This window comes from Oncorhynchus gorbuscha, linkage group LG15 (assembly GCF_021184085.1).
Source record: "Oncorhynchus gorbuscha isolate QuinsamMale2020 ecotype Even-year linkage group LG15, OgorEven_v1.0, whole genome shotgun sequence".
In the NCBI taxonomy this organism is placed as follows: Eukaryota; Metazoa; Chordata; class Actinopteri; order Salmoniformes; family Salmonidae; genus Oncorhynchus; species Oncorhynchus gorbuscha.
Window position 1 is genome coordinate 9,678,800 of NC_060187.1, and position 71,229 is coordinate 9,750,028.

General features: G+C 42.3%; 5 protein-coding genes across 12 annotated transcripts in view; 2 read left to right on the forward strand and 3 right to left on the reverse strand.

Annotated features, from left to right (window-relative positions):
• The window catches only part of ano8b (anoctamin 8b), a 122,780-nt gene extending 119,660 nt beyond the window's left edge, over positions 1-3,120 (forward strand). Inside the window, 1 exon segment of the mRNA XM_046300077.1 lies at positions 1-3,120. This exon segment is cut by the window's left edge and continues 456 nt beyond it. Coding sequence (XP_046156033.1) covers positions 1-246 — 246 coding nt within the window. The 3' untranslated portion in view covers positions 247-3,120.
• Positions 3,121-6,797: 3,677 nt separating this feature from the next.
• dda1 (DET1 and DDB1 associated 1) lies at positions 6,798-8,753 on the reverse strand. Its single transcript, XM_046300078.1, has 5 exons — positions 8,404-8,753; positions 7,709-7,789; positions 7,568-7,619; positions 7,370-7,431; positions 6,798-7,129 (listed from the first exon to the last, which is right to left on the reverse strand). The coding sequence occupies exons 1-5, from the start codon at positions 8,410-8,412 to the stop codon at positions 7,025-7,027; spliced, it is 309 nt and encodes a 102-aa protein (XP_046156034.1). The 5' UTR covers positions 8,413-8,753; the 3' UTR covers positions 6,798-7,024.
• A 149-nt stretch (positions 8,754-8,902) lies between these two features.
• abhd8b (abhydrolase domain containing 8b) lies at positions 8,903-28,625 on the forward strand. 2 transcript variants are annotated; one of them, XM_046300087.1, is made up of 5 exons: positions 8,903-9,033; positions 18,197-18,991; positions 19,640-19,810; positions 25,255-25,471; positions 25,582-28,625. In XM_046300087.1, the coding sequence occupies exons 1-5, from the start codon at positions 9,014-9,016 to the stop codon at positions 25,810-25,812; spliced, it is 1,434 nt and encodes a 477-aa protein (XP_046156043.1). In that variant the 5' UTR covers positions 8,903-9,013; the 3' UTR covers positions 25,813-28,625. The 2 variants fall into 2 exon arrangements, with proteins under 2 accessions (XP_046156043.1, XP_046156044.1); XM_046300088.1 differs by lacking the exon at positions 8,903-9,033 and adding an exon at positions 9,985-10,334.
• A 617-nt stretch (positions 28,626-29,242) lies between these two features.
• On the reverse strand, positions 29,243-58,847 carry ptprc (protein tyrosine phosphatase receptor type C). Of its 7 annotated transcripts, XM_046300080.1 has the most exons (34): positions 58,750-58,847; positions 58,547-58,650; positions 48,577-48,600; positions 48,199-48,327; positions 47,838-47,900; positions 47,559-47,696; positions 47,104-47,454; positions 46,852-46,881; positions 46,509-46,745; positions 45,959-46,177; positions 44,127-44,252; positions 43,911-44,033; positions 43,630-43,767; positions 43,214-43,360; positions 42,727-42,938; positions 42,369-42,429; positions 42,001-42,109; positions 41,762-41,796; positions 41,475-41,584; positions 41,151-41,241; positions 37,298-37,374; positions 37,094-37,130; positions 36,749-36,846; positions 36,418-36,543; positions 35,788-35,945; positions 35,346-35,481; positions 34,256-34,405; positions 33,244-33,334; positions 32,734-32,867; positions 32,452-32,586; positions 32,212-32,334; positions 31,386-31,552; positions 30,585-30,720; positions 29,243-30,327 (listed from the first exon to the last, which is right to left on the reverse strand). In XM_046300080.1, the coding sequence occupies exons 2-34, from the start codon at positions 58,608-58,610 to the stop codon at positions 29,992-29,994; spliced, it is 4,311 nt and encodes a 1,436-aa protein (XP_046156036.1). In that variant the 5' UTR covers positions 58,611-58,650; positions 58,750-58,847; the 3' UTR covers positions 29,243-29,991. The 7 variants fall into 7 exon arrangements, with proteins under 7 accessions (XP_046156036.1, XP_046156037.1, XP_046156038.1 ...); XM_046300081.1 differs by lacking the exon at positions 48,577-48,600; XM_046300082.1 differs by lacking the exon at positions 48,199-48,327.
• Positions 58,848-66,244: 7,397 nt separating this feature from the next.
• LOC123996458 (proline-rich extensin-like protein EPR1) lies at positions 66,245-70,244 on the reverse strand. The gene is made up of 12 exons (XM_046299828.1): positions 70,239-70,244; positions 69,897-69,978; positions 69,610-69,747; positions 69,082-69,186; positions 68,587-68,922; positions 68,323-68,460; positions 67,993-68,196; positions 67,795-67,932; positions 67,597-67,701; positions 67,168-67,470; positions 66,838-67,107; positions 66,245-66,777 (listed from the first exon to the last, which is right to left on the reverse strand). The coding sequence occupies exons 1-12, from the start codon at positions 70,242-70,244 to the stop codon at positions 66,245-66,247; spliced, it is 2,358 nt and encodes a 785-aa protein (XP_046155784.1).
• Positions 70,245-71,229: the final 985 nt, after the last annotated feature.

Consider the following 71,229-nt stretch of genomic DNA (forward strand, 5'->3'; position numbering starts at 1 on the left):
AACCAGGAGCGGTCTCAGTCGCCGAGCAAGTCGTTCAACCCTGGGAAACTATTTAACTTTGGGAAGTCAGAGGGGGGCTCCTGTGTGAATGGGTCCCAGTTACCCCGACCAGGGGAGGCTTCCCAGGGATCTGACAAACAGCTCACCAAGTCTGACCTGAATGGGGTGCCGGACGAAATCCCCTCGCCTGGAGGGGATGAGGGGGAGAACGGACACCACACAGACTCCTCAGACCCTAAAGTCTAGGCTCTCTTTGGATGGGGAGATGACAAACTACTATGAGAACTTCACTTAATATATCTATTAGAAGGAGAAATGTATGTGGAGAAAAGGTCAAGCCTCTCTGTGCTGTCTGGATCTGAGGATGTGTATGTAGACGCTGCCTGGGGGCTGTGGGGGGGGGGACTAATGGTAATGATGATGGGATGTGTGGGTCTGCATTGTTGCTGTTGCTGAGAGACTTTCAGGCTTAATGGTGAAGACATAACCCACCCTTTTACCCATGGCCACACACACATGCACACACACACACACGCACACACACACATAGAATCCTCTTTTGTCTGCAATACATATAGAAATGCATGAGCTGCATTTCTGATACTTTCCGAGCATTTTCCAAAAAAAGGGAGAGCAGTGTTTCTTGATTTATTCTATTCTGAAAATTGTAAGCATCCTGGTGGCCATCTTGCCACTGAAACATAACATCCTGGTGGCCATCTTGCCACTGAAACATAACATCCTGGTGGCCATCTTGCCACTGAAACATAACATCCTGGTTTCGAAGGTCAGAAGAATAAAATGGATTGGTGTGTGTGAATCAAAAGCATAATGAGACCTTTCACAGTCACCACACAATGGTGGCCTGATATCAGACTCACTTTTGACTGTGACGGTCGATCGGCTTTTCTACTTAATACGAACCGGCTGTGCGAGCCGAGCAATATCAAATCAGTGTTTCAAATCTGAGCAGTACTGCAAAACACGTCCAGTTCTTTGTTTTTCACCCACACTCTCATCTGAAGGCATACGTGAGCAGTCGTGAGTTTTGTATATACAGTACATCCCATGAAAACAACGGCAATATCTGAAGTGTATGTCTGACACAGTGCGTGGGAAACAGGATGTTGTGTTTGACGTTGTGAAAGGCAAAGATGAAAATCGTTTGATAAAAGACAGGCTTTGTCTTGCATGAGAGAGAGAGAGAGAGAGAGAGAGAGAGAGAGAGAGAGAGAAAGAGAGAGAGAGAGAGAGAGAGAGAGAGAGAGAGAGAGAGAGAGAGAGAGAATGAAAGAGTTGTTTTGACTGATTCCACAGGATGTTGATGTGGATTATACAGTACACGGTATGTATCATGGAAAGTCTGGGTTCCTGTAGTTTACTGTGTGCCATTCTAATCTCTCCCCATTCAAGCCTGCAGAGAGACATTCTACACAGTATACTAATGGCTCTCCATTTCAGCACACAGATCTGACTAGATTTAGTGAGTAGACTAGACATAGAAAGTGAGAAGATTTGCACTAAACTCTGCCGTTCTGCACTGAGACAGCAGAGCCTGTTCTGACTGCAGGTGTAAAATGAAGAACTATACCGGTCTGCCTCACAACACAACATAACATATACAAACGTTGGATTTTATTATCGCTAGTATCTTGTACTGTAGATGCTGTCGTCATTTCATCCGACATCCCTAGTTCCTAAATCCCAGGTGGCTGCTGGTCCCCATCCATTCATTTGAGAGCTGATAATATATTTTCTATTGTTTATTCTATTTATTTTCAATGGAATTTGTTGCCAAAGCATCACCTTTCTGACTACACTGGCAGTGATAGCATAGAGATGACAGATTTCTAAATTCCTTTTGTAAACCAATCCAAAGGGATTATTCAACCGTTTATTTTCTATAATGTGGCCAGAGGATGGTGCCAGAGTACAAGACAGTGTTTTATACATCTAACTTAGAGTAGGATGTTTTGCGTTCCCCAATCCTATTGCTAACGTTAGGATTTGGGGACGTTAATCTGATGTTACATCTGTGTTTATGAACTCATATTAAATCCCAGTCTTCATTGGAAAAAAAAGAACCATGGCAAGTGAGATTCAGCACAGCATTGGAGAGACAGAAACATGAACTATGCACCTCCACTTCATCCTCTCTGGCTAAGATCTTTGCAATAATACAGTGTTAGAGGGACAGTGACACAGACACAACGCTAGTCTATTACTGGTCCATGCCTTCAGTACTCCATCTCTTCAGACTGTGTTCCACCAATAGGATCTCTTAGTACTCCATCTCTTCAGACTGTGTTCCACCAATAGGATCTCTTAGTACTCCATCTCTTCAGACTGTGTTCCACCAATAGGATCTCTTAGTACTCCATCTCTTCAGACTGTGTTCCACCAATAGGATCTCTTAGTACTCCACCTCTTCAGACTGTGTTCCACCAATAGGATCTCTTAGTACTCCACCTCTTCAGACTGCGTTCCACCAATAGGATCTCTTAGTACTCCAATCTCTTCAGACTGTGTTCCACCAATAGGATCTCTTAGTACTCCACCTCTTCAGACTGTGTTCCACCAATAGGATCTCTTAGTACTCCATCTCTTCAGACTGCGTTCCACTACCCAATATAGGGTCTCCAGCTGACCTGGATTCTCAGTGTGGGTATCAATAGGGAACATCCCATCACTCCATCTGGGCTGAAACACACACACACACACACCTGTCTGAAATAGGAAACCTGATTTTAGGAAGCTCCCCTGGTATTATATTCTCTTAATCTCTGATCATCTCTCCCTGTGCTTTAAATATGAGGTTAACTAAAATGCCTGTCAAATATGCATTTTGGCCTAAAACATACATAGCCTTCTGTCATTTAGCATGGATTGCCTATCTATAATGTACTTCAAGCTACAACATAATGGCAAGGCTCATGCTTCCGCATTGAGACTGAATATAGCATTTTCATGAACATAGTGGCAACAATAAGAATTGAGCTCTGACTGACTGAACTAGTTGTGGTAGTTACAGCTCTGACTGACTGAACTAGTTGTGGTAGTTACAGCTCTGACTGACTGAACTAGTTGTGGTAGTTACAGCTCTGACTGACTGAACTAGTTGTGGTAGTTACAGCTCTGACTGACTGAACTAGTTGTGGTAGTTACAGCTCTGACTGACTGAACTAGTTGTGGTAGTTACAGCTCTGACTGACTGAACTAGTTGTGGTAGTTACAGCTCTGACTGACTGAACTAGTTGTGGTAGTTACAGCTCTGACTGACTGAACTAGTTGTGGTAGTTACAGCTCTGACTGACTGAACTAGTTGTGGTAGTTACAGCTCTGACTGACTGAACTAGTTGTGGTAGTTACAGCTCTGACTGACTGAACTAGTTGTGGTAGTTACAGCTCTGACTGACTTAACTAGTTGTGGTAGCAGTAGCAGTTACATGGGATTTGAGCTGAAAAGGCACTTCAAGGCAATAAGGAAAGAGAAATAGCAGTTTGTGTAGGAGTGAGTGACATTTGATCTCATCATCACATTTCCTCCTCCCTCTACAGCCAATCAAGTCATTATAAGGAAACCATTTGGTTAATATCGACAGCATCATAATTCATTTGTGAATAATGCCAAATAACTAGGCCACGGATGAGAGACACGATTGAGACATTTCTCATTTACTGTAGTGAAGCAGATGCTGTCAGACAAGTGTTTGATTAGATGATCTGTCGTAGGCCATTGTCAGTAACAATCATCCACGGTACACCTGCCTGCTGTGCCTCTGGAACACACTGGCTTGGTTTCTGGGTTTGTTTCACCTTTGATACAGGTTAACAACTTTAATAGTTCTGAGTGGCTTCCTCTATTTCCCCCCATCTCTGATCGAAAAGAACTGAACATGTGAAAGTAAATCCCAGCAGGCAACCAACATCTTGCTTTGACCTGGCCATCCTTTTTTCACATCGGTGCAGACGAAGGCAAAGGGGACAAAGAGCAAAGTAAGACTATTGAGATGCAGCCTTTGTTGGGTCAGCGGCCATCGTGGTGCGTGACCTTTGGTCTGACTGGACACGTTAACCCTCGTGGTTAGGTTTTATCAGACAGAGCTACGTTACTGAAGTAGAGAAACGGCTCATGTCATTTCAAACGGGTGGGAAGTGCTCTGAACGACCTTTACCTTTTGATGTTCTATCACTGCACTGCTTTAGTTACGAATGCTTAGAATGGTTGTGAGACGGAGCAGAGGGAATTTTGTTCATGTGACATTGTTTGGGACAGTTGTCTAAATCCAGTCTCTAAAGCAGTGTTACTTTACCGTATTGGTTTGATGGGATAGCCTGACGGGGGAGGTGTAACTGTAGCCTCATCGTTGATCTGGACAGTAAAAAGTGGATGAGGTGAGATGTACTGTACACCTACTACCAGTATGTAGAACCCTTTATACCGTTCTAACTAAATAAAACATCTTCATAACAGCCTCACTAACTGACCAGACATCATGTGCTCTTCCACTGTACAAAAACAAAACAAAATATTTTCAAGAAAAATATGATACTGGGAAATGGGATTATTTATTTCTTTTAATTTATTTTGTCATATTTTTGTAAGATCTGAAATATAGATAATAAAACAATTTTAAATTGAAATGTGTTATTATTGTTTACACACAAAATATAAAAGTGTGAAACAAATGTACAATTTACATTGTAACAATAACATGACAACGGACATTACTTTTTGATCACTGCTTTTATTGGAGCGAAGCTGAAAATAAAATTTTACCGAATATACAATAAAACAGGGTGAAGCATAGTGGATATTCAGAACAGTCTAGTCTAGCAGAAGCATAGAATGGATATTCAGAACAGTCTAGTCTAGCAGAAGCATAGAATGGATATTCAGAACAGTAGTCTAGCAGAAGCATAGAGTGGATATTCAGAACAGTAGTCTAGCAGAAGCATAGAGTGGATATTCAGAACAGTCTAGTCCAGCAGAAGCATAGAGTGGATATTCAGAACAGTAGTCTAGCAGAAGCATAGAGTGGATATTCAGAACAGTCTAGTCCAGCAGAAGCATAGAGTGGATATTCAGAACAGTCTAGTCTAGCAGAAGCATAGAGTGGATATTCAGAACAGTAGTCTAGCAGAAGCATAGAGTGGATATTCAGAACATAGAGTGGATATTCAGAACAAGTCTAGTCTCAGAACAGTCTAGCAGAAGCATAGAGCGGATATTCAGAACAGTCTCGTCTAGCAGAAGCATAGAGTGGATATTCAGAACAGTCTCGTCTAGCAGAAGCATAGAGTGGATATTCAGAACAGTCGAGTCTAGCAGAAGAGTAGAGCGGATATTCAGAACAGTCAAGTCTAGCAGAAGAGTAGAGCGGATATTCAGAACAGTCAAGTCTAGCAGAAGAGTAGAGCGGATATTCAGAACAGTCAAGTCTAGCAGAAGAGTAGAGCATGGCTTTACGCTTCAATGGCAGGTACAGTAGGAAACTCACATCGATTGCAGCATCTGGAGCTGAGGGGAAAATAGACTTGCCGTGACTTTGTTGGGCAGCGTAAACATTAACAAAGGTCTGGGGCCTGTTCAGAAGGGTCCAACATAAAAGTCCAAGGAAATGTATAATATAGAGCAGATTACTACTCATGTCAGCTCTTTTCATTACATTTCTATCTGCAGCATTCTGAATAACCTCCAGAATTCGGTGTAGTATTGTACAGTAGTACAACACCGGTACAAGCTGAACCTCTGGAACAAGGCAGGATGGCGACTGCACCTTTCTGTTCATCCATGGCAGTGGTCTGTTACTTACATACCACAGGAGACTGCCGAGGGGAGGACGGCTTATAATAATGCCCGGAACGGATCAAATGGAACGGCATCAAACACATGGAAACCATGGAAACTACGTGTTTTATGTACTTAATACCGTTCCACCCATTCCGCTCCAGCCATTACCAAGAGCCCATCCTCCCCAATTAAGGTGCCACCAACCTCCTGTGGTACATAACCCTGTATCCTCATCTTCACACAACCCCCCCCAGGAAGTTGTCAAAAACAGACATGCAAGGCAAGGCAACCATTAGGTATCAGTGCATCTCAACATTTACACAAAATACTTATTATAGCTATGTAGCTACATATAGATTTATTTGACAAAAGTCAGATGCAATGTCATTTTTCCTTAGAGAAATATAAAGCCTAGATCTTAATATCTAACAGCTGCCACTGGCTATAGTATTTACACAGGTCTTCATACTGAATACAACATTCTCTCGCTACCCCTCATATTGACAGACATTCTTCCCTCTACCTCTGCTATCACTTGGTTGTGCTGGTAAGGTGAGATCTTCAAACATACATAATGGGTACATGGATTGCAGTGTAAACTAATTCCAAACAATTCTGGTAAAGTGAGTAGTCAACACCTGGTGACTAAAATTATTTGTCTTGTCATTCTATAATACCCTTTTTAACAGCATACATTGGCAGAAAGCTGCAAACATTCAAACTAAGCTAGTAAGCTGTTGAGTAACTTGTCATTTTATCACGATTGACCAGTAGGGGGCAATAGATTAAAGAATCCATTCCTAAAATGGTAAAACAAGCCAGCACAAACTGCAAAACACACACATATTCAGAACAGAGTCATGGAAGATAATGCATATTGAACATTAACACAAGTCTGGGAGGTGGGGGTAGTTTCTTCCCCTGTTGTGGTGGCCGGGTTGTGACAGGCAGCAGTTGACAATCACAATGTATACTCGGGTCTGCAGAAGCGAACTGTGGAAAGGTGTTGCAGTGCCCCCATGAGGCCAAGGCTGGGTAGTGAAGCTGAGAACAACACTGGACACTGGGGGTAACAACAACAAAAAATAAAAAATGTTTAGTCTTTCCCAGACCAGGGCGGACTCTTCCTCAGGTTGTTTGTCTTCATGTCTGTCATGGTGGGCCTGTCCTTGTGCTTCCTCCACAGATGCACGCATCCGTACACACACACACAAACACACACACACACTCCTAAGAGTCCTCGTTCATCTCTTGGCTATCTGTCCTGGCGATTTTGCGTGGAGGTGCTGGACTCCCTCCCTCACCTTGCTCCTGTTCCCTCTTCTTCGCTGCGTTCTGTTCAACAGAGAGGGAAAATATAGTACTGTCACTCACTAAACTGAAAGCATGGACACACCTGATTGACAACCCGCTCCACAACGTTGATGATCCTGTTTAAGAGTGACCATGGCTGACCATGCTTCCCTGTGCCCTGGTCTGTGATAGGTTACAACTGTTGTTGATGCACGACATCTTACATTCACACCTGGATATCATCTATCTATTCAGAAACCCGAACCCTCCCATCAACCTCACCTTTTTGTCCCAGTGATGATGAAGGTAGCGCAGGAGGATATTGGTTTTCTCTGTGACAATAACTGGTAAGTAAAAGAGAATTTCAAACCTCAAGATTTCATCCCCATCTCAAAACCATAGTTCTATTTCTAGCAGTATATTTTCCCCAAGAAAAGCTAAATAAATAAAATGTCCTCGACTAAGAATGGAGGTACTTACTCTGTTCTGAGGGGTACTCACGTGTCGGGAGGTACACGGACGGTCTTCGGTTCTGTAAAAAGCAATTCATAGAGATTCAGATTTAGCCAGACTTATGTTCATCTCTTTCACGTGTAAAATGTTCTCATGGTTTGCGCTCACCGATGCTTTACACACAGAGTCTGCATGGAACCGACTGAAGTTGCTCTTGTTGTAAACGGGGAGACCCTTTAAGAAATCCGCCTTTAGGAAAAGACAAGTATTTTGGTTTGTGTTGTATGGGTAAAGCTGTAGGTTGAACCCAAACAGACAATTTTGCAGAGCATCTTCCATCCTGTAACTCAAGGGTGACCACGCCTCCTGCCCTGCAGGATGTCTAGGTTGACCTCTAGCTAAATATGAAGGATGCTCTAAAACCCATTTAACAGCGTTTGGTTTAAACTAGAGAAAGTGAGAAGCAAAGAATACTATCGTTTGGGAATTACGTGTCCTCCCAAGTCACCATGACATGGGTGGGGTACACCCCTGCCCTGCTCGAAACGGGGGGCTGATGCCATGGGTGGCTGGCACTGGGCGTTCCCTGTCTGTCTGTTTGGTGGATTCTTTCTGGCTATTCTTTTCGGCTAGCTAAGATACAAGTTAGCCAAGTATTCAATGGAAACATGAATGTTACCAAGAAGACAGATGGCAAGCTAGATAATTAATTGAGATCATACGATTAAAACAACTCGGATAAAAAGCCACATGATAAGATCATGACATTTGCTAGCATTACGCTAACTAGCCAAGCTGCCATAACTAAGTTGTCAGGCTAGCTGCCTTCTCTTCACAAAATGTTTTGTCGTTAAATTAGCTACCTTATCCATGGTTTTCCCTGTTTAGTGTCCCACGACGAGACGTCGACTGATATCTTGCAGATGGATAGATAATATGGCAGGTAGCTCGCCAAAACAGTTAGCTTTGGCTAGCTAACAGTCGTTAGCTAGCTAGTTGCTCTCAAGCCTAGCCAACGTTTATGAAATCCTCCACATTCACTTGTTACTGGAATCACGCTGTTGTAAACAGTATTGTGTCCAATTACACCACCTGTAATCATTAAACACAACGCATAAAGTAAAGTGAGGCTCATGGCCATAAATACATGTAAACTGCTTTGCTTCGTGGCTAACTCTTTAGCATGATGGTAGCTAGATGCTGCATTTACAGCACCAGCCCTAAGCATAACCATTGGCTATTAACCTATCCCACGTGATCTAAGACCACGATATATCGTATCGTAATTGGACAGAAAGCTGTCTATCATTTTTTTTTTCACCCAAAAACTTGGGATAGGTTGACAGATAATGGCAGGGAAGAATGGAAGTGAAGCATCCAGTCGATTCCTTTCTCTCATTGATCTAACATATATATGGAACGTGCTTTAACCCGTCCAGTTCTTTCTCACTAGTGCAAGGATACTGGACCTTAATGAGACATGGGTTTGCTTTGTAAGTAACCGCACTCTATTGGCACTCTGCTTCACTGCTATTGTGTAAAGGCCATGGGATATTCTACTTTTAATTACACATGTAGGGTAATAAACATGGTATACAGCTATCCCATAAAACTGTTTAAATAAATTGACGTAGGGCCTATAACATGCAATTGCAGCAAATGTATATACTTTATTTGAGACTTGTGTAGCTGCTCAGTCTGTGATCATTTCTGTGGTAGGCCTATGTGTGAAACATGGCTGTGATTAGGCCGTTACCAGGGCATCATACTTCTGTCTCTGAGTGACTGCTGGTTTATGGAAGGTCTGCCTGCTCTTGCCTCTCTGGCATCTGGATCCCCTGGTAATTGTTCCTTAGCAACAAACCCAATAGCAACTGCATCAGTCACAGTTGTCAGCTAGAGGAGGACGAGGAGAGAGGAAGATGGGTGGTATTATAATTATGGAAACATGTAGCATTTTCCCTATACACTTGTTTGGAAACCAATGGGATTTATTGGCTTTATCAGTTACAATTTCAAATGTGTTCTGGTGTAAATGGAAACAGCTAAGCAGTTTTGACTGAAATTGTGCTTTTCAGGGACTTTTTATCAGGGACTGTTTACCCCTTTATCAGTTGTGTGTCAGCTAGGAGGTGAACAAAGTGGCACACACTGTTCCCAATGCATCGTGTATAGGGTGCCATCTCCATGGAGACAGCTGGACTGGTTCATTCACAGTGCAGCACTGTAGGGAGAATATGACCTACACTTAATTATATGCGTCTTGCAGGGGTATATTTTGGAAGAGTTCTGCTCGCAAAGTATGCTGCATATTCCAATACGTATTAAAGATTTTCTATCGTTAGTAGCAACGGGTCTATATGTTATTTATTGGTCGGCTGGTGGCGGCACTGTTGTGTCTAGAGCTGGTTCTCTCGCACGTCAATCAATCGGTAGGGGGCATCTCCATAATGTGGATACAGGACGAGCGTATGGAACAGTTGGACAAGCGTGAACTGTGCGCTTTATAGATAAAAACTTGCACATGTAGACACCTGGCGTGCGCGTCTACTATGCGTCCACGGGCACGTTCAAGATGCAATGGAATTGATAAACGCGCCTTTCTTTTAAATTGTAGTAGTAATGTCAACTAGCGGGTGAGAATGTTGAGAACAGTGCTGCAGACTCAAATTAGATTAGTTTATTGGATTGGCTGCAACAGATTATAGAGCTCCTGTTTCGAAGACGCGGTATACGATAAAGACGCGTATATTATCTAATAATTGTACCCCTGTGGACGTCGAAAAAAAATAAGGTAAGAGTCTTCGTTTTTGAGAAAAAAAAATAATGTAGGGGTATGAAGCTTGCTGTATGATTATGATGGCATGTTGTGTCAACAGAAGATTAAAAAGGAACACGCACCGTGGAAATGGGCAGATCTGATAAACCAATTGTGTAACACATTCTCAGAATTTAATTAGCATAAATCAAATACCAAAATGGGATGTGATATGACGTGTGTAAAGTGCCATGGCTGATCTAATGTATCTTGTAAACTGGTGAACAAAGGCGGATAAACATGCTGGCATTCGCTGTGTATTTGTCGCATCAGACGCTCGTTCAGTTTCCCATTCAGACCGGCAGTGCGCAGTCTGCGCACGCTCGGTTGTTTTCCATACTAAGGAATGGAGTCCTAGAAAATGGAATAGTAGTAAAGACAAAAATGTTTCTGTGCACACCCCTATTGCATGATATTTCCTGAGATAATATTCTACATTCCTGGTTGAGGTTTTCAAAATTAGCTTGGATGCTAAATTAGCTTGGATGCTAAATGGTTCTGCTGTAGCTCAGTTGGTAGAGCATGGCGCTTGTAACGCCAGGGTAGTGGGTTCGATCCCCGGGACCACCCATATGTAGAATATATGCACACATGACTGTAAGTCGCTTTGGATAAAAGCGTCTGCTAAATGGCATATATTATTATATTATATTATATTATTAAATATTTAATGATTTAAAAAATAAATAATTATATAACTAGATAAAGAATGCATAGTCATTAAAATAATGTTCCACACTACCTTTAGGGTGTCTTTTGTGTTTAATGTCACACCAACTGTGTTTGATTGGTTTTATGACCTACTTTTTTTAATGATTTGTTTTCAAGACAAAGCTACTATCCTATAGATTGTTTTGAAGATGTCAACCAGCGATAGGTCAAGTGAAGTGTTGCTTTGTGTTGATTGGACCCTCCAGCTGACACCAGTCCCTTGGAGGACAAGGAACAAATTCTAAGCAGCATTTAGAAATGACTGTGTTTTTAGTAGCAAATAGACTTCTCTCTTGGTTGGTCAACTTGGCCTCTGGTTTAATACATAACCTATTGCTTACTATATACATTAATTTACAGCCTGAACACCAGATTTTAGCATCTTATTTAATACCAGTCTATTGCACCAAACTACATGGTGTGGTTGAGATAGTGGTCTGAAAATGGGGTAGTGATACCAGTGAGACCTTACAGGGCTGCTTTGACTCTGCAGGCGGGCTGCTTTGACTCTGCAGGCGGGCTGCTTTGACTGCCGATGGGCTGCTTTGACTCTGCAGGCAGGCTGCTTTGACTGCCGATGGGCTGCTTTGACTCTGCAGGCGGGCTGCTTTGACTCTGCAGGCAAGAGTGTGTTCACAGAGGGAGCGAGCCTTGAGGAGGCCACTGAAGCTATCACTAACTGTATTCATTTATGTGAGGAGATGATTGTTCCTTCCAAAACTGTACATTTGTTTTCTAACAACAAACCCTGGATCACAAAGGACCAGAAAACAACTTTAAATTAAAAGAATATAGCATATAGAATATAGAATATAGCATATAGAATATAGAATATAGCATTTACCACTGGCAACAAGGTTGAGGGTAAACTAATTAAATCCAAATTATAAAAATGCAGATGAAACAGGCTACAAGAGTGTACAAGGAGAATAAGGAAAGGCTCTTTCAGGAGGTAAAGATGCTTCGAGGGGTGTGAAAACACTGGCAGCCCTTAATAACACCCAAACTCTCCCCTTCTCCCCCCAGAAAAGACTGTGTTGACCTGCAGAGAGTCTTAAGTTTTTATTGTAGATTTGACCAACATGACTTTGCAATTGAAAGGTCAGAGATCAGCTTTTCCCTATCTAACATGTCTCACACTGTTACACAATTGTTCAGCTGCAACCAAAATATGGTGAAGCTATGTTTTAAAAGGACAAAACAAAGAAGAGCACCTGGGTCAGACAACATCAGCGTTCACCTACTTAATGTGTAACTCTGTGTTGTTTTTGTCGCTTTGCTTTGTCTTGGCCAGGTCGCTGTTGTAAATGAGAACTTGTTCTCAACTGGCCTACCTGGTTAAATAAAGGTGTTCTCAACTGGCCTACCTGGTTAAATAAAGGTGTTCTCAACTGGCCTACCTGGTTAAATAAAGGTGTTCTCAACTAGCCTACCTGGTTAAATAAAGGTGTTCTCAACTGGCCTACCTGGTTAAATAAAGTAGTTCTCAACTGGCCTACCTGGTTAAATAAAGGTGTTCTCAACTGGCCTACCTGGTTAAATAAAGGTGTTCTCAACTGGCCTACCTGGTTAAATAAAGGTGTTCTCAACTGGCCTACCTGGTTAAATAAAGGTGTTCTCAACTGGCCTACCTGGTTAAATAAAGGTGTTCTCAACTGGCCTACCTGGTTAAATAAAGGTGTTCTCAACTGGCCTACCTGGTTACATTTACATTTAAGTCATTTAGCAGACGCTCTTATCCAGAGCGACTTACAAATTGGTGCATTCACCTTATGACATCCAGTGGAACAGTCACTTTATAATAGTGCATCTAAATCTTAAGGGGGGGAGGGATTACTTATCCTATCCTAGGTATTCCTTAAAGAGGTGGGGTTTCAGGTGTTGCCTACCTGGTTAAATAAAGGTGTTCTCAACTGGCCTACCTGGTTAAATAAAGGTGTTCTCAACTGGCATACCTGGTTAAATAATGGTGTTCTCAACTGGCCTACCTGGTTAAATAAAGGAGTTCTCAACTGGCCTACCTGGTTAAATAAAGGAGTTCTCAACTGGCATACCTGGTTAAATAAAGGTGTTCTCAACTGGCCTACCTGGTTAAATAAAGGAGTTCTCAACTGGCCTACCTGGTTAAATAAAGGTGTTCTCAACTGGCATACCTGGTTAAATAAAGGTGTTCTCAACTGGCCTACCTGGTTAAATAAAGGAGTTCTCAACTGGCCTACCTTGTTAAATAAAGGTGTAATTAAAACAATGTGTGCCATAAGCAACTGGCAGGTGTTTTCTGTGAGCTCTTTAACCTCTCTCTGGCAGAACATTCCATCCCAATAATATGGAAATTGTCCACCATAAGCCCAGCACCTGAAAAGAGCAACCCTTCCTGCAACAATGACTACTTCCCTGTAGCATGAACCTTTTGGTGGTGAAGAGCGTTGAAAGGCTGGTTCTTCCCCGGCTACTAAAGGAAGTATGGTCCTACACACGCATGCTTCTGTTCTACTAGATGCATGGTATTTCTGTACAAGAAAAGTGGCATCCTTGATAACAAGATGTTGATAGATCCAACTTCTGAGCATGCTGCCACGTTAACGCGCCAGTCAGAACTAGGAAACTCAGAAATGTGCCACTTGCTAACGTGGTTGAACGCGGCACGTCTATAACTGCAACCATTTAGCAAGTTCGACATCTCTAAGTTCCAAATAGGACTTGAATGCGACAGCATCCTCAGAAGTTGGATCTATCAACACCTTGATATCAAGAATGCCAATGTTGCTGTACAGAAATACAATGCATCTTGCAGAACAGAGGGAAAGCCTGAAGTCACACCTCTTAGAAGGAGAGGGATTGTTGTTCATGTTTGTTGACTCAACACTCTGAGGCCATAGTGACTTCTAATCCATCGGATGATGTATGGGCTTTCGTGGGCACCAATCCCTAAGCAGGGATGACAACCCTCTGGTCTGGGCTTATGTAACACTGTCTGAACTACGCCATTGGCAGGAATGCTGTGTGTCGCTACTGCTAGCCTTGCAGATATTACTGGCCAATTTGTAGGGGTGACAACATTAGCATATCACTGATAGACCAAACTGAGATTTTGACCCCAATTGCTGACTTGGAAGGAAATTGTCTGGAATTGCCAAAAAGTGTTCGCTCTTGTTCCTCAGTGGGTAGACAGTGGGGTGATTTGAATGTGTACAATAAGAACGTGTGATTTTTGCTATTTGTGGCCAGTTTCATGCATGTTATGCTGGGTACATCATTAATAACAGCATTATTGGTCAAGACAGTGGGTGGCAATTTGTCTGAACACTCGTTGCTGTAAGCGTGTTGTTCAGATAAGACCACACGAATGATGTCAACATCAGCTAAATTAATTAAATCGGGAACAGATCCACAGCATAGGAGTAGGAGTGATTAAAAAATAGTAATAATCTGTGCCAAACCACAAAACAGCCCACAGTTGCAGTTTGTGGGATTAATGTAAGAGGTCCCACTTAGTGATTTGTCATTCAGATTGTTGTGATGAGACAGATATCTGAGGGGGTTTCAGGCGCCACTGGAATTCTGAATAATATTAAAGCCATAGTATCTCTATCCGCAGTTATTATCTCTATCCCCAGTTATTATGAACACTGAGGGAGACTGCTAGGAAAAGGAGGTGTGTTTTAAAGACAGTATTTTCGGCAGGAGGACGCTATGTTAATCTACAGTGCCTTCAGAAAGTATTCACACCCCTTTGACTTATTGGGGGGAAAATGTGTTACAGCCTGATTTGAAAATGTATTAAATTGAAACCAAATAATAATAATCACTGGCCTATACACAATACCTCAGGATGGCAAAGTGGAAGGATGTTTTTTCAAATTTTAACAAATTACTTCAAAGTAAAAGCTGAAATGTCTTGAGTCAATAAGTATTCAACCCCTTTGTTATGGCAAGAATAAATGAGTTCAGGAGTAAAAATGTGCTTAACAAGTCACAATTTAATTAAAATATATATTTCACCTTTATTAAACCAGGTAGGTCAGTTGAATAAGTTCTCATTTGCAACTGCAACCTGGCCAAGATAAAGAAAAGCAGTTCGAGACATACAACAACACAGAATTACACATGGAATAAACAAACATACAATCAATAATAAGTTGCATGGATTCACTATGTGTGCAATAATAGTGTTTTACATTATTTTTGAATGACTATGTTATGCAGGTGAATGAGGACCCAAAAGCGACTTAACAGAAACAGAGTTTATTCCAGTCTTAACAAAAAAACGATTAATCCTGAATTCTTTCACTGGTAATGTCCAAACAGGAATAACTGAAATCCTCTAGTCAGTAGAGGGGAACAACAGGAGATGCGACCACAGACTGCAGGTCGCTTCGGGTTGGCGCAGGCCGTAGCTGATAGAGACACCTGCTCACTCGCAGCATCTGATGAAGGCAAAAACACGACAGGACGGAACAAGAACACAGCACAGCAAACAAGGATCCGACAAGGACAGAAGCGGAAACAGAGGGAGAAATAGGGACTTAATCAGAGGGCAAAATAGGGGACAGGTGTGAAAGAGTAAACGAGGTAGTTAGGAGAATGAGGAACAGCTGGGAGCAGGAACGGAACGATAGAGAGAGAGAGGGAGAGAGATAGAGAGAGGGAAAGAACCTAATAAGACCAGCAGGGGGAAACGAATAGAAGAGAAAGCACAGGGACAAGACATGACAATCTATGACAAAACATGACAGACTACCTCATCTCTGTACCCCTTATCTGTAAGGTCCCTCAGTCGACCAGTGAATTTCAAATACAGATTCAACCACAAAGACCAGGGAGGTTTTCCAATGTCTCGCAAAGAAGGGCACCTATTGGTAGATGGGTAACATTTTTAAAAAAGTAGACATTGAATATCCCTTTGAGTATGGTGAAGTTATTATTTACACTGTGGATGGTGTATCAATACACCCAGTCACTACAAAGATACAGGCATCCTTCCTAGCTCAGTTGCCGGAGAGGAAGGAAACCGTGCAGTGATTTCACCATGAGGCCAATTGTGACTTTAAAACATTTTAAAACAATGGTTGTGCTTATCAGGGTAAGGTAAGACCCAGATGCAGACCGTGTCAAAGTAACAATGTTTATTACAGCAACAGACAAACAGAAAACACATGTATAAGTACACAGGGGATAATGGGAAAGATGGGTGACACCTGTAGGGGAGTGGAGACGAGCACAAAGACAGGTGAAACAGATCAGGGCGTGACAGTGGTAGGAGAAAACTGAGGATGGATCAACAACATTGTAGTTACTCCCCAATACTAACCTAATTGACAGACTGAAAAGAAGGACAACTGTATGGAATAAAAATATTACAAAACATGCATCCTGTTTACAACAAGGCACTAAAGTCACACTGCAAAAAAAATTGGCAACGCAATTAACCTTTTGTCCTGAATACAAAGTGTTATGTTTGGGGCAAATCCAGTACAACACATTACTGAGTACCACTCTCCATATTTTCAAGCATTGTGGTGGCTGCATCATGTTATGGGTGTGCTTGTAATTGGTAAGGACTGGGGAGTTTTTCAGGATAAAAAATAAACAGAATGGAGCTAAGCATAGGCAGAATCCTAGAGGAAAACCTGTTTCAGTCTGCTTTCCATCAGACACTGAGAGATGAAGGACAATAACCTAAAACACAAGGCCAAATCTACACTGGAGTTGCTTACCAAGATGACAGTGAATGTTCCTGAGTGGCCGAGTTACAGTTTTGACTTAAATCTACTAGAACATCTATGGCAAGACCTGAAAATGGTTGTCTACCATTTATCAACAACCAATTTGACAGAGCTTGAAGAATTTTGAAAATAGTTGGCAGATGTTGCACAATCCCGGTGTGGAAGCTCTTAGAGACTTACCCAGAAAGACTCACATCTGTAATCGCTGCTTCTCCAAAGTATTGACTCAGGAGTGTGAATACTTATGTAAATGAGATATTTATATATTTTATTTCAATAAGTGTGCAACATTTGAGAAAAAATATATTGAATCCATTTTGAATTCAGGTTGTAACACACCAAAGTGTAGAATAAGTCAAGGAGTGTGAATACTTACTGAAGGCACTGTATATTCTACCTCGACCTGACATGACTACTTATTAACAGTAAGGTGTATTGTCTGTGATAGATATATAATAACTTCTTATGTCTTTAACACAGTACAGGTGTTTACGTTCTGGCCTTTCCAAACACTGAGAGAAAACAGAGGGCAACACCACAGTAGTCAAGGACAGGGACACGTTTGCTAGCAAGACAAACCTTGTCCCGGACTTAGGATGTTCAAACCTGATGTGTCTGACATCAAGGCCTACAGGTATCACAAAACACATAGCACTGTGTGGGAAGTGGAAGTATGCAATAAAGAGAGGGAAAAAGAGGAGAGGAATGATATGTGAAATGTTTTACTATAATCCTCCTAATCCAACCACAGTGACCAGGAGGGCTGAGGTTGAACAGTCTGTATTTGCACAATGAGCACTCGGCATAGACGTCTAGTTTTCATTCACATTTGGTTGAGTTGTCAACTAACGTGAATTCAACTTGAAATCAACAAATCATTTCACCATGTCATTGGATTTAGGTTCAAAGTTGGGTGTGAAAAAAGGATGTGTAGGTGACGTGCATGTGTGAATACATGTAACCTTCTCTTCATTCAGAGTAGTCCCACTCCCCCAAAAACTTCTTCTGGAAGACACCGAGTGTACCCATTGTCACACTGTAGCCGGCTTTAACTCAACCATGGGCTATTGCTTTCTTTTTTTTATGAATACCCATAAGGCCTTGCTAGAGGAAGAAGCTTCATATAAGAGCTTATAATAAGCCACGCCTGAAGGAAGATTGACAAGCTTTAACTAGTCACCGACGTGTCTACGTAGTCACTCTTCCATCGCTGAGATATTGTGTGTTCATTATTCTGTGGTACTTAGACTAACCTTGCCTCTAAAGGCTTTAGGATAGGGATGATCCTACTAGCGTGTGTGTAGTAAAACAGCAGACATGATTATTACCCTCATGAGTAATATGCAATAGATGTTTATGTGTGTATGTGTGTATCTGTGCATGCGTGTGTTTCCCTCCAAGGGCAGGCATGTTGACCACCTTAATGGACGGCCTCCTCTGCTGCCTGACAGGGAAGTCGGCCAACGTCGTGGTTCCCATAGAAACCTCGGAAGCCGCCGACGGCTACGAGTTCGTGGAGGTCAAACCGGGTCGTGTCTTGAGGGTCCGACACATCATCCCGGAGCGGGAGGTGGTGGACGAGCCCAGGGGCCCTGGGGGAAGCGTCCACCGTAAGAGGAAGATCACAGTGTACCGTAATGGGCAGCTACTGATAGAGGACCTGGGCGACGCGGCGAGACAGGAGCTGTTACACGCTCAGAACGGAGACACACAACCCAACTGTACCGTAGAGGTGGAGCTCGCAGACCCATCGTCCAATCCAACTCCCACCGCTGACCCCAAAGCGGACAAGACCAGGTCAGTGGCTGGAACAGGGGGAGCGTCGACATCTCCAGCCCCGACCCTCGGATCAGCCCCAGATCTGACCCAGCAGCCCCGGAAGCGGCGGCGGAAGCCCAAACGCACAGTGGTGATTGACAGCGAGAGGAAGATCACGTCGTGTAAGGGGACACACGCAGACGTGGCAGTGTTCTTCGTGCACGGCGTGGGCGGCTCCCTCGACATCTGGGGCAGCCAGATGGACTTCTTCTCCCGTCTGGGCTATGAGGTCATCGCGCCTGACCTGGCGGGTCACGGGGCGAGCTCGGCACCTCAGATCGCGGCAGCGTACACGTTCTACGCCCTGGCTGAGGACATGAGGGCCATCTTTAAGAGATACGCACGGAAGAGGAACATCCTCATTGGACACTCCTATGGGTGAGAAGACTGAAGTGTGTTCGCTACAGACACCACATAATGAACGCCACATAATGAACGCCACATAATGAACACTACATAATGAACGCCACATAATGAACACTACATAATGAACGCTACATAATGAACGCCACATAATGAACGCCACAAAATGAACGCCACATAATGAACGCTACATAATGAACGCTACATAATGAACGCCACAAAATGAACGCCACATAATGAACGCCACAAAATGAACGCCACATAATGAACGCCACATAATGAATGCTACATAAGGAACGCTACATAATGAACGCTACATAATGAACGCCACATAAGGAACGCCACATAAGGAACGCCACATAATGAACGCCACATAAGGAACGCCACATAAGGAACGCCACATAAGGAACGCCACATAATGAACGCCACATAAGGAACGCCACATAATGAACCCCACATAATGAACGCCACATAATGAACGCCACATAATGAACGCCACATAATGAACCCCACATAATGTCTCTGTCTTTTGATCTCCCAGAATGATATCTGATTACCATTTCTCTTTCCCCCCTCTCTCTCTCTCTCTCTCTCTCTCTCTCTCTCTCTCTCTCTCTCTCTCTCTCTCTCTCTCTCTCTCTCTCTCTCTCTCTCTGTCTGTAGTGTGTCGTTCTGTACGTTCCTGGCCCATGAGTACCCAGACCAGGTCCACAAGGTAGTGATGATAAACGGAGGAGGTCCCACAGCGCTGGAGCCCAGCCTCTGTTCCATCTTCAACCTGCCCACCTGTGTGCTGCACTGCCTGTCCCCCTGCCTGGCCTGGAGCTTCCTCAAGTAACAAACAGTGTGTGTGTGTGTGTGCCTGTGCCTTCCCTCCCAGTCATTCACATTCCATTCAGCCGGCTCAATGCTCCATGATACTTTTTGCCCTATACACATCATGAGTTTTCTGCAACCTAGCCTACAAATTAAAGTTTATAATGTAGGTGCTCAGGTTGTGAGACAAATTGGAGCAATTAAGATGACAGACAGTGACACATTCAATACCGCCCTGCACACTTTTGCCTTCATCTAGCTGATCTGGGGTGTAATCTTTAGTCCAAACAGTTGCAAAACGATTTGCAAATAAAATGGTTCAGTTAGGTCCCTCCCCATTTCATTCCTTTTAATATTATTTTTGCTACAGAATCTGCGGAATGGCCTCCCCAGTGGCGCAGTGGTCTAAGGCACTGCATTGCAGTGCTAGCTGTGCCACTAGAGATCCTGGTTCGAGTCCAGGCTCTGTCGCAGCCGGCTGTGACCGGGAGACCCATGGGACAGTGCACAATTGTCCCAGCATTGTTTTGGTTAGGGGAGGGTTTGGCCGGCAGGGATGTTCTTGTCCCATCACGCACTAGCAACTCTTGTGGCAGGCCGGGCGCAATGCCCTATGGGAGTTCAGTGATGGGACAAGACTGTAACTACCAATCGGATACCATGAAATTGGGGAGAAAAAGGGGTAAAAAATAAATCAATCTAAAAACAATAATGAATCTGCAGAATGAATACACCCCTGATCACACACAGTTCACGTTCATAGCAACCACATACAGCATCATCACATCCACATGCTCTCCTCTCCTCTTTTCCCTTCACTTGTGGACTTCAGTGCACAATATAACAGTGTCTGTGATCCGGCGCAAAAACCTCCCCAAGCCAAACCGTCATACCATATCCACTAACCCAGGCCAAACCGTCATACCATATCCACTAACCCAGGCCAAACCGTCATACCATATCCACTAACCCAGGCCAAACCGTCATACCATATCCACTAACCCAGGGCTACCAACTTTTGAAGAAATCATTGAGTGAGATTTGCTATGCGAATTTCATTGACCCCTGGCACAACCCCTAGACGGAGGTCTGGGGTCCTTCCCGGGAAAACGTTAGTTTTATAGCTAATTTCCGTATTTTGACATGTTTTAGGTCTATGACCAGGGTGGAAAATATAAATACTTTTTCTCTCTTTGTTTCCCAAGAGCTGGATGTTTTTAAAAATGTTCTAGTTATAACAATTCATTTCTCAAAATCACCCAGCCTTCAAGAAAAATCGAATGGATCGATATTCAGATGGTTTATGCCTACTAGTTTAAGATCGTTGCCATCATCTTGTGATCAAAATGTGATGTGTTTGTGAGCTGTGAGTCCCCCTACCATCTCTGCCTAGCATGTGCACAATACTAAAATGTCAACAATGATATTTCTTTATGTCTTATTCTAAACTGATCATGAATAGCTGCAAAAATACATAGCCTCATATAATTCATTTTCAAAGACACAAGTAGGCATTTCAGATTTCAAATATCTAATGACACTGGCAAATTTTGGAAGAAGTGGATTAACAGTAGTGTTATTGCTGACAAGCACACTAATTACCCTATATTGTAGGCAATTATTAAGGATGGGAATTCCACTGATCAGACTAAATAAAGTAAATATATAATAAAATCTTCTTTAGACAAGATGACCCTAAACCCTAACCAATTGTTTTCTCCCCCCCCCCCCTCTAGAATTAAACACGTGGGTTCACAATCTGTTTGGCATAATCAATTTCATAGTTCCCTGATAAAACATACTGTAGGTCTGTCTGCTGCCTTTTCAGGGTCACACCTCATTTTGTTGATCACATTGTACATAAAACAGCTCTACCGTGCTGCGCTTTTTACAGTTTTATCAACTCGGTGGAGAACGTTATCTTTCCATTCAGCATTTTGGAGCATTTCTTTAATATGTGCATCCAATCCACTTGATTCCTTACATAACTAGACATATCATATGCTTCAATGTGTCGCGGTTCACAGTGCTGTGACAGGACAATGAAACCGGTTCCGCTCGTGATGTTACATTGCAGGCTCAGGCGCTCCGATTTCAGAACACCTTGGAGGCAGCACAGTTAAACAGCTAACGCGCTGACTTATCAGAAACATGAAAACAGCACTTTTCTATGCGGAAGATAAAACTATATATACAAAAGTATTTGGACACATCTTCAAATGAGTGTATTCAGCTATTTCAGCCCGGTGCTAACAGGTGTATAAACATCAAGTACACGGCCATGCATTCTCCATAGACAAACATTGGCAGTAGAATGGCCTAAATGAAGTGCTCACATTTCTGCCCTGCTAGAGCAGCCTCGATCTACTGTTAGTGCTGTTTTTGTGTAGGGACCGAATGCATAGTGGCAACTGTAAAATTTAGTGGAGGAGGAATAATGGTCTAGGGCTGTTTTTCAAGGTTCGGGCTAAGCCCCCTTAGTTCGCTACACCATACAATGACATTCTAGACTTTTTAGAATTCTGTGCTTCCAACTTTGTGGCAACAGTTTGGGGAAGGCCCTTTCCTCTTTCAGCATGACAATGCCCCCGTGCATAAAGCGAGGTCCATACCGAAATGGTTTGTTGAGATTGGCGTGGAAGAACTTGACTGGCCTGCACAGAGCCCTGACCTCAACCCCATCGAACACCTTTGGGATGAATTGGAACGCCGACTTCGAGTCGGGCCTAATCGCCCAAAATCAGTGCCTGACCTCACTAATGCTCTTATAGCTGAATGGAAGCAAGTCTCATCAGCAATATTCCAACAGCTAGTCGAGGCTGTTGTAGCAGCAAAAGGGGGGACCAACTCCATATTAATGCCCATGATTATGTAATGATATGTTTGACAAGCAGGTGTCCATATACTTTTGGTCATGTAGTGTATATAAGAGGTGTGGCATGCGAGGAGGGTCAAATGTGTGAGAGTTGGCAGCTCTGGCTAACCGCTACATTGTTGTCACCATGTTAACGTTATAGTTAATTCAAACTTCTTCGGGATCCGTGTCCCTTCCACGGGATGGTTGAGCTAACATTGGCTAATGTGATTAGCATGAGGTTGTAAGTAACAAGAACATTTCCCAGGACATAGACATATCTGATATTGGCAGAAAGCTTAAATTCTTGTTCATCTAACTGCTCTGTCCAATTTACAGTAGCTATTATAGTGAAAGAATACCATGCTATTGTTTGAGGAGAGTGCACAGTTTTGAACACAAAGTTATTAATAAATAAATTAGGCACATTTGGGCAGTCTTACATTTACATTTACATTTAAGTCATTTAGCAGACGCTCTTATCCAGAGCGACTTACTTGATACAACATTCTGAACAGAAATGCAATGGTTCATTGGATTAGTCTAAAACCTTGCACATAGACTGCTGCCATCTAGTGGCCAAAATCTACATTTCAGCTGGGCTGGAATAATACATTATGGCCTTTCTCTTGCTTTTCAAAAATGATGGAACAAAAAATATTAAATAATAATTATTTCATATTATCTTTTACCAGATCTATTGTGTTATATTCTCCTACATTCCTTTCACATTTCCACAAACTTCAAAGTGTTTCCTTTCAAATGTTATCAAGAACATGCATATCCTTGCTTCAGGTCCTGAGCTACAGGCAGTTAGATTTGGGCATGTCATTTTAGGCAAAAATTGTAAAAAAGGGGGAGGATCCTATTAACAACCCTAGAACTGATGCGTTAGTAAACCCACAATCCAATACATGTGTACAATCACTGCAGTGTACAGCAAGCAGTTACCCCGGTGGCAATACTTTTATAAAACCGAAAGCTTACCTTGACTTGCAGTGTTGGATAGCCTTAGACAGCTAGCTAAAATAAATAGCATTCCACTCCATTTGAGTCAGGTTGTTGAGTAGGCTAAATTAGCTGCATTAGCTAGCTAAGTAAGTGAAAAGTAAACTCAGAAGAAAAAATACAAAATCAAATCAAATCAAATCAAATGTATTTATATAGCCCTTCGTACATCAGCTGATATCTCAAAGTGCTGTACAGAAACCCAGCCTAAAACCCCAAACAGCAAACAATGCAGGTGTAAAAGCACGGTGGCTAGGAAAAACTCCCTAGAAAGGCCAAAACCTAGGAAGAAACCTAGAGAGGAACCGGGCTATGTGGGGTGGCCAGTCCTCTTCTGGCTGTGCCGGGTAGAGATTATAACAGAACATGACCAAGATGTTCAAATGTTCATAAATGACCAGCATGGTCAAATAATAATAAGGCAGAACAGTTGAAACTGGAGCAGCAGCACAGTCAGGTGGACTGGGGACAGCAAGGAGCCATCATGTCAGGTAGTCCTGGGGCACGGTCCTAGGGCTCAGGTCCTCCGAGAGAGAGAAAGAAAGAGAGAATTAGAGAGAGCATATGTGGGGTGGCCAGTCCTCTTCTGGCTGTGCCGGGTGGAGATTATAACAGAACGTGGCCAAGATGTTCAAATGTTCATAAATGACCAGCATGGTTGAATAATAGTAAGGCAGAACAGTTGAAACTGGAGCAGGAGCATGGCCAGGTGGACTGGGGACAGCAAGGAGTCCTCATGTCAGGTAGTCCTGGGACATGGTCCTAGGGCCCAGGCCAGTTGAAACTGGAGCAGCAGCATGGCCAGGTGGACTGGGGACAGCAAGGAGTCATCATGTCAGGTAGTCCTGGGGCATGGTCCTAGGGCTCAGGTCCTCCGAGAGAGAGAAAGAAAGAGAGAAGGAGAGAATTAGAGAACGCACACTTAGATTTACACAGGACACCGAATAGGACAGGAGAAGTACTCCAGATAAACAAACTGACCCTAGCCCCCCGACACATAAACTACTGCAGCATAAATACTGGAGGCTGAGACTAAATGTATTTGTTCAAAGCTGTTCAACTATTGTCTATCAAAGTGCTAGCTAGCTGTAGCTTATGCTTTCAGTACCAAATGAATTACCTGATCCTTTGATTGGATGGACAACATGTCAGTTCATACTGCACAAGCTCTGGTAGGTTGGAGGATGAAAGTTGTCATAATTACTGTGTAAGTCTATGGATAGGGTTGAGAACCATGGTTTTGTATTGAAGTCAATGTAGCAGGGAAAATAGCTGTCCTCCGGCTACACCATGGTGCTACCCTACAGAGTACTGTTGAGGCTACTGTAGACCATTGCAAAAAAAGTGTGTTTTAATCAGTTATTTGGTGACATATAATTTGTAAAGTTTTATCTGAAAAGGATAACTTTTTTAAAATGGCATTTACCAAGTAGGATAGACCTCCCCATCCTCCTCTGAGGAGCCTCCTCTGCTCCCAGGCCTACTTCAATACAGTCAAACTTCTGTACAAAAAGCTTTCAGCCTACTGTATGTTGTTCAAGTATGATTTCTTATGCTCCTCCTCTTCCTCTCCTCTTCCTCTCCTCTGCCTCCGCGTCAGGGCTGGGTTTGCCCGTCAGGGTGCGAAGGAGAAACAGCTGTTGAAAGACAACAATGCCTTCAACGTGTCCTCCTTCGTGCTGCGTGCCATGATGAGTGGTCAGTACTGGCCAGAGGGCGACGAGGTTTATCATGCAGAGATCCCAGTGCCCATCCTGCTGGTGCACGGCATGTACGACAAGTTTGTTCCCATAGAGGAAGATCAACGCATGGCGGAGGTGAGCGGGAAACCTTAACGCCAACTCTAACCCTACCTTTAAACCTAACTCTGAGCCTAGCTTTAAAACATAAAACCTGAACCTAATCTAACCTCTCTGCCTCTGCTCAGATCCTGTTGCTGGCCTTCCTGAAGATAATCAACGAGGGCAGTCACATGGTGATGATGGAGTGTCCCGAGAGTGTCAACACCCTCCTGCACGAGTTCTTCCTCTGGGAGCCTGACTCCCCACCCAAATCTAAACCCTGTCCCGAAATCGCCACCAAGAGACCCGAAACTGCCAAGATCCCCACCGCATCCAACGGAGGAGCAACGCCAGAAAGCAAAGCCAAGACCAAGTAACCCAGAGGGGGATGTGTGGTATTAACTCCAGTTAAAGCAGACACAGACAGTGTCCGAATATTGCTGGTTGTCCTAGGCTATGTCTCCAGGTGCAGGGAGCTGGTTTGAGCTGGTCTGGGCTGGTTTTAAACTGGTCTGAGCTGGTTTGAGGTGGGATTTGAGGAGGTGGAACACAGCACACAGGGTCAGGCGGGCCCATTTTTGGTCTAGGTCTGAGCCACAAAAGAAAGGAAGGACAGGAGAGCTGGCAGGTATGGATGGACAGAGTGACGTATCAGAGGACAACAAGATGGAGGTCTATTGTATTGTTCCTGGTCCTGTTCTGATTTACTGCTCCCTGGCTGGGACTGGAGACAGGTGGGAGAGAACATTTTTGAGAAGCTCTGAAGAGGTGCTGAGTTGGAGAGGATGTTCATGGTGAATCTGGTAATGGTTTTGGTTTTGTGTGTTGCTGCTTTGTTGTACCAGTACCCAGGTCTAGACTCAGTCCCCTGTGATGGCTTGTCAGTTGCCCAACCACGTGGAAATGTCAGAGCATGGGTGGATCAGAGAGGGAAAAATAATATATTCAACGGGATCAAGTGACACAGGGAACGTTGATAGCCAAGAAGACTGCTTGTTAGGCCCAGATGCAGTCAGTTCCAGCGCTAACCGGCCCAAACGGACAACTGCTGCATAGCTGTTTCTTAGTTTTTGTTTAGGCGATATCGGAGGTGTCTCTGCGTTGGAACTGTCAAATCTGTGAGCAGCTGCTCTCGTCGTCATAGTCACAAAACCACACCCGTTCTTAAATCCCCTCCCTGCATTAGGAGGTTCAGAAATAAGGAGGATTTCTATCAGCCTTAGAGGTGTAGATTACAACACATTCCTGTGTTCCAACTTGTAACAAGGCTGCATGGGGTTATTACTAATCCAACTCGGCACATCCAATGGCAATGTCCACGATAGGTAGAACGCCAGGAGCCGCTTGCTGATTCGACAGCTCCAACGCTGTTACACCTCCGACAGGCAGAACTGATCTGAATCTAGCCCCCTATACTACTCACGCCAACGGGTAGACAGAAACCCCAGAACTAACTTCTGTTTCCTTACAGTACTTCTGCACATGGGGGTTAAATGTTATGTATGACGATCAACGGTGCTTTTTGAGAACTAGCCTACTACATTTTGTTTATGCAGCATTCATACAGTATTTAAAAGCACTTCCCCGTCAGAAGGATTACAACAGGCAGGCTAACTATGTTATGCTATATCTAAAGATGCACAGTAACAACTTTGAGGGACCAGAGTAAGACTCATGTTTGACTGTCCTACAAAGTTTCCTTGTGTATTTTATGGGGGAAACAAATATGTTTCCTTATTAGCTGCAGGTTACCTAGGAAACACACAGAGGCAGATGTGTGTTTTGGACCCCTTTAAGAAGGAGAATTGTACTGAATCCTAGCATTATATTTCTCACCAAAACTATGCTAAATAATTATGATCGTTTGCGGGTTTTCCAGGTAGAAGTGATATAAGCTCTGAAAATGATATTGCTACACCAAAAATTGCTTACAACCTGAGAATTCTTCAGTGCCACATAGCCGGTTTTCTCTGTGGTGTAACTAGCATCCCACTGATAAGTGTCACACAGACTGTGTTGAATAACAGTGTATTAATTAATACTGAATCAATCCCTAGCACTGATGATCTGCACTGCAGCACTCTAGAAATGTAAAGGCAATGTTCCCACATTCATGGTAAACACTGCATATGTTGGTTCAATTGGAAATGACCTTCCAATTTAAGTTGAGCCACAGCGCGGATCTTCAGCGCCACGGATTGAATGAACCCCTTACTCTTTAGCTAGGTGTGCACCAGTGGAAGCTGCCAAGGGGAGGACGGCTCATAAGAATGTCTGGAATGGAGCAAATGGAACGGCATCAGACACCTGGAAACCATGGAAACCATGTATTTAATACCATTCCACCCATTCCGCTCCATCCATTACCACGAGCCCGTCCTCCCCAATTAAGGTGCCACCGAAGATGCCCTTTCACCTGTATTCCACAGGACAGGCGATCTCCTGTCCAATAAGACTGTTACTGAAACTATTCGGTTTAACTCTGGTCTTAGCACTGCAACAGTCCAGTTACTTCAAAACGATCACTATCCCATTTCCGTTTGTCGATCCCTCCGATGTAGCAGTGCAAAGCCCTCTGTTACTGTTGGTTATGGAAAAGTCAGTGTCAGTGGAGGCTGCTGAGGGGAGGACGGCTTATAATAATGGCTGGAACAGAGCAAATGGAATGTCATCAAACACCTGGAAACCATGGAAACCATGTCATTGTTGTATTTAATACCGTTCCACTGATTCTGCTCCAGTCATTAACACGAGCCCGTCCTCCTCAATTAAGGTGCCACCAACCTCCTGTGGTCAGTAGGTCACCCATGAACAACAATATGCATTTTGAAAACGTAACACTTAACAGGGCCGTGAGTATACTTTTGATAAAATATGCAACTTTTACAAGCAAGTAATGATGCTTATATAGGTATTACTGCTGAAAAGAAAATGAGTGAACAGGAGTGAATTAAATTGAGAATTGAGTTCTCGCTAGTCAGATGTGTTTAGCTTTATGATCCTCAGTCATGTTCTCAGTGGAACATCACTAAGTATTTTACATCTGAATGGTTCTGAAGCTGTGTCAACTATCAGTATCACATTTGTGCCCTTGTGCGTCTTAAATGTGTCACTGTGTTTGTTTTTGATATTGATTGCAGCAATGAAGTGCTGGAAGAATGTTCAGTTCACCAAAAATAAAATATGAGGAATATTATTACCATGCAATCATTTTAAATGTTTTTAAAGCCAGGTGTGTTACAAATATATTTTCTGTGTTAAAATCACATGCAGTTTCAAGCTACAAGTAGCGAGTATTTGCACTATGTACTGTGCTTAACACTAGAATGACTGAGACTTGCCTTCAGTACATACAGTGGAAAGCTGACAAATGGATACTGTCTACTCATCCCAAGGAAGTGTCCTGTACTTGGGCGACACCTTGTGTCTGGCCAGAGTATTGCAGTTTGAAGAAACACTGGGTTTACCCACCCTAATTCAGTTACATCACATAGATGTCCACGTTAGGAATACAACATTATACCATTAAATTCACTAGCAAATCTATAGAACAAAGTGGTTTAAATGGCTTAGGCTACTTGGTTTGAGCCAGTTTACATATTTGCTCTGTCAGTTAGCAGATACTGTTGTCCAGCGTGACTTTACAATCAAAGCTCAGCACGCCGCAGTAAATATTTTCTTCTGGTCAAAGCGTTCGGCCAACTGCTCACTGTCTTTTCACAGCAAGAGGAAGGAGGTGGACATGGTGTACTAACAGCCGAGGGGCAGCAGCCTAAATATCTTTACAAGATTTTGAATTCACTGTGAAACGTTTTCACACTCCTTTATTTCAGAACAAAAGTACTGCTTATTCTAAATTAATATACACATTTGATTTACGCTTATGATAGTACAGAAAATAGCGAACCTAATATTAAAATGACAGCCTTCACTTAACCATTTATCAATATATACTAAAAAAGCAAAAATAAAAGAGAACTGTAGTTTGAAAACAGCAATGTAGTGCAAAGTTTTCCATTTACTTTGCTTGTCAAAATAGCACACATTTTGCAATTTCTAACACAGTTTACCCTCCCATGGCCCCAATACGTAATTTAGGGCTCTATTCAAACCATATCGCTGAAGCGTTACAGATTTCGTGGTCAAAATGTAAAGATAATTTCCAATTGAGCCGACATATTACAGTGAATGCCGTCTCTGCCAAAGCAGGAATATTTCCTTTAAAAAAAATGTGAATTTGGCTTTTGTGCTGAATTTACACGATATGGATTGAAAAAAAAGCCCTTAGTTTGAATCTGAAAATACGCCAAGTCATAATTTTACAGAAATAAAGCTATAAAAACATTTTTTTAAATGGCATAAAAATCCATTTCAAAACACATGTTAACTTCAACTGAAAGCTTTACATGTATAATACATTCAAGGAGTAATTAAACCAAGTATACCAACTCCTATATACCAACTCTCCTATATCCATCTACTGACCACTGAACACTAACACTGTAAAAGGCACTGAAGTACTAATATCCCGTTCAAGCGTCTTTATATAGGTTCTGTCACACCTCTAGGGTGACAGCGGGGCCGTTACTAGACCCCTCCAGAGGGGTTTTCTCTGTAGGGCTACCTGGCTCTTTAGCCTCATCCTCATTGCCATCTGCTGCAGCACCTGCTTCTTTCCCTGCCACTAGGGGAGTGCTCTCTACTGCCTCCTTCACCATCTCTGCCCCCTGCTGGGTGGCTGTGGTAGCGCTGGCAGGCTGCTCTGCTTTGGTCTCGTTGACGACCTGGATGGAGTCAGCTGCTGCAGCTGGGGCGGTGGCTGGCTGCTTCACTTCCCCATTCTGAATAGGAAACGATCCCTCCACGGCGTCATACAGAAACTGGTACTGCTCCTGACAGGGTGACACACACAGAGACAGACAGACAGCGGTGAGAGAGAGAACCATACCAACACTCACCCTTCTAGGGACAATCCTCATTGAGACCGTGGCTGAACTAGATGATAAGCTACCTTGGAACAGAAACGAACAGATAGTCCTAATGCATGTTGCATTTGACACATTTACATCATACCCACAATACAATTTGGAAATGTGCAACAGTATTTGTTCAGATCAGGGTACAGTAGGCCAACATGTGTCCTACTTACCAGGCTGTGGATCATGCCTTGCCTCTCCTTGCGCAGAGCCTTGGCCACCTGGAACACGTCAACCAGTTTCTCTGTCTCGGCACTGTCCATGATGTTCCACAACGCACAGAAGACCCCGGAGCGAGACGAGCCATCACTGTGAGAAGTTGGAGGGATGGAGGGCATTGACTCAGTAAAGAGTAGGGCATTGACTCAGTAAAGAGTAGGGAAATGACTCAGTAAAGAGTAGGGCATTGACTCAGTAAAGAGTAGGGCAATGACTCAGTAAAGAGTAGGGCATTGACTCAGTAAAGAGTAGGGCAATGACTCAGTAAAGAGTAGGGCAATGACTCAGTAAAGAGTAGGGCATTGACTCAGTAAAGAGTAGGGCAATGACTCAGTAAAGAGTAGGGCAATGACTCAGTAAAGAGTAGGGCAATGACTCAGTAACGAGTAGGGCAATGACTCAGTAAAGAGTAGGGCAATGACTCAGTAAAGAGTAGGGCAATGACTCAGTAAAGAGTAGGGCAATGACTCAGTAAAGAGTAGGGCAATGACTCAGTAAAGAGTAGGGCAATGACTCAGTAAAGAGTAGGGCATTGACTCAGTAAAGAGTAGGGCATTGACTCTGTAAAGAGTAGGGCATTGACTCTGTAAAGAGTAGGGCATTGACTCTGTAAAGAGTAGGGCAATGACTCAGTAAAGAGTAGGGTTTTGATTCAGTAAAGAGTAAGGTTTTGACTCATCTTACAAATCCAGATGCCTCCAAGAGCAGGCAGATATGTAAACCATGTCTAGAATGGCTCTGAGACTGTGACTCACTTGCAGTGGACCACAACAGGCAGGATCCTCTCTGCCTTGCTGTTGCCATAGCCACAGGTCTGCTTGATGTTCTTGATCATGTCCATCAAATCCTGAGGCTTCTCTGGGAGTTCTCGTCCCGCCCACTTCAGGAACTGGTACTGTTTCACCTGCCTACTGTCTTTCCTCTGTAAGGACAGGATGGGGTTTTTTTTTCTTTCTTTTTCAAATCACATTTTATTGGTCACATGCGTGGAATACTACAGGTGTAGACATTACAGTGAAAAGCTTACTTGAGAGCCCATTCCCAACAGTAAGACAAATATTTGCTCAATAAAAAAGGAAATAGTAACACAACACAAACAATAACGAGGCTGTATATAAGGAGTACCAGTACTGAGTACTGGGGCGGCAGGGTAGCCTAGTGGTTAGAGTGTTGGACTAGTAACCGGAAGGTTGCAAGTTCAAACCCCTGAGCTGACACGGTACAAATCTGTCGTTCTGCCCCTGAACAGGCAGTTAACCCACTGTCATTGAAAACAAGAATTTGTTCTTAACTGACTTGCCTAGTTAAATAAAGGTAAAATAAAAATGTCCAGGGGTACGAGGTAATATGGGTTTCACCAAGTCGAGTTCAGGTTCACTTTACTTACCTTTCATAATACTTTCCATGGTCTTTCTTGGATTCAAAGGCCAATATTAAAACAGTGACACAAACACATTTTAATTTCCTTAAGTTCTTAATGAAGATACTTTTTTTTTTAAGTTGGAGGAGAGACATCACATTGTCTGCCGTACATAAGTGGGAACAGCCCCCAGACGTTCCCTACGGTTAGTTACCAGTTACCTTAGGGTGACGGATTTGGAGACTGCGAGTGGTGTACGCTGGGAGGGTTTCTGTGGCCTTCAACTCCACCTCGATGTCCCTGAAGGTTTTCTTTTCCTCTCCCCAGTACGCTGAACAGAACTCCTACGAATGCAGAGAAAAACACAGACTAACTCAAACAATACATCCACACAATGCATTAGAATAGCACTGCTGTATAACAGAGGTTCTTAGACCCCCCCCCCTTGTTTTGGGACCCACCTGGTCTCCTTCTGTGAGGTCTGACAGCATGACGATGGTTTTGACCTTCTTCTGGAAGACCATCTGCCAGAAGTCTCCTGTGGTGTCGGCTAGAGGACCCTGGGCTGCTATCAGACTCCTCTGACACCAGTAACCCTTAAGCGAGATGAACATACTTTAAATGGTTCACGGGATTCAATTCCATTTGGAGTGAAAATCATTTTGAGTGAGATCCATTTTTGTCTCACATCTTGTGTCTGTTAAATTACTTAAAATTTCTCAAATGTAAAATGTGGTATGTACATCTATCTGTGTGGCGTTGATGTATTTGGTGGACTCCTCGTCCTCTTCGTCAGAAGAGTCATCATCATCGTCATCGTCGTCCTGGTCATGGCTGCTCTCGTCCTCGAGCTTCACCAGAACCCTGTTGTAGTCGTCTGATTGGAATGGTTTCAAATACCAATCAGTTTTAGGAAGGGAAACCTATCTGAGGAACTCTTCAAGGAAGACTTCTTAAAGTGAAACTGAAAGCGTTTTAGCAACATGAAATCGTACTACATTCAGTTCATATACACCCCAAGGAAGAATGACATCTTTTAAAAAAAACATGGTCATTTTCACATTTTCATAAGTTCATAGAATGTTTGGGATTGACATACAGTAAGACATTTTTGTGAAGATTTTATGGAAATATAGAGTGAGAAAGCAGGCCGTACTTTTGGACAATTAATAGAACTAAACTTAAATGTATTATTATTATAATTATTAACAACAAATGATACTGTGCTGGATCTGGCTGAATGCTGTACTCACATGGAATAACAGAAGAGGAGCGGTTTTTCTTCTTGTTCTCCTCGTTGATCCCTGTGTTGAATGTCCGCCAGTTCTTGTACCGTGGAAGTCTCTACATCACAGAACGGTCACAGAAAACTAGTGGAAGTCTCTACATCACAGAACAGTCACAGAAAACTAGTGGAAGTCTCTACATCACAGAACAGTCACAGAAAACTAGTGGAAGTCTCTACATCACAGAACAGTCACAGAAAACTAGTGGAAGTCTCTACATCACAGAACAGTCACAGAAAACTAGTGGAAGTCTCTACATCACAGAACAGTCACAGAAAACTAGTGGAAGTCTCTACATCACAGAACGGGTCACAGAAAACTAGTTGAAGTCTCTACATCACAGAACAGTCACAGAAAACTAGTGAAAGTCTCTACATCACAGAACAGTCACAGAAAACTAGTGGAAGTCTCTACATCACAGAACGGTCACAGAAAACTAGTGGAAGTCTCTACATCACAGAACAGTCACAGAAAACTAGTGGAAGTCTCTACATCACAGAACGGGTCACAGAAAACTAGTGGAAGTCTCTACATCACAGAACGGTCACAGAAAACTAGTGGAAGTCTCTACATCACAGAACGGTCACAGAAAACTAGTGGAAGTCTCTACATCACAGAACAGTCACAGAAAACTAGTTGAAGTCTCTACATCACAGAACAGTCACAGAAAACTAGTGGAAGTCTCTACATCACAGAACGGTCACAGAAAACTAGTTGAAGTCTCTACATCACAGAACAGTCACAGAAAACTAGTGGAAGTCTCTACATCACAGAACAGTCACAGAAAACTAGTGGAAGTACTCTGATAACACGTTTATTACATAGGAAAGACGGGAATGGAACAGTGGATGGAAGAAGGGAAGAAATGACAGAGGAAAGAAATGACAGAGGGAAGCAAGAATGGATGAAGGGACAGGAAGTAATAGATGAAGGGACAGGAAGTAATAACAGAAGGAATAAGTAAATAAGTTAGACTGACCTGGAACTCTGCCTCCAGCAGAGTAGGCTCGTTACCGGGGTCTCTCTGTTTGAGTGTGCCCAGTGTTGTGTGCAGCTCTGCCAGGGAGATCTCTGTCTCTCCAAACTGGTTGTGTTCTATCAGAGCCTGATGGATCAGGATGTACTGAGCCTGACCGGACACACAGGTTGATACACACATTAATACTTAATAATACACACATTAATACATAATAATACACACAATAATACACACCTTAATACGCAATAATGCACACAGTTTAACACACATTAATACTTAATAATACACACAATAATACACACCTTAATACGTAATAATACACACAGGTTAACGTACATTAATACTTAATAATACACACATTAATATTGATACACAATAATACACACATTAATACACACCTTAATACGTAATAATACACACAGGTTAACACACATGAATACTTAATAATACACACATTAATACTAAATAATACACACATTAATATTAATACACAATAATACACACATTAATACACACCTTAATACGTAATAATACACACAGGTTAACACACATTAATACTAAATAATACACACATTAATACTTAATAATACACACAGGTTAATACACACATGAATACTTAATAATACACCCTGGTTAATTCACACCATAATACGTAATAATACACACAGGTTAATACACACATTAATACTTAATAATACACACAGGTTCATAAACACATTAATACTTAATAATACACACAGGTTAATACACACATTAATACTTAATAATACACACAGGTTAATACACACATTAATACTTAATAATACACACAGGTTAATATACACATTAATACTTAATAATACACACAGGTTAATATACACATTAATACTTAATAATACACACAGGTTAATATACACATTAATACTTAATAATACACACAGGTTAATATACACATTAATACTTAATAATACACACAGGTTAATATACACATTAATACTTAATAATACACACAGGTTAATATACACATTAATACTTAATAATACACACAGGTTAATATACACATCATAGTCTAATGGATAGAAACTCTTAGTCTAATGTGATGACAACCTACCTCTACTTGAACCATGAGGCATCTCTGGCGCCGTAGCTTGACCACGTATCCGTAGATGTCCACTCTGCCCTCAGCCTCCAGCCCCTCCATCATGGCATCAATGCCCATGTAGGTGCCTGTTCTCCCCACTCCAGCGCTGCACAAAGTAGTATGGTCAAATTATGAACAATCACACACAAATATCTCATTCTGGACACAAAAACTCCCAACAGTAATAGAAAAATGGCAAAAAAAACATTTTGAATAAAGAGAGGTCAACAAATATAAAGTACAGTCCTGTGTGTGTGTGTGTGTGTGTGTGTGTGTGTGTGTGTGTGTGTGTGTGTGTGTGTGTGTGTGTGTGTGTGTGTGTGTGTGTGTGTGTGTGTGTGTGTGTGTGTGTGTGTGTGTGTGTGTGTGTGTGTGTGTGTGTGTGTGTGTGTGTGTGTGTGTGGTTTTCTACCTGCAGTGGATGACTATGGGTCCACTGAAGAGGTTCTTGAAGGCGTTGACACGTCGCCTCAGCTTCAGCAGGAGGTGTGGCTCTCCCGGCACGCCGTGGTCTGGCCAGCTGGTGAACTGGATGTGGGTCACCTCCCTCTCTGCACTCTTCTCCCTCTTCTACACACACACATACACACACACACCACACGTACATACAGGTGTAGGATCTTAATTTGACCAGTTTCTCACAGCAGGAAAATAATCCTGCAGTAACAGGAAATCTGAATTATGGTGTGGAATATAATTAATGGACATTTTTGTAGGGATTGGTGTATTTTTTGTTAGGGCAAATTAAGTCTGACATTTTAAAGTGGAAATTACAAACTTTAAAAGCCTTTTTAAAACTCAAATACAGGTTTGCATTTCCTGCAACAACAGGGTAATCAAATGAAGATCCTACATCTGTATAGAGGTGCATGGGGTGACCAGCCAACTTCATACCATTTGTATCTTAATCCTAATCAGACATTCAGTGACTTTGATATATAATTTTAGTTTAGTTTTGGCAGTTTATCAAGAGAATGTTTGTTTTACCGTGTTTGTGTATTTAAAAGATATCGCTGTATTAACCCTGTGAATATTGACTCACGTTGGTCAAGCTGAGGTGACGGATGATGTAATCGGGACAGTGCTCTTCTCTGTTCAGCTTCACAACAAACCCCTCAAAGATCTCCACCTCCCTTTCAGGAGACGGCCAGTACTGGGCACACTTGTTCTACAGGGGGAAAACAACACAGAAACAGGTAAATGCCAGTTAAATGTCATAGGAAAATATCTTCAGAGGACGAGCTGTCTTTTCCTGTTGTTCTGGTTTGAGCCGTGGGTGTAATCGAAAGGAAGCTCTGCTTTGCAAACCCGAGCAACATGCACACAAACGTGTTAAGCGTACAAACAGAACCGTTTTACTGTTATTTGCTTACCCTGCTACTCTCCTCACAACGTGTTACCATGACGATGATAGAGGACTGTTGCTCCCAAACCATCCTCCAGAAATCCCCCACTGTCTCTTCCTTGGGACCTACCAAACACACACACACACACACACACACACACACACACACACACACACACACACACACACACACACACACACACACACACACACACACACACACACACACACACACACACACACACACACACACACACACACGCGCACACACACGCACACACACGCACAACGTTGCAGAATAAAGACGCAAGGCCAACACAACACTACACGATTCAGTGTGTAAAGATAATCATCAGTAAAAACAGCCCTTAACCTTGAGCTGCGATGTACTTCTTAGACTCCTTGAAACCCTGTAACGAAAGACAATTTGGCACAGCACACAATAGGTACAAAATAAGTTGGTATCATTACTAATTACTATGTATAGTAATCACTATATATTTACTATTTTACCATGTAGGTAAATTATGAGATAACATGAATGTTAAAAGCAAATAACCAAACAAGTGTTCCTTACGTCGATGAAGCTGGCGTTGATGTAGTCACAGCCAGTCTCTCCATTACCACTGGTCAGCTGGACACGGTTGTAGTCGTCTGATTGGACCGAGACATAAGGAAATAACATCACTGATCTGAGAGGAGCAGTGTTCACATAGGATCATGTGTTCTGCCTTCAGACATCAGTGTTCTGCCTTGGGACAGCAGTGTTCATATAGGATAATGTGTTCTGCCTTGAGACAGCAGTGTTCATATAGGATCATGTGTTCTGCCTTCAGACATCAGTGTTCTGCCTTGGGACAGCAGTGTTCATATAGGATCATGTGTTCTGCCTTCAGACAACAGGGTTCATATAGGATAATGTGTTCTGCCTTCAGACAGCAGGGTTCATACAGGATAATGTGTTCTGCCTTGGGACAGCAGTGTTCATATAGGATAATGTGTTCTGCCTTCAGACAGCAGTGTTCATATAGGATAATGTGTTCTGCCTTCAGACAGCAGGGTTCATACAGGATAATGTGTTCTGCCTTGGGACAGCAGTGTTCATATAGGATAATGTGTTCTGCCTTCAGACAGCAGTGTTCATATAGGATAATGTGTTCTGCCTTGGGACAGCAGTGTTCATATAGGATAATGTGTTCTGCCTTCAGACAGCATGGTTCATATAGGATAATGTGTTCTGCCTTGGGACAGCAGTGTTCATATAGGATAATGTGTTCTGCCTTCAGACAGCAGGGTTCATATAGGATAATGTGTTCTGCCTTGGGACAGCAGTGTTCATATAGGATAATGTGTTCTGCTTTCAGACAGCAGTGTTCAGATAGGATAATGTGTTCTGCCTTCAGACAGCAGTGTTCTGCCTTGGGACAGCAGGGTTCATGTAGGATAATGTGTTCTGCCTTGGGACAGCAGTGTTCATATAGGATAATGTGTTCTGCCTTCAGACAGCAGTGTTCTGCCTTGGGACAGCAGTGTTCATATAGGATAATGTGTTCTGCCTTGAGACAGCAGGGTTCATGTAGGATAATGTGTTCTGCCTTGAGACAGCAGTGTTCATATAGGATCATGTGTTCTGCCTTCAGACAGCAGTGTTCATATAGGATAATGTGTTCTGCCTTCAGACAGCAGGGTTCATATAGGATAATGTGTTCTGCCTTCAGACAGCAGGGTTCATACAGGATAATGTGTTCTGCCTTGGGACAGCAGTGTTCATATAGGATAATGTGTTCTGCCTTGGGACAGCAGTGTTCATATAGGATAATGTGTTCTGCCTTCAGACAGCAGTGTTCATATAGGATAATGTGTTCTGCCTTCAGACAGCAGTGTTCTGCCTTGGGACAGCAGTGTTCATATAGGATAATGTGTTCTACCTTGGGACAGCAGGGTTCATATAGGATAATGTGTTCTGCCTTCAGACAGCAGGGTTCATACAGGATAATGTGTTCTGCCTTGGGACAGCAGTGTTCATATAGGATAATGTGTTCTGCCTTGGGACAGCAGTGTTCATATAGGATAATGTGTTCTACCTTGGGACAGCAGGGTTCATATAGGATAATGTGTTCTGCCTTCAGACAGCAGGGTTCATACAGGATAATGTGTTCTGCCTTGGGACAGCAGTGTTCATATAGGATAATGTGTTCTGCCTTGGGACAGCAGTGTTCATATAGGATAATGTGTTCTGCCTTCAGACAGCATGGTTCATATAGGATAATGTGTTCTGCCTTGGGACAGCAGTGTTCATATAGGATAATGTGTTCTGCCTTCAGACAGCAGGGTTCATATAGGATAATGTGTTCTGCCTTGGGACAGCAGTGTTCATATAGGATAATGTGTTCTGCCTTCAGACAGCAGTGTTCAGATAGGATAATGTGTTCTGCCTTCAGACAGCAGTGTTCATATAGGATCATGTGTTCTGCCTTGGGACAGCAGTGTTCATATAGGATAATGTGTTCTGCCTTCAGACAGCAGTGTTCTGCCTTGGGACAGCAGTGTTCATATAGGATAATGTGTTCTGACTTGAGACAGCAGGGTTCATACAGGATAATGTGTTCTGCCTTGGGACAGCAGGGTTCATATAGGATAATGCGTTCTGCCTTCAGACAGCAGGGTTCATACAGGATAATGTGTTCTGCCTTGGGACAGCAGTGTTCATATAGGATAATGTGTTCTGACTTGAGACAGCAGGGTTCATACAGGATAATGTGTTCTGCCTTCAGACAGCAGGGTTCATATAGGATAATGTGTTCTGCCTTCAGACAGCAGGGTTCATACAGGATAATGTGTTCTGCCTTGGGACAGCAGTGTTCATATAGGATAATGCGTTCTGCCTTCAGACAGCAGGGTTCATACAGGATCATGTGTTCTGCCTTGGGACAGCAGTGTTCATATAGGATAATGTGTTCTGCCTTCAGACAGCAGGGTTCATATAGGATAATGTGTTCTGCCTTGGGACAGCAGTGTTCATATAGGATAATGTGTTCTGCCTTCAGACAGCAGTGTTCAGATAGGATAATGTGTTCTGCCTTCAGACAGCAGTGTTCTGCCTTGGGACAGCAGGGTTCATATAGGATAATGTGTTCTGCCTTGGGACAGCAGTGTTCATATAGGATAATGTGTTCTGCCTTCAGACAGCAGTGTCCTGCCTTGGGACAGCAGTGTTCATATAGGATAATGTGTTCTACCTTGGGACAGCAGTGTTCACATAGGATAATGTGTCTGCCTTCAGCCAGCAGTGTTCATATAGGATAATGTGTTCTGCCTTGGGACAGCAGTGCTCATATAGGATAATGTGTTCTGCCTTGGGACAGCAGTGTTCATATAGGATAATGTGTTCTGCCTTCAGACAGCATGGTTCATATAGGATAATGTGTTCTGCCTTGGGACAGCAGTGTTCATATAGGATAATGTGTTCTGCCTTCAGACAGCATGGTTCATATAGGATAATGTGTTCTGCCTTGGGACAGCAGTGTTCATATAGGATCATGTGTTCTGCCTTCAGACAACAGTGTTCAGATAGGATAATGTGTTCTGCCTTCAGACAGCAGTGTTCTGCCTTGGGACAGCAGGGTTCATATAGGATAATGTGTTCTGCCTTGGGACAGCAGTGTTCATATAGGATAATGTGTTCTGCCTTTAGACAGCAGTGTTCTGCCTTGGGACAGCAGTGTTCATATAGGATAATGTGTTCTGCCTTGAGACAGCAGTGTTCATATAGGATCATGTGTTCTGCCTTCAGACAGCAGTGTTCTGCCTTGGGACAGCAGTGTTCATATAGGATAATGTGTTCTGCCTTGAGACAGCAGGGTTCATGTAGGATAATGTGTTCTGCCTTGAGACAGCAGTGTTCATATAGGATAATGTGTTCTGCCTTCAGACAGCAGGGTTCATATAGGATAATGTGTTCTGCCTTCAGACAGCAGGGTTCATACAGGATAATGTGTTCTGCCTTGGGACAGCAGTGTTCATATAGGATAATGTGTTCTGCCTTCAGAAAGCAGGGTTCATACAGGATCATGTGTTCTGCCTTGGGACAGCAGTGTTCTGCCTTGGGACAGCAGGATTCATATAGGATAATGTGTTCTGCCTTGGGACAGCAGTGTTCATATAGGATAATGTGTTCTGCCTTCAGACAGCAGTGTTCTGCCTTGGGACAGCAGTGTTCATATAGGATAATGTGTTCTACCTTGGGACAGCAGTGTTCACATAGGATAATGTGTTCTGCCTTCAGTCAGCAGTGTTCATATAGGATAATGTGTTCTGCCTTGGGACAGCAGTGTTCATATATGATAATGTGTTCTGCCTTGGGACAGCAGTGTTCATATAGGATAATGTGTTCTGCCTTGGGACAGCAGTGTTCACATCGGACCACTTACATGGGAGGATGTCTACGTAGCGGTTCTTGTGCTGGTTGCAGGACTTCTTGGCCTCTCTGACCGTGTTGCGGCTGAAGATCCTGGGGATGCTCTGTAGGGAGAGATGGGATCTGTGAGCTGAATGGTGGAATCACTGGAGCTGAGGTTAGGTGTCTGGGAAACATACAGTAAGTATCTGCCCATAAATAGACTCAACACGTCACGAAAGAAACAGTAAATCCAGAGTCATTTACCATTTGATTTCTAACCTTCCTTTGTTTGTGTCTTTTCCTACGTGTCTGAGACTGCTGATTGGCCAGGAGGTTGTGGGATTCGAACATTCACCTGAAACTCCTGAAGGAAAAGACGTCCCTCATCGGCGATTTTCCTCTTGTAGGCGTCCAGAAGCACCTCAGATCCGATTGGCTCCACGTTCAGCAGGTTCTCCTCATCACCTAGGAAACACCAATCAATGCCAACCCAAACATACAGGAACAGGAAGAGATTGTATATTTTTGAAAGGTTTTAATGATTGATGGAGTTCAGCAAGCGTGTGTCTCTATGCACTTAAAGTAGATGGCTCTGTTTAAGAGCGTCTCAATCTGATCAAATTGGAAGAAATATTCACTTACTTGGCTGAATCAGCTCAATCTGTTCATCATTGTTGCTGTGGAACAAACAGTAATATCAGAGGATAGCAGATCTACTGTCCTGTACCGTATAATCTACAGCACTAAATAGCCAAACTAGAATGGATCTAACAAAGCTACTACTTACACAGCTACCTCTTCAAATACAATCTTAAGGTAATCTGAAGCCTACTGTAGCATTTAGAGACTTCCTGTCAGACAGGAACTGACTATATACTTACTTGGACTTCTTGCGCTGCAGGATGTAGATCTTGTAGAGAACGAAGATGAGAGCCAGAGACGTCAGGATGATGAGGAACACAAGGAACCCAATCACAGCTTTGTCATAGTCTGAAAACAGATGAGAAGAGTGGTAAAGGGACTCAACAATGTAAAAGCAACACTGAATGCTGTTTACCCTACCATGAATGGAGGGAGGAGGAGGGATAAACGGCTACTTGTTCATACAGTTCGTCAAAGTCATATTATTTTATAAATTGGAGTCAGAGAAAGGTAATATTCCTACAATGTGTATCATTTTAATCAGTCCGACTTGAGTATATTTATTGCTGGCTTCTGCGTAAGATTCTGGAAATGTAAAACTACTTACAGCGAGTAGTAATGTGTGTTTCTATTGGTTTACTCTTGTATTTCCCATTGTATGTAACGATCTGAAAAAAGAAGACATTCATGTATGATCCTTCCATCACAATAGTTCCTGGTTCCCACAAACCCACTGGGTTAACAGGAACACACAATAATCAAGCCAATACTCTCGTTAATGATCATCCTGACTATGTAAACACATTACCTGAGAGACATACTGGTGAAACACCATTTCTACATCTTCTGTTTAACTCATCTACATACAGTACATAGAGCATTTCATTCAGCAGTATCTAATGCCACCATATATTACAGCATAGTCAATACATTAGGTTTTACTGTATGAATGTTGAATAACGTACCTGAACTGTGTAGTCTGTTAAATAGCCGAGGTCCGCAAATGTAAAATTGCATTTTGTTTGTTTTTGTGGTTTTGTCTCAGACCCAGTGATCGTTGCAATGTACCACTTCTCTTTTCCCTTCCACTGAACTTGCTTTAATTCCTCACATATAATGGTAAAAGCATTGTTCTGAGTATAAGTCACACTCGGTTTTCCCCCCACCTCATCAGGTACTGTCAAACACAAACATAGGCAACAGATTACATTATGGTCATCCTGTCCACAGATCCCAACAGATATGAAGCAGTTATTTCATATAGGCCTGTTGTGAACTGCATTCTTCCACTTCATTTTCTATGATCATTTACTACGGTTCAGAAACATTTTTACTCAGCACCCTTCACTTCAACATTTGCATCGTGGAAAGATTGCTGCAGTATGTTCAAAATCATCATATTGCTATATATTGTGAATGAAATGATACATGCAACGTATATGTCACACTTACCTCCAGGTGCAGTTTGGATGGTCTCAGACACTTTTTTGAGTGTATCGTAGCTCATGCCTTTGTACCTTGGCTCAATTGAACAGATATAATTTGTGAACGGCTGCAATTGATTAAAATCATGATGTAATTCATCCGTGTTGTAAAAATCTGAAAAATGGATGAAAAAGGAGTCAAAGCTTGATCTGTAATTCTTATCAATTAGTTGTTTGTTTTAAATATATATAAATGATCTCATCTCCCACCTGAGGCAACTGCTTGTTTGACAAGCTGCCAGGGACATACAATTGTAAAGGCAACCACATCTTTAGGAAAACATACATGCCTGTGTTTTCCATAGGGACTTATCATTAAAATAAGGTTAATTTGTTTGGTGGGTAAAATAATTACTTAAAATGTCTCTGAAAATTGTAGCTTACCTTTAACTTCAGCCCCAATTCTACAGGAAACGCAGGAGTGAAATAGCTGAGTATTTCTGGGGCAGTTAATGCTGTGATTGGTCCATTTAAGGCTTATGGAGGTGTTTGTGTTTGTAGACGTTTTGGTAATGTCCACTTCTACGGAGTGAAATATAAGAATAATATGATCATAGTGATACTGAAATAAATGCATGTTATGTCTTGTTATAGGCTATTTTCAGTATTCAAATGTTTAAGTCGAGGGAGAGTTTATCTTAAAAAACGTTTGTATAATAACTTACCACATTTTATTTCAACGTCAATGGACTTGGTACTGATGACTTTACTGTTGTGAGTAATCTTTCCACTACAGTTGTATTTCTGAAAGGGTTCCAAATCAGTCAAGTTGATAGACCTGCTGTTTCCTGGGACAAAAACAAGAATATTACTGATTCCTTTGAAAAAATAAATTGTTATCATATGTAAATTCATATGAAATGTGGAAACATTATTTTTACCTTCACAGGTGTAATGAATGTCCAGATCTTTAGGGCTACAGTTTTTTGGCTTGTTTTTCCATACAATTTCAACAGGGAGTACGTTTTTGAATTCTAGATTGGGAGAGTGTTCGACTGTAGAATACTCTGTTTCAAAATAGGAAAGATTTAATTATAGCCATGCACAAAAGAGACAAAATAGTGATACTGGTTAACAAATGATGGTTTATCAGCAGCCGTGTACAATGTGGCCACAGCCTTTGATATTTGACTTTATTAGGATCTCTTTTAGTCCTCATTTGGACTAATCTTATAAGAGGATACAGTGCATTTGGAAAGTGCTCAGACACCTTCCCTTTTCCACAAGTTGTTATGTTCCAGCATTATTCTTTATTAAATAAATACAAATCCTGACCAATCTACAAACAATACCCCATAATGACAAAGCGAAAACAAGTTTTTATAAATGTTTGCACATTAATTATAAGTATTCAGACCCTTTGCTATGAGACTCGAAATTGAGCTCAGGTGCATCCTGTTTCCATTGATCAATCCTTGAGATGTTTCTACAACTTGATTGGAGTCCACCTGTGGTAAATTCAATTGATTGGACATGATTTGGAAAGGCACACACCTGCCTATATAAGGTGCCACAGTTGACAGTGCATGTCAGAGCAAAAACCAAGCCATGAGGTTAAAGGAATTGTCCTTAGAGCTCCGAGACAGGATTGTGGGGAAGGATACTAAAACATTTCTGCAGCATTGAAGGTCCCCAAGAACACAGTGGCCTCCATCATTCTTAAATGGAAGAAGTTGGAACCACCAAGATTCCAAGAGCTGGCCGCCCGGGGGAGAAAGACCTTGGTCAGAGAGGTGACCAAGAACCTCCTCTGTGGAGATGGGAGAACCTTCCAGAAGGACAACCATCTCTGCAGCAATCCACCAATCAGGCCTTTATGGTAGAGTGGCCAGACGGAAGCCACTCCTCAGTGAAAGACACATGACAGCTCGCTTGGAGTTTGCCAAAAGCCACCTAAAGGACTCTCAGACCATGAGAAACAAGACTCTCTGGTCTGATGAAACTAAGATTGAACTCTTTGGCCTGAATGACAAGCGTCACATCTGGAAGAAACTAGGCACCATCCCTACGGTGAAACATGTTGGTGGCATCATGCTCTGGGGATGTTTTTCAGCAGCAGGGACTGGGAGACTAGTCGGGATCGAGGGAAAGATTAATGGAGCAAAGTATGGTCCAAAGTATGGTCCTTCTGTAGCTCAGTTGGTAGAGCATGGCGCTTGTAACGCCAGGATAGTGGGTTCGATCCCCGGGACCACCCATACGTAGAATGTATGCACACATGACTGTAAGTTGCTTTGGATAAAAGCGTCTGCTAAATGGCATATATTATATAGATAGATCCTTGATGAAAACCTGCTCCAGAACGCTCAGGACCTCAAACTGGGGCCGTTGTCCAACAGGACAACGACCCTGAGCACACAGCCAAGACAAAGCAGGAGTGGCTTCGGGACAATGTCCTTGAGTTGCCCGGACTTGAACACGATTGACCATCTCTGGAAAGACCTGAAAATAGCTGTGCAGCAACACTCCCCATCCAACCTGACAAAGCTTGAGAGGATCTGCAGAGAAGAATGTGAGAAACTCCCCAAATAAAGGTGTGCCAAGCTTGTAGCGTCATATACTGTACTTTCCCGAATGCACTGTACACTGTTGGTCAGGATTGTTTAAATAAAGGAGAGCAGGTCATAGTGATTGAGAAATGTCCTTTGCTGTTGAGTAATTCCCGTTTAACATTTGAAATATTTTTCTTTCCGAGTGTTGATAGTAATCTCACCTGCTGTTATGGGTATAGTTTTGCTGATGTTGACACTGCAACCTCCAGGCACAGCTACATTGGTTGTGAAGTTTGTGCAGAAATGTTCCTCTAAAAGCTTAAAACATTTGTCTTTGTCCCAGGTGATAACAGGACTGTTCCATGCAGCATCACTGATATCCCATTTCGTCACATAACACAAATATCCCGGCTTCGTGTTGGTGGAAAACTCTAGGTCATCTAAATCGTGCAAACATTTGTTAAAAGAAATATAGATTTTTAACAATTTTTCCAACATGTATTATTTTAGATAAGTATCATAGTCTACAGATAGTTAACTACAAGTGATATTACATAATAGTTATTATAAGTAAGTAATTTGTCATTGTATTGAGATTCAACCTAAAAAGATCCCTATATGTTACTACTAAACACAGTGACTGTTACATCCCACAATTTGTTTCCCTCCAAAGCATTATTTAGCCACAGGATTTAATAAGGATTATTAGTTCATATGTAAATAACAAATAATACCTTATTAAACAGTGTATGCTCAGTGCCTTTGACATACCCATTTTCTCAGTCCTCAGAGTGCTATTTCCTTGGAGTTCACATTCAGGCTGAATCTTTGTCAAAGTGTATTTCCTGCAAGGCTTCAATGATACCACAATAGTGGAGTTCACCGTTTGATGGTCAACAGTCATGTTTTGTCCTGATTCATCCTGGTACAATATGCTGTATGTGTCGGAGGTTGAGGCCTTTAAGTCAATCTGAAAGCCATAGATGACAGGCGTGACCGTGTATGTACCTATAAGATTAAATGAAAAGATTGATCATCATTTATTCATTCAGGTGAACTATCCCTATCATACACAGTCTTAGAATGCATCGCAAAACAAAGAATTGGAACTCACACTTTGGCGGTGTTGGTTTAGTCTGGCTGCCTGAAAGACGGAACAGACAGGTGAGAATCCACGAGAACAACGTTACATTACAACATCACAACAATCTATTACAACATCACAACATTCCATTACAACATCACAACATTCCATTACAACATCACAACATTCCATTACAACATCACAACATTCCATTACAACAGTAGGAGAAACATGATCTACTATCATGGACACAACACAGCATCCCATGGAGGAGAGGCCAACCTGTGGGGATAGCTGTAGTGGAAGTCAGGGTGCTTGCAGGTGAGGTTTGGTTGTGGATGGGTGGAGTGCTTGTAGGCAAAGATGGAGAGGTCGAGTTGTTTGTAGGCAAAGCCTGGGTTTGAGAGGTGGAGTTGTTTGTAGGCAAAGCCTGGGTTTGAGAGGTCGAGTTGTTTGTAGGCAAAGCCTGGGTTTGAGAGGTGGAGTTGTTTGTAGGCAAAGCCTGGGTTTGAGAGGTGGAGGTGTTTGTAGGAAAGGCTTGGGTTTGGTTGAGGGTGCTTGCAGGGTCAGATGTCTGGGTTTGGTTGAGGGTGCTTGCAGGGTAAGAAGTGCTTGTGCTCGAGTCGCCAGTTGCTATAAAATAGAGAACGACACACTTTTGATGTGAGACAGAAACAACACATTTTACAGCATTAACAGACCTATTAACAGACGTTAATGGAGGAGGTATACATTACCGTTGGAGAGGGTAGCTTGGCTTGATGCCTGAGTGATGATGTTTGAGGTGGGGGTAAGCGAACTGAATGAAGGTGAGATGGTTGTAGTGGACGTCGTGGTGATGGTGGTGATGGTGGTGGTGTTTGGAAGTAAGGGGCCTGATACAAATCATCTCAGTTAGAGAGAGAAATCACAATAAATAACCAAATAAATAAGAAATGATGTGATCAGCTCCTGGTAATGGAGCTGATCAACAGATCCAGCATGACTCTATGAGAGATTCTGCTTTGCAGGTTTACCTGTGGAGTCGTTTGCATTCTTGGTGGATGGTGTGGGTGAAGGAGTGGAGATGTTGCTTTTGTCTGTGGATAAACGTGACAGAGTGAGTGCTGCAAGTTTCTGTTGGGGAGAGTTGAGGCAGGAGAGGAGTGGATAGTTGGTTGGTTGGTTGAGTGATGGAGGCTCAAAACTACAATGCTCTTGTTCTTATTCTGAACTTACCAAACCATGTTTCGTCCGTGACATAGACAGTGTGTTCAAAATCACCACAGCTGACATTTCACAACTAACACTCTGAGTTCACTTTAGAGAGATAAATCAAACATGTCACTGATGTAAACGGAGGTCGCCTACACCCGGACACTCCAGTGTAGTATTTACCTTGCTCATTTATGGGTGGAGGAGTGGTTGAGATGGATGCTGTCTGAGAGTTTAAAGGTGTGATGGGAATGCTTGGGGGTTTGTTGGTGATGGCTACTGTTCCTGGTGGGGGTATTGTTGCTGCGGAGCCTTGGATGAGAGAGTGAGAGTGAGAGTGAGAGGCTGAGATGAAGATTTTACCCTATAGAGCTAAATGTAGAAGCATAGGATCTCTATGGGGTTGACCAACTTTGGAGCTGGACACCTTGTTGCTGCCTCTGAGCATTAATGTGAATAGCATCTGCAATCATGCAACGGTCACCTTCAGATGTGGAGAAATCATGACTGATTCTGGGGGATAAAGACATGAATTAGAGAATAATTTTAAGACCAACTGACCTTTCGAAGTTGTATCCCCGGCACCTATAAAATGAGAAGAGAATTATAGATTTGTCATTGTCACTTTTACATTCACACATTTAAGTCATCATCAAGGACTTATGGCCAACATTACTATCTAACATCACATCCATCTGAAAACGTATTTATCTGAAATGAACTGCTATAAACATCGACCAACATTGTATTTGGTCAGATTTATCAAGCACATAACTTCCTCCAAGGCTTTACCCCTGTATATCACAGGAGGCTGTTGAGCAGAGAACGGCTCATAACAGTGGCTGGAATGTAGAAAATGGAATGGTATCAAACTCATGGAAGCTCTGTGTTTGATGAATTCGATACCATTCCGTTCCAACCGTTACTATGAATCCGTCCTCCCCAGTTAAGGTGGCACCAGCCTCCTGTGGTGTATGTATTGACTTCCTTACTGCTCGTAGCTAGCCGGGGAAGAAAGGGCGTTGTTAGCAGTGGTGGTTTGTGTGTGAGTGTGAGTGTGGCATAACCTGGTATCCATGGTAACTCGGAGCAGAGCGAACACTCTATTTCAGCATCCGACCACAGTTTCCTGCTTCGCATCAAGCCCAGAGATGAGAACCCAATCCCCTTTCTGTTCTAAGAACAGCAATCGTTCATCTTCAGTTTTGTCCCAACTGCAGATGTACAGTATGATGTTTGACTATAATGCACACAGGTGTGAACGCACCAAGGCTCTTGACCATTTTAAATATATATATATATATTTTTTTCATCACATGAGATAGGTATGGAATGTTCCAGACCCAATTACACCTTTAAGATCTGGTCTACTTTAGATGATTTGTGCTGTTAACATTGTACTGGATTTCCTGTAACCCAAACCCTGAGCTTCTAAGGCAAAATGCAAAAAGCAGCGACTTAAAATGTTTACTTCCTTATTTCAATACAATTAGGTTGTCACAATGTTTCAGCATACACTTGCTTTGGTTGGACTTGACCCGCTAGTATTTTCCTACATAGGACTCATAGAAAACGACACAAAAATGAAACAGAAAGAATGCACTTAAAGCTGTATTCAACCCAGAATAAACTGCTATAACACTGTGTTTCTCTTCCATTTGAACAGAGACCTACAACAGAAATGAGAATGTGACAGAGGCTGCTTGAACAATAATTAGACTTCAGGAAGTGTTTTTTTTTTGTGTTTTTGCTCAACTCTGGTTTCTGTGTTTGAGTGTTTCCAAGGGAGATGGGTGCACCCTGCACTGACATTTTACTGGTCCGCCCACCCAAAGAAAACCTGGTCAGATGCTGCTGTTGTGACTGGCTGGGGATTCTTTTTGTTACTTTTTCATACTACTACACCTCTTCAGGATTGAAAGGTGTTACTCTCAGTTTGTGAATATGTAACTGAGGTAGTGGGTGAACCACCAGTGAGTCTGCTATCAAAGTTTGATTGCAGAAGTGAAATGTCTTCACACATCCAGTGTAGGTTGTTTGCAATTGCGTTTGAGACAACAACAAAAATCGACCATTAAGAGGAAGCTATGCATTTACTTAAAGGAGAGCTAGTTGCTATGTACTTTGCATAGAGGCTTGTAGGGGTTCTGGTGGCTCGTTCTCATTAATGGCAAGATGGCCAAGGTGGGGTGTGATAACGTGATAAAGATGGCCAAGGTGGGGTGTGATAACGTGATAAAGATGGCCAAGGTGGGGTGTGATAACGTGATAAAGATGGCCAAGGTGGGGTGTGATAACGTGATAAAGATGGCCAAGGTGGGGTGTGATAACGTGATAAAGATGGCCAAGGTGGGGTGTGATAACGTGATAAAGATGGCCACGGTGGGGTGTGATAATGTGATAAAGATGGCCAAGGCGAGATGTGACGAAGGCTATCTCCCCCAATCTCTCTCTCAAAATCTACATTTAATCCATTTTAAATTCAGGATGAAACACCACTAAATGTTGAAAAAATCGAATGATGTGAAACTTTCTTCAGAAAATATTCTCAGCCCTGTATATATAAATATATAAATATATATACAGTGACTTCAGAAAATATTCTCAGCCCTGTATATATAAATATATAAATATATATACAGTGACTTCAGAAAATATTCTCAGCCCTGTATATATAAATATATATACAGTGACTTCAGAAAATATTCTCAGCCCTTGATTTGTTCCACATTTTATTGTGTTACAGCCTAAATTTAAAAATAATTAAATTGAGATTTTGAGTCTACACACAATAACAAATGAAACATTTAAAATGTCTTTACTCAATGAGTATTCAACCACTTTGTCATGGCAAGCCTAAATATATTCAGGATTAAACATGTGTTTAACAAATCACATAATAATTTGCATGGACTGTACAATAATAGTGTTTAACATGACTTTTAAATGACTTCCTCATCTCTGTACCCCACCCATACAATGTCTCGCAAAGAAGGGCACCTAAATGCATTTTTAAAAAGCAGACATTGAATATCCCTTTGAGCATGGTGAAGTTATGAATTACACATTGGATGGTGTATCAATACACCCAGTTACAAACAAATATAGTTGCCAGAGAGGAAGGAAACCGCTCAGGGATTTCACCATGAGACCAATGTTGTCTTTAAAAAGTTTAATGATGTGTTTAATGATGTGATGGGAGAAAATTGAGGATGGATCAACAACATTGTAGTTACTCCACAATACACACTCACCTTAATAATGACAGAGTGAAAAGAAGGAAGCCTATACAGAATACAAATATTCCTAAACTATACAACAAATACATCCTGTTTGCAACAAGGCACTAAAATAAAACTGCCAATATGTGACAAAGAAATGTACTTTATGTCCTGAATACAAAGTGTTATGTTTGGGGAAAATCCAATACAACACATCACTGAGTATGATCATGTTAAACGCTATTATTGCACAGAGTGATTCCATGCAACTTATTAAGCTAATGTTTACTCCTGAACTTATTTAGGCTTGCCATAACAAATGGGTTGACTACTTATTGACTGAGGACATTTCTGCTATTCATTTGTAAAAATGTCAAAAAACACAATTCCACATTATGGGGTATTGTGTGTGAATACTTTCTGAAGGCACTATATATATATAGTCATATATACTAGTCATATATATATATATATATATATATATATATATATGTATACAGTGCATTTGGAAAGTATTCAGACCCCTTGACTTTTTCCACATTTTGTTACATTGCTTTATTTCCTCATCAATCTACACAAAATATCCCATAATGACAAAGCAAAAACTGTTTTTTGGTAAGGTTTGAAAATGTATAAAAAATGAAATAAACAGACATACTTTATTAACATCAGTATTCAGACCCTATGATATGAGACTCCAAATTGAGCTCAGGTGCATCCTGTTTCTATTGATCAATCCTTGAGATGTTTCTACAACTTGATTGGAGTCCACCTGTGGTAAATTCAATTGATTGGACATGATTTGGGAAGGCACACACATGTCTATATAAGGTCCCACAGTTGCCAGTGCATGTCAGAGCAAAAACCGAGCCATGAGGTCGAGGGAATTGTCAGTAGAGCTCCGAGAGAGGATTGTGTCAAGGCACAGATCTGGGGGAGGGTACCAAAAAATGTCTGCATCTTTGAAGGTCCCCAAGAGCACAGTGGCCTCCATCATTCTTAAATGGAAGAAGTTTGGAACCACCAAGACTCTTCCTAGAGCTGGCCACCCGGCTAAACTGAGCAATAGGGGGAGAAGGGCCGTGGTCAGGAAGGTGACCAAGAACCTGATGGTCACTATGACAGAGCTCCAGAGTTCCTCTGTGGAGATGGGAGAAAATTCCAGAAGGACAACCATCCCTGCAGCACTCCACCAATCAGGCCTTTATGTTAGGGTGGCCAGACAAAAGCCACTCCTCAGTAAAAGGCACATGGCAGCCAAATGGAGTTTGCCAAAAGGCACCTAAAGCACTCTCAGACCATGAGAAACAAGATTCTCTGAACTGATGAAACAAATATTGAAGTGAATGCCAAACGTCACTTCTGGAGGAAACCTGGCACCATCCCTATGGTGAAGTATGGTGGTGGCAGCATCTTGCTGTAGGGATGTTTTTCTGCGGCAGGGACTGGGAGACTAGTCAGGATTGAGGGAAAGATGAAAACAGAGCAAAGAACATAGATCCTTGATGAAAACCAGCTCCAGAGCCTCAGACTGGGGCGAAGGTTCACCTTCCAACAGGACAACAACTCTAAGCACACAGCCAATACAACACAGGAGTGGCTTCGGGACAAGTCTTTGAATGTCCTTGAGTAACTCAGCCCGAGCCTGGTCTTGAACCCTGAGCAGCAACGCTCCCCATCCAACCTGACAGAGCTTGAGAGGATCTGCAGAGAAGAATGGGAGAAACCCCCCAAATACAGGTGTGCCAAGCTTGTAGCGTCACACCCAAGAAGACTTGGGGTTGTAATTGCTGCTAAAGGTGCTTCAACAAAGTACTGAGTAAAGGGTCTTGAATACTTATGTAAATTTGACATTTTATTTTTTATACATGTGCAAACATAAAAAAAACTGTTTTTACTTGTCATTATGGGGTATTAATATAGATTAATGAGAATAAAAAATCAAATAAAAATGTAGAATAAGGCTGTAACGTAACAAAATGTGGAGAAAGTCAAGGGATCTGAATACTTTCCAAATGCACTGTATGCTTCAGAACCCAAAAGTTGCTCGTCTTGATTGTTGACCAATGACTAGTCACCGGCATTGGCGCGCAAAGGTGAATGCGCATATCCTGATTAGTGACTAGAAATAACTTGTTTCATTTCCTCCAGATTTTCCTGGCAAACAGAGTTGGCCTATGTTCATCCATATGAAATACAGTTTATCAATCTACTACAGACTCATCTCTGCTAGAACATGGAAAGTACTGTATAGATGGAAAGCCTGATGTATTGATTTTAACTTTTAGTTTTTTGTTTAATATTCACTTTCATTTGCAAAAAGAGCAACTATTTCAGTTTATCATTGAAGTCAAAGGAAAATAATTCCCTTGATGTTAAAACAAGACTATGGCTTTAAATGTGATATTGTACCTTTTTTTTATTAAAACAGTATGTGATTGCATAAAACAGTGATATGTGATTGCATATTTTATTTTGCGATTTGATTGATCATTGTCATATTTCAGATGAGTCAAGTTAGTGACTCACAAGTTTTGTACCATTCTTTTTTGGGGCGTTGAGGGTCAAAATGTCAGCAAGACCACTGGGATACATGATAATGGCAACAAATGGAGTTGGTTTGGATATAATAATTGATATAGTAATGGATAAAGTAATGGATATAATAATGGATATGGTAATAGTTATAGTAATGGATATGGTAATGGATATAGTAATGGATATGGTAATAGTTTTAGTAATGGATGTAATAATTGATATAGTAATGGATATAGTAATGGATATGGTAATGGGTATAGTAATGAATGTAATAATTTATATAGTAATGGATAAAGTAATGGATGTAGTAATGGATATAATAATTGATATAGTAATGTATATAATAATGGGTATAATAATTGATATGGTAATGGATATAGTAATGGATATAATAATTGATATAGTAATGGATAAAGTAATGGATATAGTAGTGGATATAGTAATAGATATAGTAGTGGATAAAGTAATGGATATAGTAGTGGATATAGTAATAGATATAGTAGTGGATAAAGTAATGGATATAATAATTGATATAGTAATGGATATAATAATGGATATAGTAATGGATATAGTAATGGATGTAATAATGGATATAGTAATGGATATAGTAATGGATATAATAATGGATATAATAATGGATATAGTAATGGATGTAGTAATAGATATAGTAATGGATATAGTAATGGATTTAGTCATGGATATAATAATTGATATAGTAATGGCGTTGAGGGTCAAGATGTCAGCAAGACCACTGGGATACATGATAATGGCAACAAATGGAGTTGGTTTGGATATAATAATTTATATAGTAATGGGTATAGTAATGGATATAGTAATGGATATAATAATGGATCTAGTGATGGATAAAGTAATGGATATAGTAATGAATATAGTAATTGATATAGTAATGGATATAGTAGTGGATATAGTAATAGATATAGTAGTGGATAAAGTAATGGATATAATAATTGATATAGTAATGGATATAATAATGGATATAATAATGGATATAGTAATGGATATAATAATGGATATAATAATGGATATAATAATTGATATGGTAATGGATGTAATAATGGATATAGTAATGGATATAGTAATGGATATAATAATGGATATAATAATGGATATAGTAATGGATGTAGTAATGGATATAGTAATGGATATAGTAATGGATTTAGTAATGGATATAATAATTGATATAGTAATGGCGTTGAGGGTCAAGATGTCAGCAAGACCACTGGGATACATGATAATGGCAACAAATGGAGTTGGTTTGGATATAATAATTGATATAGTAATGGGTATAGTAATGGATATAGTAATGGATATAATAATTGATATAGTAATGGATATAGTAATGGATATAATAATGGATATAGTAATGGATATAGTAATGATCTAGTGATGGATAAAGTAATGGATATAGTAATGAATATAGTAATTGATATAGTAATGGATATAGTAATGGATATAGTAGTGGATATAGTAATAGATATAGTAGTGGATAAAGTAATGGATATAATAATTGATATAGTAATGGATATAATAATGGATATAATAATGGATATAGTAATGGATATAATAATGGATATAATAATTGATATGGTAATGGATGTAATAATGGATATAATAATGGATATAGTAATGGATATAATAATGGATATAATAATGGATATAGTAATGGATATAATAATGGATATAATAATGGATATAGTAATGGATATAATAATGGATATAATAATTGATATGGTAATGGATGTAATAATGGATATAATGATGGATATAGTAATGGATATAATAATGGATATAATAGTAATGGATACATTTTTCTTGTTTTTGCATTACACCCCCCCCCCCCAAAGAAAAGGTCTATTCACAGCCTTGCTCTCTCTCTGTCTCTCTATAATTGACATTTACAGATAAGATGTTGTTCTGCTAAGCCTTATCCCCCTCTTCACCTCATCCCCCTCTTCACCACATCCCCCTCTCCTTCCTGAAGCACTGTTTTAATCATACAGCTCTATGAACATTTCAACACCGCTTCTTCATTTCAAAGGCTTCTGCTTTTCTCTCTTCATTTTCTTAAGTTTCATCTCAGCCACCGCTGGGACACGCTTATTTGGCAGGAAGAGGCCATCGCCTATTAGGCAGGAAGAGGCCATCGCCTATTAGGCAGGAAGAGGCCATCGCCTATTAGGCAGGAAGAGGCCATCGCCTATTAGGCAGGAAGAGGCCATCGCCTATTAGGCAGGAAGAGGCCATCGCTTATTAGGCAGGAAGAGGGCATCGCCTATTAGGCAGGAAGAGGCCATCGCCTATTAGGCAGGAAGAGGCCATCGCCTATTAGGCAGGAAGAGGGCATCGCCTATTAGGCAGGAAGAGGCCATCGCCTATTAGGCAGGAAGAGGCCATCGTCTATTAGGCAGGAAGATGCCATCGCCTATTAGGCAGGAAGTAGCCATCGCCTATTAGGCAGGAAGAGGGCATCGCCTATTAGGCAGGAAGAGGGCATCGCCTATTAGGCAGGAAGAGGCCATCGCCTATTGCGGAAGATTGACAAGGGTGGAATTTTCTGAGCTGTACTGATCAAGATGTACCTCCAACAATGACAGCTTTTTAGGTGAGCATTGATGCCCTCCTGTGATAAGCAGTATCCACTTTGTCAAAGGTAGGGGCACAAAATATTTTGCTTGTCCACTCCCAGCGCGCCTCTCCAGGATGCTGTTGGAGAGATGCATCGCTGCAGAACTCCACCAACGTTCCGTCAATAAAATGGTCTAACATAAATCATGTAGCAGATATAGTATGTGGTAGAAAGAGTATGTGGCCTTTTCTGTAGCCTACAGGCTGGAGATAAAATGGATGACAATGTAATGAGACAGACACTTTTTAGGTTTCTCCAGATCAAATAGGCTAAAGTAAAGTATGCCCAATCAAATAAAACATGTCCTGTCATGTTAACAAACAACAAATCCTAAAACCAAGACAGGTTAAAGTAAAATGGACAATCACAAGTTTCACCTCATTGTCATGATCAGTGGTTTCAAGTTTGTATCCTAAACATTTTTGACAATCTGAAAATAGCGAAAAATAAAATACTTCTGCATTTCCCGCTGTGTAAACACATTGCAAATAGGCTCACAATAATTCCAGATAAAGTTGGGTTGCTGATATTCATAGCTTAAATAGCCAAATTGATTAGTTACAGGAATCAGGATTAATAAAGCCAACTCAACGGCCTGTTTTACAAAATGGTGGGCCTACCACATGGATGGGCCTTCATAAAATTCCATCGTGGCCGACACGGTAGGCTACACCCCACTAAGCACGAGCCCCCTTTTTTTCTTATTTTTGTGTGGTTTAAAAACGGTAGGCTTACCACATAGATGGGCATTCATAAAATTGAATTTCAGGCAATACTGTAGGCTACACCTCAGTAAGCATGGGCCTACGCCTTTTGGAATTCTTTTTTTGGACCGGCCTGACTTCCACGGACATTGATTTTTGGTCCGGTCCAGACCAAATCTAAATCAATAATGTTTGGTTCACATTTTGTACGGTCTGGACTAGTCTTGATTTGTCCCAAATAAATCAAGGCTAAAAATGACATATTTTCAACTTTCATTCAACTGAGCCTGATTTCAACATCTGGGAAATACATATTTTCAACTGTCATTCAGAACCGAAATTAACCTGATTTCAACATCTTGAAAATATGTTTTTTTCAACATCCTGGAAAATATTTCTTATAAACATATGGAAAACACATCTTTTCACCTTTCATTCAGAACCTAAATTGATCCTAACTTCAGCATCTGGAAAATATATATTTTAAATATATATTTTATTTTAATTTTACTTACTGGGACTATTCTAGTTTTGCCGGTGCATTTTTTGGTCTCGCCTAGTGTTGCAGAACGGCAAGGACCGGCCCTGACCTCAGCTATAGCTTTACCAGGAAGTGCAGACAGGCCGCTCAAAATGGAACACGGAAGTGGTTGAGCTGTGATCTGTCTAAAAAGAACCCCACATCTGAACTCTGTTTGTCTTACTGCAGTTGGTAGAAGTACATTCTACATTCAGAACATTCACATTTATTGGAGATTCACGCTAAATATACACAAACACAGAGCAAGAGGTTTGAATGTAGCGTTGTTGCACAGTGAAAGGCAGGTATTAGCTTCAGATTATTACTTAGATGTTAAGTCCCTGATCTAGATAGATATCCAATCACTGAATGCATTTTAGTGTATCAAGTTAAGAGTAAAAACTTGACTAATCACTAATCAGGTGTGTCCTTTCTCTGAGGGGGAACATGAGGGGACCAACTCAGCAGACTCCTCTTTAAAAGCAAGTCCTCCAGGTGACGCCCACCCAGACAGTTTTTAGAAGGACTTGACAATCTCAGAGTTACTCTATTCCAACTCACTTTTAATAGTTAAACCTAACAAAGTTATTTGCATTTTGATTGGTCTGAAAAATAAGTATACCATATCCTGCTTGAACCACAGCCCCTTATCCCTCTCCCAAACATGATTGATCCATTGTTAACATTTGAAATTCCTGTAGAAAAATGCCTCAAGTAAATTAGATTTGATCAACCTTATTAAATGGACCTCTTACACTCCTTGAGTGATCGCATCGGGATACATTTTCTAAAACAATTCCATGTACTTTATTGGTGAATTTAGGCCCCACAGCCCTGTCACTATTAAAGGAATAACAGCCCTCCCATCAGCCCCATCCCCTGGGTATCATACTGTACTTACATATGGCCAGCTCTATGAGCCCAGTACACAGCAGCAGGATCTTCAGTCCATAGAGACCTGCCATGTCCAGGAGCGACGATCACACTACCCAGAGACCATACGTCCTAAAGGTAACGCCAAAAGAAACTCTTACAAATTATCCGTCTTATTCTCAACAACTAAAAAACTTTAAAAACGTTGAAATTGTGTGTATTTGTCTTTACGTATGTCTTCCCTCCAGTCTTATCAGCGGACACAGCTTCCTGAATGTGTTCCCCTAACCCTAAACCTCGCCTCTGGTCCCTCAGCGCTACGCGACAAGTGATGTCACAGCTAGCTGAGACTCTGTACTTCACCTTATTTTACAGGAAGTTCCATTTCATCTACGCCACACATCTCCTTCCCTCCACTTCTGATCTTTCCTCTGAGATGCACAACATCAGATACATACAAAATACATATGTTTGTTTAGTGTAGCCTGGCTTTAAGTGTGTTTAGACATTTAACTCATCTTCAGAGAAAGAGAGGGTCTCACAGTGAGACATGGCTGATTTGTCCCTAAAAGTGTTAAACAAAAGGCTTTTTGAACTCACAAACAAGGATTACTTCCATATAACAGAGTTATAAGTGTTGAATAGTATAGTTTGTCCTGTGTGGTTCAGTTGGTCTTGCGTGGTGCTTACGATGCCAAGAGTCGTGGGTTCGATTCCCACCAGGGCCACACATACAAAATGTATGCACACATGACTGTAAGTTGCTTTGGATAAAAGTGTCTGCCAAATGGTATATTAGTTTGTTCTGTGTGTTTTCACACAAAAGCAATTATTACTGATACATCATGTTTTTTACATTTCAACTCTGTTGGCCTGTTGTACATCTTCTGACAAGTGCTCTACTCTTTTGAAGTGACAGTCATCTTTGCTGAAAGTGTGGGGACTTTGGGGCCTGTGACACACCATGAAACCTGTAGTGGTTTCAGCATTTCTTCTCTTCATCTGACTCCTCCCCACTAGTTGAGAAGAAGAAGAGTATGCTCACATACTAGGCCTACATCGCTACTTCCTGTACTGGTCCCCCCCCCCCCCTGAAAAACAGCTTCTATCTCAAGGCCATCAGACTGTTAATCACCCATCACTAACACAGAGAGGCTGCTGCCAACATATAGACTCAAATCATTGGCCACTTTAATAAATGAATTACTAGTCACTTTAAATAATGTCACTTTAATACTGTTTACATATCTTACATTACTCATCTCATATGAAAATATTGTATTTTATACCATCTATTGTTTCTTGCCTGTACATATTCTAATTCCATCCCTTTATATTTCAGATCAAATCAATTTGTATAAGTCACATGCGACTAATACAACAGGTACAACCTTACAGTGAAATGCTTACTTACGGGTCCCTGACCAACAATGCATTTTGAAAAATTCTGGATAAGAATTAGAAAAAAAGTAACAAGTAATTAAAGAGCAGCAGTAAAATAACAATAGCGAGACTATATACAGGGGGGTACCGGTACAGAGTCAATGTGCGGGGGCACCGGATAGTTGGGGTAATATGTACATGTAGAGTTATTTAAAGTGGCTATACATAGATGATAACAACAGAGAGTAGCAGCGGTGTAAAAGGGGGCAATGCATATATTCTGGGTAGCCATTTGATTAGATGTTCAGGAGTCTTATGGCTTGGGGTAGAAGCTGTTTAGAAGCCTCTTGGACCTAGACTTGGCGCTCCGGTACCGCTTGCCGAGCGGTAGCAGAAGGAACAGTCTATGACTACGGTGGCTGGAGTTGTCGACAATTTTTAGGTCCGTCCTCTGACATCGCCTGGTATAGAGGTCCTGGAAGGCAGGAAGCTTGGACCCAGTAATGTACTGGGCCGTACGCACTACCCTCTGTAGAGCCTTGCAGTCGGAGGCCGAGCAGTTGCCATACCAGACAGTGATGCAACCAGTATCAGGTTGCTCTCGATGGTGCAGCTGTAGAACCTTTTGAGGATCTGAGGACCCATGCCAAATCTTTTCTCCTGAGGTGGAATAGATTTTAGACTTCACGAATGTCTTGGTGTGCTTGGACTATGGTGGTTTGTTGGTGATGTGGACAACAAGGAACTTGAAGCTCTCAACCTGCTCCACTGCATCCGGCAAACTTAATGATGGTGTTTGAGTCATGCCTGGCTGTGCAGTCATGAGTGAACAGGGAGTACAGGAGGGGACTGAGCACGCGCCCCTGAGGGGCCCCTGTGTTGAGGATCAACGTGGCGGGTGTGTTGTTACCTACTCTTACCACCTGGGAGCGGCCCGTCAGGATGTCCAGGATCCAGTTGCAGAGGGAGGTGTTTAGTCCCAGTGTCCATAGCTTATTGATGAGTTTTGAGGGCACTATAGTGTTGAACGCTGAGCTGTAGTCAATGAATAGCATTCTCACGTAGGTGTTCCTTTTGTCCAGGTGGGAAAAGGCAGTGTGGAGTGCAATAGAGATTGCATCATCTGTGGATCTGTTGGGGCGGTATGCAAATTGGAGTGGGTCTAGGGTTTCTGGGATAATGGTGTTGATGTGAGTCATTACCAGCCTTTCAAAGCACTTCATGGCTACAGACGTGAGTGCTACGGGTTCGTAGTCATTTAGGCAGGTTACCTCAGTGTTCTTGCACACAGGCACTATGGTGGTCTGCTTAAACATGTTGGTATTACAGACTCGGACAGGGAGAGTTTGAACATTTCAGTGAAGACACTTGCCAGTTGGTCAGTGCATGCTCGCAGTACACGTCCTGGTAATCCGTCTGGCCCTGCGGCCTTGTGAATGTTGACCTAAGGTCTTACTCACATTGGCTGCGGAGAGCGTGATCACACAGTCTTCCAGAACAGCTGGTGCTCTCATGCATGTTTCAGTGTTATTTGCCTCGAAGCGAGCATAGAAGTAGTTTAGCTCGTCTGATAGGCTCGTGTCACTGGGCAGCTCTTGGCTGTGCTTCCCTTTTTAGTCTGTAATTGTTTGCAAGACCTACCACATCTGACGAGTGTCAGAGCCGGTGTAGTACGATTCGATCTTATCCCTGTATTAACGCATTGCTTATTTGATGGTTCGCCGGAGGGCATAGCGGGATTTCTTATAAGCTTCCGGGTTGGAGTCCCGCTCCTTGAAAGTGTCAACTCTATCCTTTACCTCAGTGAGTATGTTGCCATGGCTTCTGGTTGGGGAATGTACGTACGGTCACTGTGGGGACATCATCATCGATGCACTTATTGAAGTGAAGCCAATGGCTGATGTGGTGTACTCCTCAATGCCATCGGGTTGCGGACACGTAAAATGTCTTCCTTCTTCTCTGGAGCCATTTTGTGTTTATTAGGTAGTTGTTGTGGAATTGTTAGATTACTCGTTAGATTTTACTGCACTGTCAGAACTAGAAGCTCAAGCATTTCACTACACTTGCATTAATATCTGCTAACCATGTGTATGTGACCAATACAAATTGATTTGATTTGATATAGTGTATCTATGAGCTGTATCTATCCAGAGGAGCTGACTTCCCTGATCTCTTAACATCTCTTCTCTATCATGGAGGGGCTATAACAGTTCAGCACTCTTTTGAAATATCAGGATAAATGATATGGTGTAACTCTACCAGTAATTAAACTATCCATTTATTTTTTACATCATGCAGATCACAAACAAGTCAGTCTGTTTCTTAATGTTAATATCTAATGAATATTTTATTTATATATTATTTTCTTTACTGTTTCAATTTTAGTAAATCCCTAAAGATCATGTCACAAACAACCAGGAATATTTTATTTATATATTATTTTCCTTTCAATTTTAGAGACAACCAGGTGAGGGGAGTTCTTTACTAATTATTCCTTCTATCTACAGTATCAGTGAAATGTCAATAACCATTTAAAGGACTGGTAGTTTGTTGGTGGGCACTGTTCAGTTAGTCTGTGGGTGGTAGTTTCACAGGGTTGCCTGAGTCTGTGGGTGGTAGTTACACAGGGCTGCCTGAGTCTGTAGGAGTGTTGAAACCACAGAAGCTCTCTGAAGGCTATAACGTCATTCCTCAATCAGAAAGTTTCAATGACACCAACATTATTAGTAACTCACAGGGGTTTGTATTGTCCTCTGTACATATCTGCATGTTCTCTGATAGGCTTAGCTGGCATTACATTCAGACAAACTGTATATTTCAGAGAAAATAAGAAAAGTGTGGTGGAAGGAGGGACATTACACCCTCACTCTCACTTCCCTATTCTCTCTTCCTGGTCAGAACTCTGGGGAAGAGCTTGTCAGCCTCTGATAGGCTACAGATGTTTCAGAAACATTTAAACTACTATAATCTTTCTAAAAAATATTTAACCTCTATGGGATCGGTGTCACCCCCATGGGACGGATGAGTTAATGTAGGCTAATGTGATTAGCATGAGGTTGTAAGTAACAAAAACATGTCCCAGGACATAGACATATCTGATATGGGCAGAAAGCTTCAATTATTGATAATCTAACTGCACTGTCCAATTTACAGCTATTAGAGTGAAAGAATACCATGCTATTGTTTAAGGAGCGTGCACAATTATGAACTTTAAAATGTATTAATAAACCAATTAGACACATTTGGGCAGTCTTGATACATCGTTTTGAACAGATATAAAATGTTTCATTGGATCAGTCTAAAACTTTCCACAGACACTGTTGCCATCTAGTGGCCAAAATCTAAATTGGACTTGGGCTGGAATAATACATTATGGCCTCTCTCTTGCATTTCAAATATGATAGTATAAAAAAACCTGCATGTTTTTTTCTTTGTATTATCTTTTACCAGATCTAATGTGTTATATTCTCCTACATTAATTTCACATTTCCACAAACTTCAAAGTGTTTCCTTTCAAATGGTATTAAGAATATGCATATCCTTGCATCCGGTCCTGACCAATAGGCAGTTAGATTTGGATATGTCATTGAAATAAAATGTAAAAATCCTTGAGAGGTTTTTAATGTAAAATATTTTCACTCTTTCTTAATGTCATAGTGTTAAGCCGGCCAGAGTAATTTGGTGTTATTTGGACTTACGGTTCATGAAAAGTCCTTCAAAGGTTTTCCAAAATTTCCAAGATGGAGGAAAATCTATTCTGACGGATCTTATTAGTCCTTGATGCAAATTTGTTCAGCATGAAGAAAGACACCTGCATACAAAGTTGCAGTGGTGGAAAAAGTATCACATTTTCATACTTGGGTGAAAGAAAAGACACCTTAAAAAAAAATGTAAAAGTCACCCAGTCAAACAGTACTTGAGTAAAAGTCTGAAAGTATGTGGTTTTAAATATACTTAAGTATTAAAAATAAAAGTATAAATCATTTAAAATGTGTTATATTAAGCAAACCAGACGACACGATTGACTTGTTTTTAAAATGTGCGGAAAGCCAGGGGCACAGTTCAACACACATCATTTACAAATTAAGCATTTGTGTTTAGTGAGTCTGTCAGATCAGAGGCAGTAGGGATAACCAGGGATGTTCTCTGTTTAGTGAGTCCTCCAGATCAGAGGCAGTAGGGATAACCAGGGATGTTCTCTGTTTAGTCAGTCCACCAGATCAGAGGCAGTAGGGATGACCAGGGATGTTCTCTGTTTAGTCAGTTTAGGGATGACCAGGGATGTCCACCAGATCAGGGATGACCAGGGATGTTCTCTGTTTAGTGAGTCCACCAGATCAGGATGACCAGGGATGTTCTCTGGATCCACCAGATCAGAGGCGGTAGGGATTCTCTGTTTAGTGAGTCCACCAGATCAGAGGCAGTAGGGATGACCAGGCATGTTCTCTGTTTAGTCAGTCCACCAGATCAGAGGCGGTAGGGATGACCAGGGATGTTCTCTGTTTAGTGAGTCCACCAGATCAGAGGCGGTAGGGATGACCAGGCATGTTCTCTTGATAAGTGTGTGAATTAGACCATTTTCTTGTCCTGCTAAGCATTCAAAATGTAACGAGTAATTTTGGGTGTCAGGGAAATGTAAGGAGTAAAAAGTACATTATTTTCTTTAGGAATGTAGTGAAGTAAAAGAAAAGTTGTCAAAGATATAAATAGTAAAGTAAAGTACAGATACCCCAAAAAACTACTTAAGTATGACTTTAAAGTATTTTTACTTAAGTACTTTACACCACTGCAAAGTTTTAGGTCTCCAGTTCAAAACATGGCGTCGGATATGAGAGTTTAAGTAAGACTGATTATAACAGCGTCACCCTTTGGCCAATTGGTGGCATTCATTTGACCAAGTTACTCATGGCCTCTAATTTTTGTGTGCCAAATTAGGAAAAAAAAGTGACCAATCTATGTGTTACATTTGTAGAGACATTTGGATGGGTGGGACCTACACTGCTAAAATTATGTTTTAAGTTAAAATATATTCTGCGAACCCTGTAGTCTGTCTGTCCCTAATGATAACGAGTCATCTATGGCTGAGGAGGTGATCCTGGTTTGGGGATCTGTCCTTTGACTACTGATGAGAAGCAGGGCCTACTGTGAGTCCCCAGACATAGTATGATACTAATCTGGTTCTATTTAAGGTGTAAACCCTTTATATACTGTATCTATGAGCTGAGGAGGTGATCCTGGTTTGGGGATCTGTCCTTTGACTACTGATGAGAAGCAGGGCCTACTGTGAGTCCCCAGACATAGTATGATACTAATCTGGTTCTCTTTAAGGTGTAAACCCTTTATATACTGTATCTATGAGCTGAGGAGGTGATCCTGGTTTGGGGATCTGTCCTTTGACTACTGATGAGAAGCAGGGCCTACTGTGAGTCCCCAGACATAGTATGATACTAATCTGGTTCTATTTAAGGTGTAAACCCTTTATATACTGTATCTATGAGCTGAGGGAGGGGCTATAACTAGCAGAGTGATATGCTCCAGAGGAAAAAAAGCTTGAGAAAATGTGTCACCCACCACTCTCTACACACTTCCCTGATCTCTTAACATCTCTTCTCTATCATGTTCAGTCTTCATTCGTCCTCACAGAGATGTATCTCAATAGTCCAAAGTGGCTTCCTCTACAACTTCTCATCTCCAGTTCATCTGCACTCTTTTGAAATATCAGGATAGATGAGAGCTATATGGTGGGACGTAACATGGTGAATGTCTACCAGTAATTAAACTATCCATTTATTTTTATACATCAGTGCAGATGAAGGAAAGGAGACAAGGGGAAGAAGCCACTTTAGACTATCGAGACGCAGCCCGGGCCTCAGTTCCTCTGTTCTGAGACAGCTGTGGCCACAGGGAGGTGAGAATATAAAATGGAACGTTGGTGATGCGCCTCTACAGCACGCAAAGCTCTCGCTGCTGTTTGCATGGAGCACCGTCACTTTGTATGTGGGTTACCCACGTAGGGCTTCAGACTATAGTCAGAGACATACTGTAGGCTGCTAGCACCAGACATGTTCATCTCTTTACTGTTACAACTACGGTGTGTTACGTTGGAGGTCTAGAGACCAGTGTAAATCCTGTGTAAATGTCTAAAGATCATGTCACAAACAAGTGTCTTTCTTAATGTTAATATCTAATGAATATTTTATTTATATATTATTTTCCTTTCAATTTTAGCCCTAGACAACCAGGTGAGGGGAGTTCTTTACTAATTATTCCTTCTATCTACAGTATCAGTGAAATATCAATAACCATTTAAAGGACTGATAGTTTGTTGGTGGGCACTGTGCAGTTAGTCTGTGGGTGTTAGTTTCACAGGGCTGCCTGAGACTGTGGGTGGTAGTTTCACAGGGCTGCTTGAATCTGTGGGTGGTAGTTTCACAGGGCTGCCTGAGTCTGTGGGTGGTAGTTTCACAGGGCTGCCTGAGTCTGTGGGTGGTAGTTTCACAGGGTTGCCTGAGTCTGTGGGTGGTAGTTTCACAGGGCTGCCTGAGTCTGTGGGTGGTAGTTTCACAGGGCTGCCTGAGTCTGTGGGTGGTAGTTTCACAGGGTTGCCTGAGTCTGTGGGTGGTAGTTTCACAGGGTTGCCTGAGTCTGTGGGTGGTAGTTTCACAGGGCTGCCTGAGTCTGTGGGTGGTAGTTTCACAGGGCTGCCTGAGTCTGTGGGTGGTAGTTTCACAGGGCTGCCTGAGTCTGTGGGTGGTAGTTTCACAGGGCTGCCTGAGTCTGTGGGTGGTAGTTTCACAGGGCTGCCTGAGTCTGTGGGTGGTAGTTTCACAAGGCTACCTGAGTCTGTGGGTGGTAGTTTCACAGGGCTGCTTGAATCTGTGGGTGGTAGTTACACAGGGCTACCTGAGTCTGTGGGTGGTAGTTACACAGGGTTGCCTGAGTCTGTGGGTGGTAGTTTCACAGGGCTGCCTGAGTCTGTGGGTGGTAGTTTCACAGGGCTGCCTGAGTCTGTGGGTGGTAGTTTCACAGGGCTGCCTGAGTCTGTGGGTGGTAGTTTCACAGGGCTGCCTGAGTCTGTGGGTGGTAGTTTCACATGGTTGCCTGACTCTGTGGGTGGTAGTTTCACAGGGCTGCCTGAGTCTGTGGGTGGTAGTTTCACAAGGCTACCTGAGTCTGTGGGTGGTAGTTTCACAGGGCTGCTTGAATCTGTGGGTGGTAGTTACACAGGGCTACCTGAGTCTGTGGGTGGTAGTTACACAGGGTTGCCTGCGTCTGTGGGTGGTAGTTTCACAGGGCTGCCTGAGTCTGTGGGTGGTAGTTTCACAGGGTTGCCCGAGTCTGTGGGTGGTAGTTTCACAGGGTTGCCTGAGTCTGTGGGTGGTAGTTTCACAGGGCTGCCTGAGTCTGTGGGTGGTAGTTTCACAGGGTTGCCTGAGTCTGTGGGTGGTAGTTTCACAGGGTTGCCTGAGTCTGTGGGTGGTAGTTTCACAGGGCTGCCTGAGTCTGTGGGTGGTAGTTTCACAGGGCTGCCTGAGTCTGTGGGTGGTAGTTTCACAGGGCTGCCTGAGTCTGTGGGTGGTAGTTACACAGGGTTGCCTGAGTCTGTGGGTGGTAGTTTCACAGGGCTGCCTGAGTCTGTGGGTGGTAGTTTCACAGGGCTGCCTGAGTCTGTGGGTGGTAGTTTCACAGGGCTACCTGAGTCTGTGGGTGGTAGATTCATAGGGCTGCCTGAGTCTGTGGGTGGTAGTTTCACAGGGCTGCCTGAGTCTGTGGGTGGTAGTTTCACATGGTTGCCTGACTCTGTGGGTGGTAGTTTCACAGGGCTGCCTGAGTCTGTGGGTGGTAGTTTCACAAGGCTGCTTGAATCTGTGGGTGGTAGTTACACAGGGCTACCTGAGTCTGTGGGTGGTAGTTTCACAGGGCTGCCTGAGTCTGTGGGTGGTAGTTTCACAGGGCTGCCTGAGTCTGTGGGTGGTAGTTTCACAGGGCTGCCTGAGTCTGTGGGTGGTAGTTTCACAGGGCTGCCTGAGTCTGTGGGTGGTAGTTACACAGGGGTACCTGAGTCTGTGGGTGGTAATTACACAGGGTTACCTGAGTCTGTGAGTGGTAGTTTCACAGGGTTGCCTGAGTCTGTGGGTGGTAGTTTCACAGGGCTGCCTGAGTCTGTGGGTGGTAGTTTCACAGGGCTGCCTGAGTCTGTGGGTGGTAGTTTCACAGGGCTACCTGAGTCTGTGGGTGGTAGATTCATAGGGCTGCCTGAGTCTGTGGGTGGTAGTTTCACAGGGCTGCTTGAATCTGTGGGTGGTAGTTACACAGGGCTACCTGAGTCTGTGGGTGGTAGTTACACAGGGTTGCCTGAGTCTGTGGGTGGTAGTTTTACAGGGTTGCCTGAATCTGTGGGTGGTAGTTTCACAGGGCTACCTGAGTCTGTGGGTGGTAGTTTCACAGGGTTGCCTGAGTCTGTGGGTGGTTGTTTCACAGGATTGCCTGAGTCTGTGGGTGGTAGTTTCACAGGGCTGCCTGAGTCTGTAGGTGGTAGTTTCACAGGGCTGACTGAGTCTGTGGGTGGTAATTTTACAGGGCTACCTGAGTTTGTGGGTGGTAGTTTCACAGGGCTGCCTGAGACTGTGGGTGGTAGTTTCACAGGGCTGCTTGAATCTGTGGGTGTTAGTTACACAGGGTTACCTGAGTCTGTGGGTGTTAGTTTCACAGGGCTGCCTGGGTCTGTGGGTGGTAGTTTCACAGGGCTGCCTGAGTATGTGGGTGGTAGTTTCACATGGCTGCCTGAGTCTGTGGGTGGTAGTTTCACAGGGTTGCCTGAGTCTGTGGGTGGTAGTTTCACAGGGCTGCCTGCATCTGTGGGTGGTAGTTTCACAGGGCTGCATGAGTCTGTGGGTGGTAGTTTCACAGGGTTGCCTGAGTCTGTGGGTGGTAGTTTCACAGGGCTGCCTGAGTCTGTGGGTGGTAGTTTCACAGGGCTGCCTGAGTCTGTGGGTGGTAGTTTCACAGGGCTGCTTGAATCTGTGGGTGGTAGTTACACAGGGCTACCTGGGTCTGTGGGTGGTAGTTACACAAGGCTACCTGAGTCTGTGGGTGGTAGTTACACAGGGCTACCTGAGTCTGTGGGTGGTAGTTTTACAGGGATGCCTGAGTCTGTGGGTGGAAGTTACACAGGGCTACCTGAGTCTGTGGTTGGTAGTTTTACAGGGCTGTCTGAGTCTGTGGGTGGTAGTTTCACAGGGCTGCCTGAGTCTGTGGATGGTAGTTTCACAGGGCTGCTTGAATCTGTGGGTGGTAGTTACACAGGGCTACCTGAGTCTGTGGGTGGTAGTTACACAAGGCTACCTGAGGCTGTGGGTGGTAGTTACACAGGGCTACCTCAGTCTGTGGGTGGTAGTTTTACAGGGCTGCCTGAGTCTGTGGGTGGTAGTTTCACAGGGCTACCTGAGTCTGTGGGTGGTAGTTTCACAGGGCTACCTGAGTCTGTGGGTGGTAGTTACACAGGGCTGCCTGAGTCTGTGGGTGGTAGTTACACAGGGTTGCCTGAGTCTGTGGGTGGTAGTGTTACAGGGTTGCCTGAATCTGTGGGTGGTAGTTTCACAGGGCTACCTGAGTCTGTGGGTGGTAGTTTCACAGGGCTGCCTGAGTCTGTGGGTGGTAGTTTCACAGGGCTGCCTGAGTCTGTGGGTGGTAGTTACACAGGGCTACCTGAGTCTGTGGGTGGTAGTTTCACAGGGCTGCTACAATCTGTGGGTGGTAGTTTCACAGGGCTACCTGAGTCTGTGGGTGGTAGTTTCACAGGGCTGTCTGAGTATGTGGGTGGTAGTTTCACAGGGCTGCCTGAGTCTGTGGATGGTAGTTACACAGGGCTGCTTGAATCTGTGGGTGGTAGTTACACAGGGGTACCTGAGTCTGTGGGTGGTAGTTTCACAGGGCTACCTGAGTCTGTGGGTGGTAGTTTCACAGGGCTGCCTGAGTCTGTGGGTGGTAGTTACACAGGGCTACCTGAGTCTGTGGGTGGTAGTTACACAGGGCTACCTGAGTCTGTGGGTGGTAGTTACACAGGGCTACCTGAGTCTGTGGGTGGTAGTTACACAGGGCTGCCAACACTGTAGGAGTGTTGAAACCAAATTACCTCTCTGAAGGCTATAGCATCATTACTCAAACAGAAAGTAGCAATGACACCGACATTATTAATAACTCACAGGGATTTGTATTTTCTTCTATACATATCTCCATGATCTCTGACAGGCAAAGCTGGTAATACATTCAGACACACAGTACATTTCCGAGAAAAGAAGAAACGTGTGGCGGAAGGAGGGACATCACACCCTCACCCTCATTCTCACTTCCCTATTCTCTCACCCTGCACAGAACTCTGGGTAAGAGCTTGTTAGCCTCTGATAGGCTACAGACTGACGTACAGAATGTTTCAGAAACATTTTAACTACTGTGCTCTTTAAATTAATAACGTGGAATATTTTCACTGTTTATTAATGTTGTGAGAAGCCAGAAGCTTCTAGCCACTGGGATTTTTGCCCATTATTCGAGGCAAAACTGCTCCAGCTCCTTCAAGTTGGATGGGTTCCTCTGGTGTACAGCAATCTTTAAGTCATACCACAGATTCTCAATTGGATTGAGGTCTGGGCTTTGACTAGGCCATTCCATGAAATTAAAATGTTTCCCTTTAAACACTCGAGTGTTGCTTTTGCGGTATACTTAGGGTCATTCTCATGCTGGAAGGTGAACCTCCATCCCAGTCTCAATTCTCTGGAATACTGAAACAGGTTTCCATCAAGAATTTCCTTGTATTTAGCACCGTCCAACATTCCTTCAATTCTGACCAGTTTCTCAGTCCCTGCCGATGAAAATGATGTTCTCAGGGTGATGAGAGGTGTTGGGTTAGCGCCAGACATAGTTTTCCTTGATGGTCAAAAAGCTCAATTTTAGTCTCATCTGACAAGAGTACCTTATTCCATATGTTTGGGGAGTTTCCCACAAACCTTTCAGCAAACACCAAACGTGTTTGCTCATTTGTTTCTTTAAGCAATGGCATTATTTTGTCCACTCTTCCATAAAGCCCAGCTCTGTGGAGTGTACAGCTTAAAGTGGTCCTCTGGACAGATACTCCAATCTCCGCTGTGGAGCTTTGCAGCTCCTTCAGGGTTATCTTTGGTCTCTTTGTTGCCTCTCTGATTAATGTCCTCATTACCTGGTTTGTGAGTATTGGTGGGCGGCCCTCGCTTGGCAGGTTTTTTGTGGTGCCATATTCTTTCAATTTTTTAATAATGGATTTAATGGTGCTCTGTGGGATGTTCAAAGTTCTGA

Excerpts from the sequence above, each read along its gene's own strand:
- LOC123996458 (XM_046299828.1), bottom strand. Across the intron at positions 67,933-67,992 it reads ACTACCACTCACAGACTCAG|ACTCAGGCAGCCCTGTGAAA; the intron begins GTAACCCTGTGT and ends TACCACCCACAG. Across the intron at positions 67,108-67,167 it reads ACTACCACCCACAGACGCAG|ATTCAAGCAGCCCTGTGAAA; the intron begins GCAACCCTGTGT and ends TACCACCCACAG.
- abhd8b (XM_046300087.1), top strand. The coding sequence starts at position 9,014 with ATGAGACATGGGTTTGCTTT. Across the intron at positions 9,034-18,196 it reads ATGAGACATGGGTTTGCTTT|GGCAGGCATGTTGACCACCT; the intron begins GTAAGTAACCGC and ends TTTCCCTCCAAG. Across the intron at positions 18,992-19,639 it reads CTCATTGGACACTCCTATGG|TGTGTCGTTCTGTACGTTCC; the intron begins GTGAGAAGACTG and ends CTCTGTCTGTAG.
- ptprc (XM_046300080.1), bottom strand. The coding sequence starts at position 58,610 with ATGGCAGGTCTCTATGGACTGAAGATCCTGCTGCTGTGTACTGGGCTC. Across the intron at positions 34,406-35,345 it reads GCCTCATGGTTCAAGTAGAG|GCTCAGTACATCCTGATCCA; the intron begins GTAGGTTGTCAT and ends GTGTCCGGTCAG. Across the intron at positions 32,335-32,451 it reads ACCTCACAGAAGGAGACCAG|GAGTTCTGTTCAGCGTACTG; the intron begins GTGGGTCCCAAA and ends CTGCATTCGTAG.
- dda1 (XM_046300078.1), bottom strand. Across the intron at positions 7,620-7,708 it reads ACTCTGTGTGTAAAGCATCG|AACCGAAGACCGTCCGTGTA; the intron begins GTGAGCGCAAAC and ends TGCTTTTTACAG. Across the intron at positions 7,432-7,567 it reads TGAGTACCCCTCAGAACAGA|TTATTGTCACAGAGAAAACC; the intron begins GTAAGTACCTCC and ends TTTACTTACCAG.